The 72089-nt window shown below is 45.8% G+C and overlaps 1 protein-coding gene across 1 annotated transcript; it reads right to left on the bottom strand.

Annotated features, from left to right (window-relative positions):
• Positions 1-31162: 31162 nt before the first annotated feature.
• On the bottom strand, positions 31163-32692 carry LOC123059107 (uncharacterized). Its single transcript, XM_044481745.1, has one exon. It carries the CDS (start codon positions 32590-32592, stop codon positions 31333-31335), a length of 1260 nt encoding a protein of 419 aa, XP_044337680.1. The 5' UTR covers positions 32593-32692; the 3' UTR covers positions 31163-31332.
• Positions 32693-72089: the final 39397 nt, after the last annotated feature.

Here is a 72089-nt window from a genome sequence, read left to right as displayed (position 1 = left end):
CTTGGGGGTTAGGGATTATCAACACGATGGTCATGAACAAATGTCTTCTAATCAAATGGTGGTGGAAATTAAATCATGACTAGTGGGGCTGGTTCATTATGGTACTCTATTCTTAAAGCTAAATACTTCCCACATTCTAGCCCGATGTTTGCAGTGGCCCGGCGTGGCTCCCAATTCTGGAAAGACCTTGTTAAAGTCAGACCTTTATTCCTGGATCATGTGAAGTTCAATGTTGGTAACGGTACCTCGGTTCGTTTTTGGCGTGATTGGTGGTGTGGTGATACTCCTCTGGCTGTTAGCTTTCCAGTTCTTTTTTCATATTGTCCTAATCCAGAGATCTCCATCGCGGAGGTGGTGGCTAATAATTGGGATTTGACTTTTCGACGTTCCTTGTCTCCTGAAGAGTTGGATGACTGGCAAAGACTCTCTGCCTCCTTCCCCTTGCTCTCGGAGACACTGGATACGATGATCTGGCCTCATTCTCCTTTTGGTCGTTTTTCAGTTAAATCCTTGTATTCTAGGCTCATCGGAGGTTCCCCTTCTAATAGATTTTCCTGCATCTGGCGGTCCAAAGTTCCTCCTAAGATTAAAATCTTCCTCTGGCAGGCCTTTAGAGGTCGTCTGCCTGCGGCCGACCAAATTCGTAAGCGGAACGGGCCGGGATCGGCTTTCTGTGCCCTATGCGGTGTCGCAGAGGATACGAACCATATCTTTTTTCATTGTGTGTTGGCTAAGCTGGTCTGGAGCTGTGTCCGCTCATGGCTCCAGGTTTCTTGGAATCCCTCCTCCTTTCATAACCTGAGAAACCTTGCCAGCTCGCTGGTTGGGGTGACTAAGAGGATTTTCTGGGTTGGCCTGGGTGCAATTTGCTGGTCTTTGTGGACGATTAGGAACAAATTTACGATCGAGCACGTCTTCCCATCTAAGGCTGTTGACGTTCTTTTCAAATCTTGTATCTTCTTGCAGCAGTGGAGATCATTGACTAAGAAGGACGACTGGGGAGCGCTGGACCTGCTCATATATAAAATTCGGGCCTCGGCGTCTTCTATTTCTGGACAGGACCCTGGCGCCTGATCTTTCATGTCGATGTTTCGTCGTCTTCGTTGCTGGCGGTGTCTACTTTTTTTCCGGCCTGCGTGCCGTGTCTGGCAGGTTGCCATGTACCCCTAATACTTTCTTGTTACTGGTCTCTAGTACTGTTGTCGTGGTCCAAGGAGGCGAAGGAAATCCAAATCGTATCCTTTCTAGATGGCAGAGGTGCCATGCTTCTCAAGAAACATGAGCAACATTGTTTGTTCAGCCTTGACCTTGACACCAACAAAATGGAGCCAATGATGTGGGGAGTGAACAATAGATTATGCAAAGAATACGCAATAACCATGTACTCTACGAGATGGATTGTTCGTCGTACCTGCTTCAACTCACAGCCATGAACCAAGGAGGTGCAATAAGGTGATCGCTTGATGCATGTAGGATTTTTATACATATTGTGAATCGTCGTTGATAATTCTGGATTGATGTGTGGGAAAGAAAAATACTGCATGACACTTCTACGATGTTCTACCGAATAACTACAGTGTGAAAGTAGTTTCGGTTGGCCCTGTTATTTGGTCGGATTTTTTTTATCCTTCTACCATGGCCAAGTTTGGTTTTGGTTTTAAACTTCAATAAAGTTGCACTTTAAACTATCAATGTCGAACAAGTTGTGCCATAATATAGTGGTAGTTGGGCCATTTACATTAATTGCCATGGCAAATTTACTTCAACATGCATGGCAAAATTTTGCTTTTTTGGTTTTGCCATGGCAATTTTTCATTTTAAATACGATGCCAAATCTATTTTTATCATGTACCATGGCAATTTATTGTTTGAACCATGCCTTTTTGTACTTACGCTTCTTGTTTTCCGTTCTTTATGCAAACATGTCAATATTTTGAACCATGGGCTTTTTTTTTGCTTTTCCTCTTCATTTTTGAACCATGACAATTTTTTCACTACAAAGCTATGGCAAATTTGCTTTTTTAGCCTATGGAAAATGAACTTTATAGCCCATGGCAATTGTTACTCATAGCCCATGTCAAATTTTACTTTGTATAGCCATGGCAATTTACTTTCCTATGACATGGAAGATTTTGTTTATAGTCCATGGCAAAATAACTTTTATAACCATGGGAAAAATAACTTTTAAAGCCCATGGAAATTTAATTTAATAGCCCATGGCAATTTTAATTTATATTCCATGACGAGGACCTCCCGAGAACTAGCCGCCGAGAAGAAGTGAAGCGGGACAATGACGGAGCATGGACTTCAAGACGGTGCCTTCAAGAAGGGCATGACACCAAAATTGTCGCCACGGGCTGATCCCGAAGATCAAGTTTGCACCTGGAGCAACGTGAAGGAAAGGAAACACCACAACGGAGCCTTCGGGAAGGAAATGACGACCACGGACGCTGCCACCGTTGGCCTGAAAAACTAGGAAAGTTATTCACTCCGTTGTTAACCCCATGCTACTCCGGACATCACCAACCATGCCACCCGTGTGACTATTGTTGCCCGACCGCACTCAAGACCCGTGCTCTGCTCACGAACACCGTGTCTCCGGCTGCCAGGGCCGCCGCCCTGCATCCAAGAAACTCTTGATAGCTTAAAAAACGGTTCACGATAACAAAGTATATTTCTGAGTTTCAAAAAGATGTATGTGGACATTTTTAAAAAAGTGTATACAATTTAAAAGTAAATTTTTGTATAGTACAAAAAGGGTACCACTAAAAAATAAATATTTGTGATATTTAAAATAATGTTTATATAATGTAAGAAATTGTTTCCTTGGTTTTATAAAAATGTATATTATCATTAAAAATATCAACGTGTATCTAAAAAGGGAAACTCTTGCCTCCTACGGGCTGATCCGCGCGATCGTTCCGCCTGCTCCGTGTCCGTCCGATCGCGACTTGATCAGACGGTCAAGAGCATTCCTGCGTCCGCCGGCTTTGTGTCCGTTTTCTGCAACCCAGCTCTTGTTTCATGATTGTTTCCTGCAACTGCAGATCCAGCACTGGGTGTCTGCCGCCTGCGGCACGTGACATGTGTCGCATGTAGACCCACTGCACCGCACATCCTTCTCCCCTTATCTTCTCTCTTCTCCAATAAGTCTTTCTTCCCCAACTCCGACAGCACTGCCCACCTCGTCCCAACCACTCCGGTAGCAACGCCATCCTCTTCGTGGGTTTTACCTTTCGACACCAATGCTATTCTCGGCCGCGGCTGGCCATGGCCACAACCATCTCAAGCTCCTGCAACACCACTGCTCACTCAAGCCAGCCGGCCACCGCCACGCGCTCGCACATGCCCGTGCTCGCTATCGGCCCGCGCCAGCAGCCGTCGTTCGCCGATAAGGTAGAGTGAGGCATGGCTCACGATGTGCTTCTGCAACAGCGGCGATGGCATCGCATGCCCGTGGGCGACCTTGGAGGTAGTATGCAAGCAACAACTAGTGGCTACAGCCGCAAGCGCCATGGAGGTAGCATGCGAGCTCGTCGGCCGATGCGGCTGGTGATGGGGATTGGCGGTGCTCGCAAGTGGATGGCCTTGTGGTTGGGGGCGGGGACGCCAACAACGGCGGTGTTGTCGGCAACATCGTCATTCATTTTCATTGATTTTGTTTTCTACAACATCATCCATGTTTCAGAAGTTTCTTCCGCGACAGCACCCATGTTGCAGAAAAGTAAAGGCGAAAAAAATTCAGCAAGATCATTTATATTGCAAAAGCTCCTTCCGCAACAACACCCATGTTGTAGAAAAGTAAATGTTTTTTTGCAAAACCATCTATGTTGCAAAATTTCGTTCCGCAACAACACCCATGTTACAAAACTTTGTATGTAACATGCTCTTTTGTCGCAAAAGTTTTTATATAACATGATCTTTTCTTTTTGAAAAAATTCTGCAACATGCTCTTTGTTGCAAAAGTTTTTCTGCAACATAAGCTCTACTGCAAAGGTTTCCGCAACCTCATCTATGTTGCAAAGTTATTTTGCAACAAAGCGCTTGTTTTCTGCAACTCGACCGTTGTTTTACGAATTAATGGGCCAGGAAGGCGACCAAGCCGCATGCCAGAAGTAGATCGGACGGCTGCGTGCGTACATCGAACGGCCGTTGAGGTGGCGGATGTTTCATACGGATCAGCCGGTGGACGCGTAGTAGTCCCCATCTAAAAAACAATTTGACCTTATATTCAAAAAAGTGTTCAAAACATTTATGAAAAGAATTTTTTGGCTATTTATTTGGAAAATGTTCAACGTGTATTAAAATAATGTTTGACTTGTACACAAAAATATATAAAACAATAAACAAGTTGTGGTGTGTTAAAAAAGAGAACTAATTAAAAAGAAAGCACAGAGCCACATATCCAAAGGCGAAGAACCAAAGAAAATTAAGAAAAAAAAAGAACAAAAACTGAAGTATAATAAAGAAAAAAAATAAAAACCAGACAAAACTGGTGAAAAAACAAAGAAAACCAAGGTGCAACAAAAAAAAGGAAAAAAAAGATAAAGAACGGTGAAGACAGGGGAAAAAACCTAAGAAAAAACAAGAAAGCTCGACCAAAAAAGTGAAAACCAGACAAAGAATACCGACACAGAAAAGCCGGCACAAAATACAAAAAAAGGATAAAATGAAAATCGAAGAAAAAATGCACAAGCTGCTACAGTAGACAGGCCAGCTCCCACCACGCCTGAGGCGAGATATATGCCCCCCGTGCCAAATCTTCTGTAGCTTATTGGGCTCTACCCAGCTCTGCACGTCTGCCTCATCGAGCGAAGCACAGAGCCACATAACCATCAAGACCTTTCACCTCGAAAAAAAAAGGATAAGTATATTTTTCGTCCTCGAACTCTTTCGACAGTTTAGAAATCATCCTACAACTCAAAACCGGATAGTTTTCATCACTCAATTATCAAAATCGGATAGTTTTCGTCCCTCACGCCGCTTCGGGCGGTTTTCATCCGTCATGAACAGTAAACTTTCATCCCACAAGTTTTCAGATTTTTTTGCTTCGGGCGGATGTCCAAACAATATGAAAATTTGTACGCACCTTGCACACCCGAGGAACTTTGATCCCACAAGTTTTCAGATTTTTTTGCTATTTTTTTGAATTTACTGTTCGTCGATTTACTGTTCACGACAGACGAAAACCGCCCGAAACAGTGTGAGGGACGAAAACTATCTGATTTTGATAGTTGAGAGACGAAAACTATCGAGTTTTGAGTTGAGGGACGATTTCTAAACTCTCGAAAGAGTTCGAGAACGAAAAATATACTTATCCCAAAAAAAATCCATCGAGACCTAGGCATCTAGCGCAGCCATGAAACCAAGATCGATCGCCAAGCGACGTGCGGTGGATGCCGCCGACCTACTCTCGGACGACCTCCTGCACGAGATCTTCGCTCGCCTGGCACCGGGCGTCCTCGACCTCATCCGCTGCGCAGGCACGTGCGCACGTTGGTTCCGGCTCATCAGCCGCCCGGCTTTCCTCCGGCGCGCCGGCATCTCGCCGGAGAACCCGCGCCACCGGTCCTCCTTCCTCATTGGCGCCTTCTTCGGGCTGGAAGTGATACCCGTGGTGCACCTGAATGCGCCCAGGAAAAGGAAATCCAACCCGCCTCCGGGATTCTTCAGGCTTTGTGCGCTGCAGACCGGCGGCGAGCGTCTCACCTTCACCTCGTTCATCCACAACAACGATGGAACCTTCAACTACGCGACGCCTCTGGTGTCGCGTCGCGGCCTTCTCCTGGTGCGCCGGCGCATGACCCTTGACTAGGAGAAGATCCATCTGGCCGTGTGCCACCCTTTGTTGGGCGCGCGGAGCACGCGTCTCCTCCCACCGCCTCCGCGGGATTTGGACACCATGGGCGTTTGGTATGATATGACCGGCTATGCCCTTATTATGATGGCAGACCATCGCGCCGCCGGTGATCTGGACCATGGCAGGCAGCCACTGTTCCAAGTGCTTTTCACCACCGTATGCTTCCAAAGAAAACTGGTGTAGGCCTTCTCTTACTCCGCCATGAATTGTTGGAGTGCACCTATCAAGTGCTCCCAAACTTTCGGCCTCACTAGGTCTGGGCCGCTCGCTGGTGTGGTCAGCGGCGGCATCGTGCATTGGTTGTACACAAATAATACAAACTTCTACACCCTTAACATATCCGCTGACGCAACACATGTCTCCTTAAACGAGATCCCTATCCAAGTCAAAAGTGGCTTGTCACCGTTCCCGTGCGTCGTCGGGGAAGGAAAGCTCTCATTTGTTAATACAAGCGCCGAAGATGTCCTAGAACTTTGGACAAAGCGAGAACAAGACAATGATCATAGTGCTGAGGGTAAGGAAGGATGGGTGCAGTCCGAGTTGATGCCCCTAGAGGTCAAGGGAATTGAAATCTTGTCCTTCGCAAAGAGGTCATGTGTGATACTCATGGTGCAAAAGGGGTGTCCTACTGTTAGACTATGTATAGCTTCTGTACTTATGTACGTATATTGTACGTATTGTAACACATCCATTATATATAATGAGATAAGCCACCCCTAGAGGGTTGTGCTGGTTCCCCCAAAACTTATTGTCTTACATGGTATCACGCTAGGTTACGATCGCTTCCGCTTCCAAACCCTAATACCTTCACCGCCGCCATGTCGAGCGCCGCCACCACCGGTTCCACTGCTGCGGGGTTCCTCCCGTCCTCTCTTGCGGCTCTGCTCAACCTCCCGCTCGATGCCGTCGCCGTTCCGGCTCCGATCGGGACCAGGAGCATCGGCTCCGTCTACTCCACGCCGTCGGCGCCCTCGCTTGGGCGCGACCTCGTGGTCCACACCGCGGCGCCGCCGTCCGCTGCGGACTCCGCGGGCGTTGTCCCGCCGCTCCTGCCGCAAGCGGATCACACCGCCCCGCTGGCGGGGTTGGCGGCGTCCGCCCCGGCCGCGGGCCTTGCGGCGTCCGACCCGGCCACGAGCTTTGCGGCGTCCGCCCTGGCTGCGGTCCCGCCTCCTCCCGCATCGGCTTCGGTGCCTCCGGCTGCGTCCATGGTGTTTGCACCCCAGGCAGCCCCCTCGATGGGATCGTCTTCGCCGCCGCCATTTCACTTCGGTCATCTCATCACCATCAAGCTCTCCGCCGACAACTACATCTTCTGGCGTGCGCAGGTTCTCCCGCTCTTGGGGAGTCACTACCTGCTAGGCTACGTCGACGGATCGCTTCCCTGCCCACCCGCACTGGTAGACAGCGTGCACGGTCCGGTCTACAATCCGGCCCATCGCGTCTGGACGGGGCAGGACCAGGCGAACCTCTCCTTCATCCAGGGGTCGCTCTCGCCGGCAGTTGCCGGACTTGTTGTCTTCGCGAAGACGTCTCATGAGGCCTGGACCATCCTTGAGCGAACCTTTGCAGCGCAGTCCCAGGCTCGTGTCTCTGCACTCCGTCGTCAGCTTGAAGAGTGTCAGAAGCTTGACTCCACTGCCACTGAGTTCTACAACAAGGTCAAGGGCCTCGCCGACACATTGGCCTCCATTGGACAACCCCTCATCGACTCCGAGTTCAACTCGTTTATTGTCAATGGTCTTGATGAGGAGTATGATGCCTTAGTCGAGATCATCAACGAGCGGGGCAACTCGACACCCATGCTGGCACACGGGGTTTTCTCTCGGCTCCTTCTCACTGAGCAACGGGTCGAGACACGCCGCTCCAGGGGCACTGGCTCCCTCTCGGCCAACGCCGCCACCAAGGGTGGCCGCTCTTCTTCATCACCCCGGTCTCCCTTGGGGCTGCCACCGTCGCCCGCCTCGGCCCCCCCACCTACTGCGACCTTACCGGGGGCTGGCGGTCCACGTGTGTGCCAGCTTTGTGGCCGCGATGGGCACTGGGCCTCCAAGTGTCATAAGCGCTTCCAGCGAAGCTTCCTTGGTCTTGGCAATGATGGCAAAGATACACGCAACAATGCCCATCAGGTCGCCATGGCTGATCGTCCCGCGCCGCAGAAGCAACAGGGACACACTCAGTCCTACTCCATCGATCCACACTGATACATGGACTCTGGGGCGACAGAGCATCTGACCAGCGAGATGGGGAAGCTTCACACTCGTGAACCCTATCATGGCTCCGACAAGATCCACACCGCCAATGGAGCAGGTATGCACATCTCTCATATTGGTCAAGCATCTCTTCTCACTAGACATGCCAATAGGAGTCTTCAGCTTCGCAATGTTCTTCGAGTTCCATCTGTGACCCGTAATCTTCTTTCAGTTCCTAAACTCACACGTGATAATAATGTGCTTTGTGAATTTCACCCTTTTGATCTTTTTATTAAGGATCGGGGCACGAGGGACATTCTTCTTAGTGGGCGGTTGTGCCAGGGCCTCTACCGTCTGGAGCATCCTGGCGTCGCCCGTGTTTTCAGTGGAGTTCGGGTCTCTCCGTCACAGTGGCATGCTCGTCTTGGTCACCCGGCCACACCTATTGTCCGTCATATTTTGCGTCGTCATGAGCTTCCTAGTTTGTCTAGTAATAAAGATGTAGCAGTCTGTGATGCTTGTCAGCAGGGGAAGAGTCATCAACTTCCTTTTTCGGAGTCCAGTCGTGAGGTGAAACATCCTTTAGAACTTGTGTTTTCAGATGTATGGGGTCCTGCTCAAACTTCTGTCAGTGGTCATAATTACTATATCAGTTTCATTGATGCTTATAGTCGCTTTACCTGGCTTTACCTTATTAAACGCAAATCTGATGTGTTTGATATTTTTGTTCAGTTTCAAAAACATGTTGAACGTCTTCTCAAGCACAAAATTGTTCATGTCCAGTCGGACTGGGGGGGGGGGGGGGCGAGTATCGCAACCTCAACTCCTTCTTTCAGTCGCTTGGGATAGCTCATCGTTTAGCATGTCCACATACACATCAGCAGAATGGTTCAGTCGAACGTAAGCATCGTCATATTGTTGAAGCTGGTCTTACTCTTTTGGCCCATGCATATGTTCCGTTTCGGTTTTGGAGTGATGCTTTCACCACTGCATGCTTTCTCATCAACCATACTCCCACTCGTGTTTTAAACATGAAGACTCCCATTGAGGTTCTCCTTAATGAACAACCTGATTATACCTTTTCAAGGTATTTGGGTGTGCTTGCTGGCCGCATCTTTGTCCATATAATAAGCGCAAGCTTGAGTTTCGTTCTAAGAAGTGTGTTTTTCTTGGCTATAGCTCTCTTCATAAAGGTTACAAATGTCTTCATGTTCCCACTAATCGTGTCTATATATCTCGGGACGCCGTGTTTGATGAGCATGTTTTTCCCTTTGCCAAACTTCCTGTGTCCACTGTCGAACCACCATCTCTGCATTCATCCTCTGTTGCTTCTGACCAATTTGATGATGTTGCATACTCTCCTTTGCTGTTACCTAACCATGGTGCAGGAACCGGACGTGGGGCTCGTTTGGAGCTGTTGGAGGATTCACCATCATCATCGCCGCCTTCTGATGGGCACGTCGATCGCCCTATGTTGCATGGCATCGATTCGCGTGCCCATGCATGGTCACCCGAAGAGCCCGTCGCGCTGAGCATCTCCACTGCTCGGTCCGCTACGCCAGCGACCGCCAAGTCTCCAGCGGCTTGGCCCTCTTCGCTAGCGGCCGCCGAGTCTTCAGCGGCTCGGCCTGTCACGCCGTCTTCGCCCGCGGCTCGGCCCGTCACGCCGTCTTCGCCTGCAGCTCGGGTCCGCGACGCCGTCCTCACGTCGCCTTCATCCGCGGATCGGCCCGCGACACCGGCCGCGCCACGGCCCACTATGCCGGGCTCGCCATCGGCCCGGTCTGTGACGCCGGCGTCGCCAGCTGCTTCGTCTGCTTTGCCGGTTCCGCCGGTGGGCCGGCCTTCTTCGCCGACCGAGTCCGAGGCTACTGTGTTTGGCTCCTCGTCACCGGCTGACTCGTCAACATCGCCGTCCTCCAGCCCGTTGCAGGCTGCTCCGTCGACCTCGGTGGTTCCTGTGTCCCGACCACATACACGCAGTCGCAGTGGCATTTTCAAACCTAAGGAACGTAAGGATGGTACGGTTGCTTGGTTGGCTGCTGCTGTTGCGGATCCATCTTCTGAGCCTCGCTCATATCAGGCTGCCCTGCGCATTCCACATTGGCGAGAGGCTATGGAGCAGGAGTTTCATGCTCTCCTTCGTAACAAGACATGGACTCTCGTTCCTCCACCACCACGGGTAAATGTTATTGACTCAAAATGGGTATTCAAAGTGAAGAAGCATTCGGATGGATCTATTGAGCGTTACAAAGCGCGACTTGTTGCTCGCGGTTTTCGGCAGCGCCATGGTCTTGACTATGAGGACACCTTCAGTCCTGTCGTCAAGCCTACCACTATTCGGCTTCTTCTCTCCATTGCTGTTTCTCGTGGTTGGTCACTTCGTCAACTTGATGTGCAGAATGCTTTTCTACATGGATTTTTGGAGGAAGAGGTTTATATGAAACAGCCGCCTGGTTTCTCTGATCCTGATCGTCCTGACTATATCTGTCGTCTCTCCAAAGCACTATATGGTTTGAAGCAAGCTCCTCGTGCCTGGCATGCCCGCCTTGCCTCTGCCCTTCGTGCTCATGGGTTTGTGCCGTCCACTGCTGACACTTCATTATTTCTTCTACAGAAGCCAGAAGTCACTATGTATCTTTTGGTATATGTCAATGATATTATCCTTGTCAGCTCTTCTCAGTATCCTGCTGATGCTCTTGTCTGCTCTCTTGGTGCTGATTTTGCGGTCAAAGATCTTGGGAAGCTTCACTACTTTCTTGGAGTTGAGGTCACTTCTCGTGCTACTGGTCTTGTTCTTACGCAGAAGAAGTACTCCTTGGAGTTGTTACAAAGAGAGGGCATGCTGAAGTGCAAACCGACCACCACACCCATGTCGTCTACCGACAAGATAACAGCTGTTGATGGTGAGCTTTTGTCTCCTGCGGATGCCATAGAGTACAGGAGCATTGTTGGTGGACTTCAGTACTTGACGATCACGAGACCAGATATCTCTTATGCTGTTAACAGGGTTTGTCAGTATCTTCAGGCTCCCAGAGATACTCATTGGGCTGCTGTTAAACGCATTCTTCGTTATGTTCAGTTCACCCTGACATTTGGTATGCATATTCGGCCGACTTCCTCTCGGGTCCTTTCGGCCTTCTCTGATGCAGATTGGGCTGGTAGCCCAGATGACAGGCGATCCACGGGGGGTTATGCAGTATTCTTTGGCCCTAATTTGATCGCCTGGAGTGCTCGGAAACAGGCTACTATGTCACGTAGCAGTACTGAAGCTGAGTACAAGGCTGTGGCTAATGCTACTGCAGAGATTATTTGGATGCAGTCTTTGCTTCAGGAGTTGGGTTTGTCTCAACCACAGCCTCCTATTCTTTGGTGTGATAACATCGGTGCTACATACCTTTCTGCAAATCCAGTATTTCATGCCCGAACGAAACACATTGAAGTTGACTATCACTTTGTACGGGAACGTGTATCACAGAAGCAACTCCAGATCAAGTTTATCTCATCTAAGGATCAACTTGCAGACATCTTCACTAAGCCTTTACCTCTGCCACAGTTTGAGGCTTGTAGGCGCAATCTTACCCTTCTCAGTTCTTTAGAAAGTGGCTAAGATTGAGGGAGGGTGTTAGACTATGTATAGCTTCTGTACTTATGTACGTATATTGTACGTATTGTAACACATCCATTATATATAATGAGATAAGCCACCCCTAGAGGGTTGTGCTGGTTCCCCCAAAACTTATTGTCTTACACCTACCATATTCAGTCTTGACCTCGTGAGCAAGAAAATACAGACGATGATAAGGGAAAACCATAATATGGCCATGTTTTATTCATATAACGGTGATGAAATGTGGAGATGCAAGAACCATGTGCTCTATGAGATTGATTGGCGGTCATACCTATTTCACCTCTCAGCTGGAAGCTAAGACGTGCAATAGAAGTAGGATAAGAGAGCTGAACACAGGATATATATATTATTGTGTATTAATGAATGAATGGTTGTTGATGGTGTTTGATTGATTAGAAAACAAAATATAGTGTAATACTATTTTGTGGTAGTTTCGTTATTTTGTCAATACTTTTTGCCTTTCAATAATTGTGAGCTATATCACAAATAACAGTTTTTTCTATCACCAACTTTTGGTAATTAACGAACAAATTGTGCAACAACATGCCAGTTCTTTCACACACTTTGATAGCCAATCATTGTTTTAACTAGACGATACCCCGCGCGCTGCCGCGGGAATTTGTTGTTTGTTTGCCGGTGGACGCCGCCAGCGTGCTCTCGGACGACCTCATGCGCGAGATCTTCGCACACGTGGCGCCGGGCGTTCTCGACCTCGTACGCTGCGCAGGCATGTGCACACGCTGGTTTCGCCTCATCAGCTGCTCGGCCTTCCTCCGGCGCGTCGGCATCTCGTCGGAGAACGCGCGCCACCGGTCCTCCTTCCTCCTTGGTGCCTTCTACATATCGCAAGCGACACCCGTGAAAATACCCAAGCTGGGCAAGAAAAGGAAATCCGACGACCCTCCGCGGTTCTTCAGACTTCGTACGCAGCAGACAGGCGGCGACCGCCTCACCTTCACCACGTTCATCCCCAACAAGAATGGAATCTTCAACTATGCGTGGCCCCTGGCGGCGCATCGCGGCCTTCTCCTGGTGGAACGCTTGACCCATGACTGGCGGAAGCTCCATCTGGCCGTGTGCCATCCCCTGATTGGCGAGGGGAGCACGCGTCTACTCCCACCGCCTCCGCAGGATCTGGACCCCATGAACGTCGGGTATCATATGACTGGCTAGGCCCTTGTCACGGCGTCAGACCACCTGCAGCCGGTCTTCCAAGTGCTCTTCACCATTGAATGCTATGATGACAAGCTGGTGTACGTCTTCTCGTACTCCTCCGCCATGGACAGTTGGAGTGCACCTATCAAGTGCTCCCAAACTTTCGGCCTCACCAGGTCTGGGCCGCGCGCTGGCGTGGTGAATGATGGCATCGTGCATTGGTTGTACAAGGACAATGCAAACTTCTACATCCTCAACATAAGCGCTGACGCAACACATGGCTCCTTAACCAAGATCCCTATTCAAGTCAAAGGTGGCTTGTCAGCACCGTTCCCGTGCATACTTAAGGAAGGAAAGCTCTCATTTGTGAATATCGGAGATAAAGATGTCCTTGAACTTTGGACCAAGCAAGAACAAGACGAGCATAGTTGTGAGGGTAAGGAAGGATGGGTGCACTCCGAGTTGGCGCCCCTAGAGGTCAAGGGAATTCAGATCTTGTCCTTCGCAGAGAGCTTATGCGTGATATTTATGGTGCAAAAAGAGTGTCGTAGAATACTCACTCTTAACCTCGTCAGCAATAAAATGGAGGAAGTGATAGAGGAATACAGACATGTTCTATTCGTACAATTGTTTCGAAGAGTGGAAAAACCAGAGTCATGTGCTCTACTAGGTAGATTGGCCGTCGTACCTATTTCACCTATCAGTTGGAAACTATGAAGTGCAATAAGATGGGAAAGATGAACCCATGCTTTATATAATTATATATTTATGGATGAATCATTGGTGATTACTCCCTCCGTCTCATAATGTAAGACATTTTTTGACACTACTATGGGACAGAGGGAGTATGTTCGATTGAGCAGAAGAGAAATTCCGCTGTAGTACTTTTTTCTTATTTTGTCAGTATCTTTTACCATTCTATAACGTGACCTATGTTTTAGTGTCTAAAAGCGGACATATGTTTATACCACTTACTTTCGTACCAAACACATTGTGCAACATCATGGCGGTTTTTTCACTTTCACGCACTGCAGCTGCATGTTATACCATTTATGGATGAATCATTGCTGATTATGTTGGATTGACCAGAAGAGAAAGTCTGGTGTAAGACTGATTTCTTATTTTGTCAGTATCTTTTATCATTCTATTTCATGAGCTAAGTTTTGGTGTCTAAACGCGAACATATATTTGTACCACTTATTTTCGGTACCAAACACAGTGTGCAACCTCACAACGGTTGTTACACTTTCATGCACTGCAACTGCACGTTATATAGCCCTATCATCGTTTTAGAGTGGAAAACAATAGAAAGGCTAGAAACTATTTTTTTGAGTATTATATAGTGAGCAATGAATATAAAAAGGGACAATATAATAGAAATATCGTATTAAATGGAAGCATGAAGTATTATGGAAAATAGGAAAATCATATTACCTACAGAAAACCTTATGAAGTTTTTTATTTATCAATATTGTACATTTTCTAAGAAAAAGGGTAAAAGCTATGAGACCTTTTGGTAACAGTTCAAAATATTCCCCGCAAAAAGAACCTTTTTAGATTATTCCAGCGTTTTCTATTTCAAATCGGAATTCGACTTCATTTTTCATGTAATAACTCTTTTTTTTGGGAAAATGTAATGGCTGAAAACATTATTATTTACCACTTTTTCTGCCAAAATAAACTCCTGATAAGTTCTTAACAAGTATTATCTCCGTCTCAAATTACTTGTCTTAGATTTTTCGACATACAGATGTATCTAATCTAACACTAAAACATGTCTAGATACATCGGTATCTAGAAAAATCGAAGACAATTAATCTGGGACGGAGTGAGTACTCCCTCCTTTCCGGTTTATAAGGCTCAATTCAAAAATCTCACCAACCAAGGTAGATGATGAGTGGTGGAATATTTTTTGTAGTTTGCAAAAGCACCCAATTAATGCTCTTGTTTTCCTCAAAAAATTATGTTTACGAATGCATTAATTGCAATGCATGCATGCATAAAGTGCATGCATTGGTCAGTTTTCTCTTAACACTTGCATGCAATGATTTAATGCACCTTGAAGTCTGAATATGTGATGGGGAACAACCAAATTGAGCCTTATAAAATGGAAAAAATAAAATTTTGAGATAAGCCCTATAAACCGGAAAGGAGGAAGTATATAATTCCTGATTGCGCTGCTATATCAGGGCTTTAACTATGCTGCTAATATATTTTTGTTTCTGTTCTCGAATTGTGGGATAGGGTTTTCAAGCAGCAGTTAATACGCACTGGTGGTTGTTTCTTGCAGATATTTGATTCGATGCATAATGTAAGTAAGCAGAATTGTCAATGAGTTTTTTAAATTAAATTGTCGATGATTATTTGTTACACAGATTTCAAGTAACTGTTGCTACTCCCTCCTTCCATCTATATAAGGCCTAAGTTTTGAATCTCTAGTACCAAGGCTGTTGCATAAAAAGAGGAGCAAAAATTGGGAATAGTACTTGACCAACCAAATCGCATGCAAGATTTTTTTTGGGCGCCGTGCAGCCCGCTCTCCTCCCTCTCTATTAATCCCTTGCATGCAACTTCCTCTCCCCCTTTTTCTGCATGTAGCTCAACAATAACTCCTCCACACCTTCATGCACTGGCCAAAAAAGAGCTCGCTCCTGCAAGTACATGGCGCCATTTTTCCTCCATGGTGGCGCTAGATTAGAAAATTTTCACGTAAAATTGGAGGGAAACACATCAAAGAACATGGCGCCATTTTTCCCTCCTAAGTTCGGCGCCATCTATGAAATTTTCAATGGACACAGCATGTTATAAGTCGATGGCCTCCTCACATTCTAGTTCACTGAGCTCTCTCTCTCTACTTTCTTCCACCATGGTTTTCCTTGATCTAAACCTTCCTCCGGATGAAGATTCTGATCAGTCCAGTATGGCAGGAGGAGGAGGAGAAGTAGGAATAGGTGGAGGAGATGGCAGGGGAGATGCCGGAGCATCCCATGTCGCTGTCGACACGGTACGTGGGCGAGGAAGGTATGGTTTGACCGGGCGTGGTCGGGCCGTATCATGGTCTTCCGGGACGCCGGACTCTACAGCCGGTCGAGGTGGCCGCTGGCAGCGCCCCCTGGGACTCGTCGGTCGTGGGCGTGGCCAGTTCGACACGGGAGCCGGAAGCAGCGTACATGGCCGACTCATCCTCGCCGGGCGCAAGGCTATGATGCGGGCGGGCGGCGCCTTCGGTGGCGTCGGCCGAGGTGCCGGTGGCGCAGGCGGAGGTGGCGGGCGAGGTGCCGGCTGTCTTGGAGGTGGGCGTGTTGCGGACAAGGACGACATGCATGCTACCGTGAACGACGACATGGAGGTCCACGCAGAGGCGGAGGTGGACGCGGACGCGGCGGATGATGACATGGAGGTGCACGCAGAGGCAGAGGTGGATGCTACGGCAGACGACATGGACATCGACACCCATATTGACACGGGCATAGATCTCAGTAAGTGCGGTTTGCTGCATGATGACCATTGACTTTGCATGATTTGTTCTTCCTGCTAAAGTTGCTCTAGGAATCCATTTCTTTTTTTAGCAATACTATCTTTACATTTTGCATGGTTTGCTGCATGGTTTTATCAAGATGATCTTTAGATTGTGCATGATTTTATCCACAAAGTAAATAGTTTTTGAATGTTTGCATTATTTTGCATGTACAGATCGGGTTACTAACAAGAGAAAGAGGGCTTGGTACCCCGACGACGACAAGCGCTCTATATACACCATGTTGCTGGTCAGAAATGGTCGCACGGGTCGTCTGAAAAATGGCGTGACTAAAGTCGTATCGGACCTCACCAAAGTGCCACCACGGTGCCTTCGTCGGATATGGGAGAATGGGAATGGCGGAGGGGTGAATGCAGTGGTTAACAAGAAGGTTAAGAATTGTGGCAGGAAAAGGGTACTGGTGGATACAGATGCTATGCGAGACATACCATTAAAACAAAGGACTACAATTGTCGACCTTGCCATTGCATTGAACATGAAGAAAAGTACTGTTCACAAACGGTTGAAGGAGAAAAGTATAAGGCGTCATCGGAGCAGCATCAAGCCTATCCTCACGGATGAGAACACAAAAGCTCGTGTTGCTTATTGCTTGTCCAACCTAGAGCCAGCGAGCTGTCCGGAAAATCCGGTGTTCAAGGACGGGTACAACACTGTGCATATTGATGAAAAGTGGTTCTACCGTAGTCGGTTAAACCAGAAGTTTTACTTGTGTAACGATGAGCCCGATCCACATAGATGCACTAAGCACAAAAGTCACATCGACAAAGTAATGTTTTTGTGTGCTGTTGCTAGGCCTAGGTTTGATGCGGCAGGTAATTGCACGTTTGATGGGAAGCTAGGAGTATGGGCTTTTGTGGAGGAAGTGGCAGCTAAAAAGAAGAGCAAAAATAGGGGCCGAGGCACGTTGGAGACAAAGGTCCTTCCTAAAGTTAACATGCAAGTTAACCGTCAGTATCTCATCAACCACGTCTTGCCTGCGATCAAGGCGAAATGGCCAGAGGAGGATCGTCATCAAACTATTTGGATCCAGCAAGACAATGCACCCAGTCATGTTCACGTGGATGATGAAGAAGTGATGAAGGCAGCATGTGAAGGAGGCTGGCACATCAGGCTCAAGTGTCAACCACCGAACTCTCCTGATACAAACATTTTGGACCTTGGTTTTTTTGCTTCTCTTCAGGCTTTGTTCTACAAGGAGATGCCAAAAAACTTGCCAGATATTGTGGCCAAAGTTCTCCTGACATTTGAGAAGTATCCTGTTCAGCGGTCAAATAGGATTTTCCTTAGTCACCAAGCATGCATGAGGGAGACATTGAAGGTCAAAGGTGCCATCAACTACAAGGTTCCTCACATCAAGAAGAAGGCACTAGAGAGGAAAGGTCGTCTTCCTATTAGGTTGAAGTGTGATCCAAATATCGTGCTTGAGGCAATAGCATTTCTCAATGCTTAGTTCTTCTTATAATGCCATGTAATGGACCAATGTAATGAAATCATGCATGAATGAAGTTCAAGTATTATCGTCGGACAAACATGATCAAATTGCACTTGATTGTACTCCATCATCCAATAAACAACATTAAAACTACACTAGACAGTAGAGTTCTCACCTTCAACAAGATGATCTTTCACTATGCACTACTCATCGCGTGCGAGACCGGTGCAAAGCTTTGCCCGTGCAATTGCAAAGTCTTTCTCCGGGTCGTCCACCACGTGCTCCATCCACGCAAGTGGGTCTGTCGCCGTCGACGCCGTGCTTACCTTGTCATCGTCGTCGACCGCGCTCTCATCAGAAACGATGTCCTCTTCTAGCCACCTGGATAGTGCACGCAAGGATCGTGTACCTTGCCACTGCGGCATCTTGTTCAACTTGCGCATGGGTGACACCACTACAGATTTGTTAATGTCCACTTCTTCGGCGTCTTTGGTCTCAGCATCTGGATCGAAGGTCTCAGCATCTGAGTCGATGATCTTATCGTCGTCGTTGTCAAGCTTAACCAGCTGATTGACATTGGCGCTGGCCGCGTCAACCATCATAGCGCCATGCATGCTGGTGATGGCACCCCTGCCATGTTCACCGGACGCGGGGGCGAACCCACTGGTGGCGGACACAGAGGCGAACGTGAACGCGGCGGACGCGGAGCTAAACTCAGCAGCTGGCCAAGATTCGGCGGACGACGACATGGATGTCCACGCACACGCGCACGCGGCAGATGCGGAGGTAACCTCCGCAGCTTGCCAAGCTACGTCCGACGTCGACATGGCCACGCATGCGCACGCGGCGGACGCGGAGCTAAACGCAGCAGCTGGCCAAGATCCGGCGGACGACGACATGGACGTGCACGCGCACACGGACGCGGAGGTAAACTCAGCAGCTTGCGAAGCTACAGCCGACGACGACATGGCCGCGTACGCGCGCGCGGCGGACGCAGAGGTAAATGTAGCAGCTGGCTCTTCCAAGACATTTGTGGCGAGAGCTTGATCCATGATGAAGAGAGATGGCAAAGTGGAAATGGCTCTCGTTGAGAAGGGAAGGAATATAAAGAAGACTCGGGAGAGAAGAAAGGACGAGGAGGCGAGGTGAAGCACGTCTAACGGCTCTCTGCATGCATGCAAGGAGTAAATGCTGCCGGCCATCGCGTTTTCACGAGGACGGCCGCGCGCAACCTGCGAGGGAGAATTAACTCGGAGATGCATCGGTTAGCTGGTTTGGCCTTGTATAGATGGAAGGAGGGAGTATATACGTTCCATTGTTGGGCAATTGTGTGATTAGTTTTAATTGCTAGTTCATTCTAGAAAACATACTAGTGGTGGAACTCTCTATTGTGTAAGTACTTTCATTGCTAGATCTTCGTCCTAACTTGGTAAATTATTAAACATATATTTAGAAGTATTCCTTATTTGTATTCGTGCCCCATTATTAAGTAACACCGTGGTGCTGTGGTTGGATTAGGGACTTAGGGTTCAGGATGATCAGAGCTCTTCCTTCGCCAAAATTGGAGACTAAAAGGATAAGGCGATGAAGGCTTGATGGCGGTTGCCCTGACTGATAGAGTGACTAGCTGGATATAGCAAACTGAAACAACAAATTAGCGTTGGTTTGGTTGTGGCATAAGAATATTAACTGAAACGACAAATTAGCATTGATTTAAAGTGAAGTACTTTGCTTTGCACAAGGTTGTGGTCACGTAGTAATGGCCGTCCATCGTGATGCCATGTCAGAAGTGGATACCTATGTTGTGACTAATTAGGCTTTTTTGGAAAAACTTTCGATATATTTATTAAACATCATGGTAGTACAAAGAAAGGTGGGGTAATCAGAAATTACATCCATGTTCATAGACAGCGATGACTGCAAGCAGTGAAGTGAGTCGATGACCCCTCCCTCGTCTAAGCTGGGTAAAATCTTGTGGTAGTAGACCATTGGAAAGTCGCCGTGCTAAGACTCCAAAGTCGTTAGTAAGCATGCTAGCACGGATGTGACACATGGCTTCATGCGGGAGCAAGCTAGGAGCAGAGCGCGGAGGCGGAGGCACTCAAGAACGAATCATGGTCGATAGTGGAGGTTGGTGGGTGGCTGGAGGCAGAGCTCGTGACGAGCTCCAATGGCCGCAGACGGTTGTGCTAGGCGGGAGGAAGCTAGGGGTTATGCAGGAGAAAGACGAGAGAAGGAAAGCATGACGAACTCACGTCGTCCATGACCGCGTGGTCGGCAGAGGCGAGGGAGCACGTCAGTTGCGTTCTTGTCGTCAGCAACCAACAACGCAATAGTGGCATGCGGTGGGATAGGCTCGAAGTTGTGTGGCTCGACTCGATAAGGATAGGTAATTAAGGCAGGGTCATTTTTTTTTTTGAAAAGAAGGTAGATAGCTTTCTACCTTATATTTCAAAACAGACCAGGCCTGGGGACCAAAGGTCGATTACATGAAGCTTAAATTTGACACACAAGGTGCCCTGGCCATAAGCTGCCAGTTAAAGAAAAAGGGAGAGAAACTAAGCTAGAAAAAGACACCAAGCGTCAATAGCCATCTGATCATCCTGATTGCGGCATCTATGCTTCCATAACCGGAGTAACTGTTAAGGCAGGGTCATCGTCCATGATGGCGAGGAAAGGTGATGGTGGCGGCATGCTTGCAACGCCAGTCATGTCCCCTAAATAGGAGTAAATAGCATAAAACTACTACTTTACAGGTTAGGGTTCCAAAAAACTATCGGTTTTTAATTTTTCTTAGATAACTACCAAATGGGTGGTTGGCTGTTTCAAAAAATCCAAATCGCAGAGTGTTTTCCAATTGATCACGATTATGATAGTTGGGCCCCATGTGTAAGAGCTCTGATTGTTTGACCGTTTGTTTGACCACTAGGGGTGGGCCTGCACATAAATTTTAAAAAGCAATCAGGTCCCTACATTTTTTTTCCAAAAAGCAATCCGGTCCTACTCTAGATCAGCACAGCCATGGCGCTGCTCCTTTCGCTCCCGAGCTCTCCTAACAGAATCTCGCGAGGCCGCCTCCTCCGGCCGGCGAGCCGCCCGCTGCCGGTGATCACCGGGGCTCAACCCCTGGCCGCTCCTCCGCCTCACCTCCTTCTCCCCCTGCGTTTCTCCGCCCGCTGCCGACCCGTGATGCACGACGCCGCTGCGCCAGTGGCCGCCTCTCTACGCTGGCTCCCCATGGCGTAGGGCGAGCCCTGGCGACCCCATGGCAGGCGGCGACCCCCAGCCGGTCCCGATGGCGAGCGGCGGCGCAGTGACCCGAGCGGAGCCCCGTGGCGGGCGGCGGCCCTCAGCGGCTCCCATTGGCGCGCGGCGGCGCGGCGACCCGAGCGGAGCCCATGGCGGGCGGCGACCCTCAGCGGCTCACGTTGGCGCACAGCGACCCGTGCCGGAGCCCCATGGCGCGCGGCGGAGACTCCAGGCGGCGCGCGGCAGGGTCGACGGCCTTTCGTATGCCTCCTCGTCTCCACCTTATCATCAGGAGCTCCAACGAGCTTCTACCAGCGGCAGCAGCGGAGGGAGGGGGGTCGAAGTGGCATAGGGTGGTGGCCGGACGTGGCACAGGACGACGGCATGGGCCAGCAGTGTGCCAGCGGCCATGGCGGTTCTGTGATGTTCTTGACGAGCATCGAGAGTGGAGGAGAAGGGAGGCAGAGGGGAGAAGAGGAAGATAAGAAGAGACATTGACATGTGGGCCCCACACGTCAGTTAACGGTTAAACTAACGGTCAAACTAACGCTTCGTTTGGGTGTGGGCTCGACTTGTCATAATTGTGATCAATTGATAAGCACTCGGCGATTTGGGTTTTCTGAAATAGCCGACCACCCATTTAGTAGTTATCTAAAAAAATTAAAAACTGGTAGTTTTTTGAAATCCTAGTCTATAAAATAGTAGTTTTATGCTATTTACTTCCTAAATAGAGACGGGTCTATTCAGTCTATCTGACAAGAATGAATGGACCGCCAACACCCGGGATGTGAATTAGCTTGTCCATCTTCTTCCACGTAGAGGACGAGGTGGAAGGAGATGAGAAACGTAGGTGGTGTACTCGATGAGATTCCGCTGAGCACCAGATAATCTCGTGATCGTAGAAAAAAACCTTGTAAAGACTGAGCTAGAGATGCAAGTCATATATTTCTGCAAGAAAAAAATAATGTCGTTAATTCTCTTCAGAAGTGTCTCCCTGAGTCCCTGTGCTGCTTAATTTTCGTCAGAACTGGTGTGTGATCTGCTGCTTAATTTCCTTCAGAAGTTTATTTCCGTGGCTTCTTCTTTTGAGATATAAGTTTCTTTCCGTGGCTGATAATTTCTACGATGACCTCCTGCGCGAGATCTTCGCGCGCATGGCGCCGGCCATTCTCGACCTCATCCGCTACGCGGGCACCTGCACACGTTGGTTCCGCCTCATCAGCTGCCTGGCCTTCCTCCGGCGAGTCGGCATCTCGCCGGAGAACGTGCGCCACCGGTCCTCCTTCCTCCTTGGTGCCTTCTGCATACCGGAGGCGATACCCGTGAAAATACCGAAGCTGCTGAAGAAAAGGAAATCAGACTTGCCACCGCAGTTCTTTAGGCTTCGTGCGCAGCAGACCGGCGGCGAGCGCCTCACCTTCACCAAGTTCATCCCCAGCAACGATGGAATCTTCAACTACACGAGACCCCTGCTGTCGCATCGCGGCCATCTCCTGATGCATCGCCCGACCCATGACTGGCGGAAGCTCCATCTGGTCGTGTGCCATCCCCTGATCGGCCAGCGGAGCACGCGTCTCCTCACACCGCCTCCACGGGACCTGGACAGCCTTGATGTCGGGTATTATATGATCGGCTATGCCCTTGTCACGGCAGCAGACCACCGTGCCACCGGTTATCTCGACCACCACCCGCATCCGGTGTTCCATGTACTCTTCACCACTCGATCCTGCCATGACAAGTTAGAGTATGTATTATCTTACTCCTCCGCCCTGTGCAGTTGGAGTTCGTCTATCAAGTGCTCCTAAACTTTTGGCCTCACCAGGTCTCACTACCGGAATAATTGGCTACCCCGACGGCCTATTCTATGTCGACGGCCTTTTGTCGGGGCCGTCGGCATAGACGGAGCTATGCTGACGGCCTAGGGAAAGCTGTAGGCATAGAAAGGTCGTCGGCATACCTCAGACTATGCCGACGGCAGCCGTAGGCATAGAAAGGCCGTCGGCATATCTCCGACTACACCGACGGCAGCCGTCGGTAAAGTGTGGCCGTCGGCATATAGGTGGCCCTGGTGGCCCGGCCTCAGACGGCAGCCTAACGCTGTCAAATCTATGCCGACGGCCCTCACGGCGGCCGTCGGCATATGTTTTATCTGGTTTTTTTCAGGAACTGCCACATGGCAATACTATGCCGACGGTCTTGCCGTAGGCATATATATTATCTGTTTTTTATCTTTTAAATTGTTTTTATTTTAAAAATGATTAATTTAAATCTGTTTTTTATGTATTATAAGCGCCAAAAATGTTTCTGTGTTACGAAGAATAAGTATGTGATTCTGAAAAAATAAACATTGTAAAACACATTCGTGTAATTAAAAAACATATGTTGCATTTTAAAAATGTTCAGGCATTTCGAAATACTGCTAATAACATTTTTTAAATGTTTACGCAATGTACACAAAATTTCATGTAGTTTAAAATGTTCCGTACCATCCAAAAATGTCTAACACGTATTTCAAAAAAGTTTCAAAACTCGTATTTGGAACAATGTTAATTATATCTATAATTTTTTAAAAAAATACTAAATTTCTAGCACATTTAATATTTTTTATACATACGATTAACATGTTCTCAAATACAAGTTTTTGAAACTTTATTCAAATAAGTGGATAAACTTTTTTGGATTGTACGACACATTTTTTAAAACAACGCTAACTATTTTTTACATTGTATAAACATTTTAAAAAATGTCATCAATAGTTTTTCGAATGCCTGAACATTTTTAAAATGCAACATATGGTTGTTTTAATTACACAAATGTGTTTTATGATGTTTATTTTTTTAATATTGCGTACCATTTTTTTGTAAGACATATTTTTTTTAATTGTCACAAACACAAGAATATAATTTATTTTCTTACATAGAACAAGAAGGAATAGCAACATGAAAAATGTTTATCCCATCTAGACATGTTGTGTTGTTGTGGCCTAGTGGTAATCTTAGTTAACGCTGACCACAAGGTCACATCGTCGAGCCACGATGCTCCCTTTTTTGTGTGACATTTAAAAAAATACTTTTCGGTCCATATTACATGATATACAAATTAGGCGTGGTACTTAAACATGAATCATCATCCCTCTTGTGGTTGTCCACCTTCCCTTACACAATCCACAGTTTCAAAACCCCACCATCTATTTTTCTTTCATTTTATTTTAGGCGTTTATATATAACATAAATAAAAAACGCAAGGGCTTATCTGCATATCTACAATGTGACATTGGCTGACAGTGGGCCCTGGCCACGCTGGCATGCCACATAGGCCATAGATACATCTGCATATGTACGGATGGTTCTTCGCGTGTCTACGAGTGTGGTCGGTGGCCTTCGGGGCTAGCTATGCCACCAAATCTTGTGATGGGTCCTCTTACATGCCACAAAGTGTGGTGGCAACTTCGAACACCTAGCACGGGGCTCCGAAGTGTGACCCCCTTCACGGACGGTGCTACCGCCCACACTTGGAGGGGGAAACATCTGCGTCGGGTTGACGTAGAGGGAATCTTGTGGTGGGTAGGGCCCGGACCTTGTTCTGGAGTCTTCACATGGGCTGACCCCATCACAACGAGGTGGAGAAGTCCATTGGTCAAAGGGCTTCTCTGCATATCTACAATGTGACATTGGCTGACAGTGGGCCCTGGCCACACTGGCATGCCACATAGGCCATAGATACATTTGCATATGTACGGTTTGTTCTTCGCGTGTCTACGAGTGTGGTCGGTGGCCTTCAGGGGCTAGCTATGCCACCAAATCTTGTGATGGGTCCTATTACATGCCACAAAGTGTGGTGGCAACTTCAAACACCTAGCGCGGGGCTCCGAAGTGTGACCCCCTTCACAGACGGCGCTACCGCCGACACTTGGAGGGGGGAAACGTCTGCGTCGGGTTGACGTAGAGGGAATCTTGTGGCGGGTAGGGCCCGGACCTTGTTCTAGAGTCTTCACATGGGCTGACCCCATCACAACGAGGTGGAGAAGTCCATTGGTCAAAGGGCTTCTCTGCATATCTACAATGTGACATTGGCTGACAGTGGACCCTAGCCACGCTGGCATGCCACATAGGCCATAGATACATCTGCATATGTACGGATTGTTCTTCGCGTGTCTACGAGTGTGGTCGATGGCCTTCGGGGGCTAGCTATGCCACCAAATCTTGTGATGGCTCCTCTTACATGCCATGAAGTGTGGTGGCAACTTCAAACACCTAGTGCGGGGCTCCGAAGAGGCAATACGCGGCTCGGGGGTGTGGTGCCATGCATATCTCCAATTTCTTGCATTGAAACCCTATGGGTGCACCAAATGTCTCAAATATTGCAAGCGGGCCTGAAAAATGCCATATCCTGGCACATGTCATGCAATGGCCCCCTCTGAGAGCATGAGAACTTTTGAGGTCAACAGAGCAACGGGCAACACACTTCCTTCACAAACCGGACACGTTCTCTCTCGATAGCCAGATACTACCTCGGAGATGGTGTAGTTTACAAGCGACCTCCAGTCAGTTTTCTGCGAAACATGCTCAAAATTTCACCACACCCTACAAGGACCATATGACGACACTGTGCCAGGTCCTGAGTATTTCCAGCATCGTGTGATTTTTGTTTGATTTTAACGGCTGGATCCGGCATGCCGCCGAGGTACATTCGCCTCCCTGTGGTGGGGCATGCCCCTCCTTGGGTTGCACTAGGCCTACACATACCTCAAATACATCATATATGATTTGACAAACCACCTCTGTACATCATTTCAGGTGGCCGCCGTGCAGATCTGCAATTTCCCGCATTGAAACCCTACGGATGCAGTAAATGTCTCAAATATTGCAGGCGGGCTCGAAATGCCATGTCCTGGCACGTGTCATGCAATGGCCCCCTTTGAGAGCACGAGAAGTTTCGAGGTCAACGGAGCAACGGGCAATGCACTTCCTTCACAAATCGGACACGTTCTCTCTCAATAGCCAGATACTACCTCGGAGATGGTGTAGTTTACAAACGACCTCCGGCCAGGCTTCTGCGAAACGTGCTCAAAATTTCACCACACTCTACAAGGGCCATATGACGACACCGTGCCAGGTCCCGAGTACTTCCTGCATCGTGTGATTTTTATTTGATTTTAATAGCTGGATCCGGCATGCCGCCGAGGTACATTCGCCTCCCTGTGGTGGGGTCTGCCCCTCCTTGGGTTGCACTAGGCCTACACATACCGCAAAGACATCATATATGATTTGACAAAACCACTTCTGGACATCATTTCAGGTGGCCGCCGTGCAGATCTGCAATTTCCCGCATAGTCGTCATACCGAACACACCATTCCCCGATCCATTCCCTCCCCACCTCACCTCACCATCTCCTCCTCGCCGCCCTCCTCTCCCCTCACGAATCGTTGTCGGTCGGTCCAAGATGGTAGAAGAAATTAGAAGAAAAAAAAGAGAAAGAACACAATTGTATGAGATTGGTTCCTATTGGTGGAAACATTTGTGCCACGGATCGATGACGTGGTGCATATCCATCCATCTATCCATCTAGCTGTCCACCCCACATCCATCCATCCATCCATCTAGAGGAAAGGAGAAAAAGAAAAGAAAAAGATAAACGATCCCACCCGACCCCTACCTCACTCTCTCCCCACGAACCGAACCTCTCTGTCTCTCGCGACTCCTTTCCCCCCACGAATCTCTCTCTCCCTCGCCGCCGCCACCACCCACGCCGGCCAGTTTCGGTGAGCTCCAGCGGCGCGCAGCACGCCCCCGAGCCCCCCTAGGTATGCTCCCCTTCCCCACATCCAGAATCGGCGCTCATGCCCTCCACTGTCCCCGTGGCTAGCTAGGGTTTCGACCGCCACCCCTATCATCGCCGGGATCAGGCACATCCGGTGATGGCGAGGCCAGAGCTCGACGGATCCGTTACCAGCGTGGCGCAGGTACGTCCTTCCCCTCTTTCCTCGCCCGAATCCACCCCACCTCACCTTCTCCTTTCCTTCCCTTGCTGCAGGTCACCTTGGAGCGGTCTGGACGGCGACAACGGCAGGAGGGTGCCGTCCTTCCTGCTCGAGGAGGCAGAGGACGAGGGGCGCACCTAGTTGGCGGCCCTGTCCTGCTCGAGGAGGCGGGGCCTGCCGAGCTCAAGCACGGCCACAACGACCCAGCTCGGCAGGTAGCACCTCCATCTCCTCCGCCTCCTTCCTCTGCTCACTATTGCTGCTGCAAATCCTCCACCTCCATCTCCTCGGGGAGGAGGTTCAGATTTGTTTGGCATCTTCAACTCGAAACCACACGCACATGCTCTGTTTGGCATGTTGAATGCAAGCACGAAGGTGCCCTCATCAATCTAAACTATAAACCTATAACTCTAGCAGCAAATTTATGGAGTTTTAATTTGAGGAGACTACATGAGGAAAAAAACTCATCTTTTTTGCTGTATGTAATCTGGCAGTTCGTGGTCGAACCACTTTGATTTCCATTCTATCTCGTCTTCCCTCATAAGGACAACTAGTAGCTCCGCCGTTTGTTGGTGTACTCATCCTGATCCAACTGTCTAGCTTTCTTATTGGGAAGAAAAAAATGCAGAACGAAATCGCTATCTTTCTTGTTTAAAATGTCCAGAAAGCTTTTGTCCAAGGGGTCTAGCTACTGTAATTTTTATTTATATATATTGATTGATTGTGGCCTGTTTGTTTGGTTGGTTGACTCATTCATCCTCATGTACAGTACATTAGTTTTGGCAAAAAAAGAAAATGGGGAAAGCAGTATCAGCACGCGAGGAGCAAAGTTCTTTGCTGTCTTGGCTTTACTGGTAAGCTACATGTTAAATTAGATGTGATTTACTAGACTAGATTGTATTACCTCTGACCCATAATATAAGAGCGTTTTTAAAACCACACTAGTGCCAAAAATGCTCTTATATTATTATTATGGACGGAGGCAGTACATTAATAAACGAGACCAACAAGTATGGATATATAGAAGCATCAGCCATTACTAGACAGATAGTACATTACATCTCATTAACTCATTTGCTATTCAACTGAACGCACTATTCGAGGAGGAGGTAGACGAATATGTGATGCAAATCCTCTTGTATGAAGGAATCCTAGAGGGATTTGTATGAACAAGTCATTTATTTATTTATTTGTATAGTTTGACATGGATGAGTATAGGTACACATGTGCTCCACAGTTTTAGTTCGTCTTCTTGTGTTGCTGCACTTCGTTTAGAGATACAGCAACATTAGTTAGGTCCATGGATGGATGGATCAACACATACAGCTAGCAGTGCTAGCAACAACAACAAAATAACCTTGTGATTGATTCTGTTGACGCTAGCATGCTCTGTTAGTTTTAGAGCCCAACCATGGACCGTACATACTAAGCTAGCTCAAGCACACACACAGGCAACTTGATTGCTTTCTGTAGATACTAGCAGCACGTGTGTCTCCTATACTAGCTTGCTTAATTTCTGTACTAGATCAACAACACTAGCTCTTACTTGTTTGTTAGATTCGGAGTAGCAGGCATCCTTCGTTGACGATGACGACAACCAGGGCATCCACCGGCACGATGACGCCCCACACATGGTCCAACTCGGCTACAGCCTCCTCTACCGCGTGACGGCGACCGTGGTTGTGTGCGCCATTGACTACAACCTCCTCCCATGTGAATCCATCTCCTACCTCTAGCTCCCTCTCTTGTGCTGCTATATTAGTACCTTGCTCTGTTTCATGCGCATGGGTGATTTTGTTTGTGCTTGTCGTGCCTGTGTCATGGAAAAGATCATTCCTATTTACAAGTAATGATGATTCGGAGTAGCACACTTGTTAAATTCTGCTCTTGTATTAGACCCCATTTGTGGTTACTGTGATGTGCATTGATTCAGCCTCCTAGTACTGCAGATCATGCACGCTAATAATTTATAATGGCCTTGTTAGTTACCGCAGCTAGGCTGTGTTAATTGTTGGTGTTTAATCTAGCTAGCATGTTTGTACCATCAGGATTGCATCAAATTGCAGCTAGCTAGCCTGTTTAAAATCTGATTTTTTTGCTTGGTATGCTACTCGTCTGAATCTACTTACACGCTTGACTGAATTTAACTTGGTGCTATTGCTGTCAGATCCTAGTACTCAATCACCTGGACATTGCTGCATTGTTTGCCAATTAGTTTGCTTGCTTCCTTGTTGCCACAAAAAAAACTGAATCTTTTGTGTGTGTAATTCAGTTTTATCGTTATGTATGCAATCTGATCTAGACTTTCGATTTTGACTTACAGTTGCGTCTAGATTAGAACTATGTATGTACTTTCAGAGAACATGCCTTTCTCTTTTAGGGAGTTCAACATTTTAGCATTGGTCAACTCCTCTTCTTTGCTTACAACCAGCATCACAGGAACCATATGTGTACACTCACATGTTCCTTAGTTAGCACTTGGTCTATTTGTTAAGGAGTTCAAGATGCTCCAAAATACCTTTTTGCTTTGTTTTGTTGATTTTCATATTACCTCATGATCAAGTCCTACATACTCCTACTCTGTATCTACTAAATCATCACAAGGGCTATTTGTGTCCAGTTTAAATACCTACTCTGCACCTAGTGGAAAAACTATGTTATGATTGTATACCCTGTACCCTTTGCTGTGGGCTATGTTGTTATATTCCTGCATGTCCATTCCAGACATTGTTGTATTGCTCATACCCTTGTATATGAGCTCTATCTAACACTAGTACTATAATGAGCGGACAAACAACGTTTTTTCTTGTGTAACTTGTATATTCATGAGGATTATTATTGGGACATAACATGACCAACCCTGGCCTTTTTGGCTAATGTATCAACTATGAAATTACTAGCCTTTTTGGCTGGTATAATTTTTTTTTGCTTCTGGGCAGCAAGTATGCCGACGGCATTGCCCTCGGCATAGCTTGACTATGCCGACGGCTTTGCTGTCCGCATAGACATGCAACCAGAGCTCGCATGCTATGACACGTGGCAGCATCTATGCCGACGGCCAGGCCGTCGGCATAGATGCTGACAGGAGCGCCCAGCGGCTGCCGCGTGGCAGATTTATGCCGACGGCCTGACCGTCGGCATAGATTTTCATCTATGCTGACGGCTTGGCCGTCGGCATACCTCTGCCACGCGGTGGTCCATGATTCGTCAGCGCTTTTGACGGCGCCGTTTGTTGCTGTCAGGTGAAAATTTCTGCCGACGGCTAAACTATGCCGACAGCCGTACGAAAGCCGTCGGCATAGGTCCCTATGCCGACGGCTAAACTATGCCGACGGTCTGGCAGACTACGCTGACGTGATCTATGCCGACGGGGGTATGCTGACGGCCGCCGTCAGCATAGATCTAAGCCGACGGCAGTCGGCCTATGCCGACGGCCACGGGCCGTCGGCATAGGTTGCGAATCCGGTAGTGTCTGGGCCGCGCGCCGGCGTGGTGAACGGTGACATTGTGCATTGGTTGTACTGAGACAATACAAACTTCTACACGCTCAACATATATAACTGCTGACACGACAAATGTTACCTTAGCCAAGATCCCAATTAAAATCAAACATGGCTTGCCACCCCCGTTCCCATGCATCCTTGAGAAAGAAAAGCTTTCATTTTTTCATATCAGAGAAAAATATATCCTTGAACTTTGGACCAAGCAAGAACAAGACAATGATCATAGCTATGAGGGTATGGAAGGATGGGTGCGGTCCGAGCTGATGCCCCGGCAAGTCGAGGGAATTGAAATCTTGTCCTTTGCAGAGAGCACATGTGTAGTACTCGTGGGGCAAAAGAAGTGTGGTACGTAGAATATTCACTCTTGACCTCATCAGCAAGAAAATGGAGCAAGTGATAGAGGAAGAGAACATCAGCTTCATGTTTTATTGTTACCAAAAGTGTGGAGACAAGGAGCATGTGCTCCACCCACCAAGATATGCAATGCTTCATCTGCCCCTACTTTTTCACGTGATCTCCAAGCTTGAATATGTTTTATCCTTTTGACCGATTGTCCAGTTTATAATATATTTGCATATTTTATCTTTGCTTCACCATGATTGAGAATTCAAATTTTAAAAGTTGTCAAAATAGGTTATAGAGTTGTCTTATTTCGAAGTCCTAATTCTCAAGAACAGAAATATGCAAATGAAGTATAGATTGGACAATTAGTTCAAAAATAGAATCATGTTTTTCTAAAGAAGCCAGAAGCATTATTGTAAGCTTCAAAGTTTGCCGCACTTGTCGCCAGATTAAACATCTGACTTTCCACCAAGGCGACACATGAAGAAGGCAGGCCAGTCGATCTCTACGGGGAACGCCGTCTTGCAGCCGTCGAGGCCACGGCAAAACTGCTTGTCCGTCGTCTCCTCCATGGCGCCACTTTCCAGATCCGCGATGTACATGCACCGGTGAAGGTCCTTGATGAGCAGCGTGCCGCTCCTCTCCCCCAAGCACATGCACACCGGCGTGTCGATTTGCTTCTGCCCGGGTGGTCGCAGCTCCACCACCCTAGCGCGGCACCACTCTCGGCCGCAATGCTCGCCGCCGTCCCCCCTCGTCCAGGTCTCTACTCGGAGGGGCTCCCTGAACAGGCAGATCGACGAAAGCGCCGTCTCATCGGCCGCGACGCGCAGGCGTGGCGTGTCGTAGAGGTGGTATTCCATGTCGCGCGGCCTCGGGGCCGGGAGCTTCTGTAGGGTCACGCGGCCGGTCATGGCGTCCACGTCGATGGCGTGGAAGTCGACCAGGTCCCAGATGAGCCAGTGCACCGTCCCGTGGCCCACCACGGCGCCGCGCTGCTTCAACGGCCCGAAGATGCCGTGCTCTATCGGGTTGAAGAGCTTGCTGGGCGCGCTCCAGCTCGGCTCGCCGCCGGACGAGAACGTGCGGAGGTCGTACTGCTGGCTGCCCTCGTTGTTGTAGCCGACGATGAACACCTTGAAGGACGTCGGCCCCTGGTTCACGACGGCGTACGCGCTCGCGTCCACGTAGTCGAAGAACCAGCCCCGCTCGAGCGGCGGGAGCACGTCGCACGCGCCGGAGTGCAGGTTGCACACAGCCAGGTGGTCCACGTCGGCGCTTGACTCGCCGCCGGCTGGGACGAAGCGCACGAGGAGGAGGCCGCGATGCGAGGCGAGCGGCACCGCGCGGTCGAAGATGCCGGCAGCGCCGGGCACGAAGGAGCCCAGGAAGGGGCGTTCGGACGCGAGGACCGACCCCGGCGCGCGGACGAAGCCCGGCAAATCAGGGACGTCCCCGTGATCCTCTCCGCCGGGGCGGCGGCACCACTCCTGGCCGAAGAAGCCGAGGAGCGAGGACGGGTGGCGCGCGCCGTCCGGCCAGCGGCGACGGAGGAAGGATGGGTCGGCCACCAGCGTCCTCCAGCGCCTGCACGCCGCGGCGCAGCGGAACAGGCCCGCGGCGTCCGGCACGCGCGCGAGGATCTCCAGCGCGACGTCCTCCGGGAGCGCGGCCGGCGGCGACGCCATGGCCTTCTGATCTCTCACCATCGATCGATCCCCGCACGTACGTACCTAGTAAGTGGGCGTCGCGAAAGATCGAGATGCGGGATTAGCTGCTACTATCTTGGATGATTCGTTGCTGGTCGATCAGAGGGCGCCGCATTATATAGTGAACACGATTACGTCTGCGTAATCGCCGGTCCGGGTCCGACTGCCCCGGCATGTCACGGTTCATAAAGTGTGCTACTTTTGTAATTTAATCTCGGCTTAGTACTATTCCGACTCGTCTCAAGTTAATCCTGGGATTATTACTGCACGCAAGTCATTAGCACGGAGAGACAATTTGTCCACTTAAGTAAATACTATAAGCTCGGTAATTCATAGTACTAGCTGATCCGTGGGTCATATGTTCCCGATGAATAGTAAATTCAAATGAAATAGCAAAAATATCGAAAGGATCTGAAATATTTGTACATCAAAGACGCTCAACTCTTGTACACTACATGCTTGCAAAAATTCGTGCTTAGATGAGATCAGAGGAGCTCGGTACAAAAAAAAAAACTGAGCTTCAAATTATCAGGTGGTGTGAAATAATTTCTAGATCCGATTTTGTTTTTCTTTCTACCAAGGTCATTTCGTCACAAAAATTTGCAAGCACCTACAGGAGTCTAACATATGACGAAAACGAGTTTTCCCCACTTTGGATTATAACGCAACGGCCAACAAGAAGGTTCGTACGACATATGGGGAGTTCAAGTTGCGAGAAAATAAGACAAACAAACAAAGTCTTGCTAGGGGCTCAGCATAACACAACCCTGAATAAAAACAAAGCAACAAATCCGGCTCGGGCGGAGGCGGAGGAAGCGGTGGTGCAAGACGCGCAACGATGGAGCGAAGGTCCACGGTGATCTGGTTGATATCGTCTCGAGCATGCCGCTTGCTAAGTGGCTTCCATAGTTGCAAAAATCCGCACATTTGGCAAATAGCATCAGTAGCCAGACGAGTGATCACATGTTCAATCACAAGTTTATTATGAATATTCCATACACTCCAGGTAATCACCCCAACTACCACCATGAGGCTGGCCGTATGGAATTGTGGTGGGTTTGAACCTCCAGAAACATGTCTGGAAGGTTACAATGTCACCACCTGCCACCCACCACCTCGAAGGCAGCTCCAAAAACACCGAACTGAGGGACATGTAAAGAAAATGTGGTTGGAGTCCTCGTCGACCTCACACAATGGGCATCAACCATAGCTGGATCATTACATTTTAGAACTTGAACTCCCGAGCGTTAACGGCCACGGATTAACTGCCATAGGAAGATATGAATCTTCAAGGACAACTTAATCTCCCAAAGAAGGTTCAATTCTTCTAGCTCTGAAGGCAAAAAAATTAGATGTTTTGAATTATTTTACTATTTTTAATTTAATGTTCACAAGGAGCAACTGCATTTGGGCACCTAAACGTCGTCCTCGTATAAGCTTTACTTTTCTCTATGGTCACCGAATGAGGATTAAGGGCTTTACTTTTCTCTATGGTCACCGAACAAGGATTTAGGACACCCAAGTGCGGGGGCTCGCAAGTCCCTGGTGCCGCCTTTTTATTTTGGCTTCTGATTTTCAAAGTTTATATCTTTGAAACAAAAAATCCAAATTAAGTTCTACTTTTTTACTCGTGTTTCTCGTTGCCAGTGCTTTCTAATAAGATCCATTTTAACTACAATTTGACCAATTTTAGAAAAAAAACATGTTAAGTTTTAATGTTGAAACTTAGTACGAGCGGGCGGTAAAAATCAATTATTTTGTGTCCCCTTCCGACCGAAAAAATTGCTTAAAATTATATCTCTGAAACTTGGCTGTTTTTAGATGCAAAACCCGTAAGTTTTATCATTGAAACTTAAAATTTACCATGCCCTCGTGCGGTATCCAATTACTTCACGAATCGTGAGGCAAATCGAGCAGGCGACACTCGCGTGCACCTGCAAATTCCCGCATGGTCACCCTATGTTTTATGAAGATGAAAAAGTATAGCCGGGGCGGAGGATTATGGTTAAATTACTTGTGATGTAAGCAAAGACATTGGGCTCCTATACGTAGCTGCCTCCTCCCCTAAGGAAAACATAGGGCTCCTTTGCCTCCTGCCGGCGCCGTCGCCGGTCCACCTCGTCTTCGGTGGCCTTGGGGTCATGGCGGCGTGGTGGATCATGGCCCTTGCCGACGGGAGGGCTCTATTTTTAGACGTTCCTCCGAATTTTGCTAGGTTTTGTGTCCTACTCAGGAAGATGAGACGTTGACGGCTTCCGGAAGATGGAATAAGGTTCTCCCCGCCTAGCCTCCATCCCAGTGGTGTGTCTAGCATCGCCGGTGAGCGTGTGGAGGTGTGTCTTCGGCTGATATGTCCTTTGATGGATTTTCTGGAATCTGGTCATAGTTCGTCCATGTTCACGTGTCTTCAGGTTGGGTCCTTTCGATACACGCTGCTCTTCATCAGCAGCGTTTGTTATTCTGCTGCGTTGGTCATATAGGGTTTAGGTCATTTTTCATGCTTTTTTAAGTTTTGTTAGAGTTTGTGCCTGGCAGCTCTCTGAAGATGGAATAAGGTTGTCCCAGCCTAGCCACCATTCCGGTGGTGTTTCTAGCATTGTCGGAGGGCGTGTGGAGGCTTGTTTCTGGCGGATCTAGTGGGATTCGGTTGGCGTTTATCTTTGATGGATCCACGTGGATCATGTCTTTGTTCGTCTGTGTTCGTGTGTCTACAGATTGGATCATTCCGATCTACCCTTCTCTTCGTCGGTGGCGGTTGTGCGCTGGTCCTATGGAACCTTAGCACGACAACTTCTCGACTGTCTATTACGACAAGGTTTGCCCAGCTTCGATTAGGGAGGGGCGAAGACGGCAGCGCGCTTTCATCTCACTTCAGTGTTTGTAGTCGTCACTTAATGGTCTACAGATCTGGATGTGTTTTTTTTACTTGTGGTGTTCTTTGTACTACTTCAACAGTTGAGTTTTCTCAAACAAGAAGATTTTTTGAAAAAAGTATAAAAAAAAATACACGAGAGGCCGCGCTGAACATCATGGGGAGGTTGGTGGGGATGTGACACGTACGTGCTTAATTCTGCAGTAAGCTACTTTCAGGTGGGTTTAACATGTTTTACCATGCATACGTGTACAATCTTTCTTTAACTGTGTTTTGTCCTTTCTACTTACGCCTTATGGTAAAATTACTTGTGATGTTTTTTTACTGCCTTGACAGATGAATAGACCGAAACTTTTTCTTAAAATATAAAAAGTTCACAAAAGGTCACGGTGAAAAATCATGGGGAGAGGTTGGTGGGGATGTGGACACGTAGTACATGCTTAATTTCCCCGTAAGCTACTTTCAGGTGGGTTTAACATTTTTTTACCATGCTACTTAGCGCTGCAATTACCGTGTGATTAATCATGCATGATGCAAGAATCCACTGCCGCTTTTCGGCCACCTCCCGTCGCGCTCATCCTTTCTGGTCCGCGAACCAACACGTTGGCTTTGTACCAATTTCCCCCTCCTTTTCCGCGAGTGGGTGGACGAATATATGTGTACGTGGAGCGGCTCAGCGGTCAGGGTCGACTCGACAAGGTATCTGTGCTGCCTGCCTCATGACTATGCGGTGCGCAGACAGGGTCAGGCGATAGCGTTAGGCCAGCAATAACCTGTCCGATCGCGATGAGTCGACGATCCGCACCATCTTGGAGAGATCAGTTTGATGCTAGCTTGCTAGCAAATACTCGTGCTTTTGTACAGGGAAAAACATGTAGTACATGAATAATGGACGTGTAAGTCCTTGTCCCAGCTTGATCTTTTTTACGTCTCAGATGCGCCGTCACGCTCATCCGAGTCATGGGTGTCAAGTGGGCATCATGCTCCGCCTACTACTGTCTTTGGACCTCCCGCGACCGCACTTGGTCATGATATATGCAGGGAGCATAGGGTAATTGTCATATTTTATTTGAGCTACCGGAAAGCATAGGAGCATTCTAGGTGTAAAAAATAGGATCATATGGTTAAAACTTAATCCGTTTTCTTTCAAGCATGACAGACCTTGATCTCGGCCGCCAGTCCGCGACACATCCCGGCGGTGACCATGCCGCAGCGGCTGTGAGGGCAGCGCGGCGGCGATCTGCGGTGAAGACTTCCCATTCCTTGATTCGCGGCGGAGTTGAATATTCTTAGTTATTTTGCTCTTGCATTGGCCGCGTGACCCCCAGACTGTCTTCATGGGGTGTTCGCAGCGGCACTCTCTGGTGATCCGATGTCCCTAGCTCAGTGCGAGGGTCTGGATGCATTCCGCCCTTGTTCGTGGTACTCCATGTGACTGGTCTACATTGGGTATATATGTCCGATATGGACTATTTAACGAAAAAAACTACTACTTTTCGACCGACCTCTACAGAAAACTACCATTCTACTCTCTCCATAAACTAATATAAAAGCATTTAGATAACTAAAATAGTGATCTAAACACTCTTATATTAGTTTACAGAGGGAGTACTAAATTTGACCAACAACTACCACTTTCTCACTATTTTTTTGCAAAGAACTATGACTATCATATCGATTTGGCAAAATTGAACCTGATGGGATGGCCCACTTGTCAGGGTTGATGTGGCATCGTAAGTCAATGCCATATGTTTGACCAGCAAGTTAGGCGTTATGACATGTGGGACTCATATGTCATTGTCAAAAAAAATCCCCAAATCTCCTCCTTCCTCTTGCCCGCCCACCTCAACACCCTACGTTGATGCTAGACGCATCATTGGGATGGGGACCAAACGTGACATTATTTCTAGTGACCGACATTGCCGTCGCCACACAACCCGAACCAAGAACATGAATCTAACAAGAACGACATAGGGGTCTCTCCAGCCAGTGTGGGGCCGAGGTCCTCCGCACATCCACTACTCAAAGGCCACCAAACGCGGGTAAGACCGGCGGGAGGTGAAGGAAACCTAATTGCCTAGGAGTCTTTTCTTGGGGAGGAGGAAAGAATCGAGTGCTACTAGTAGTTAAAACCCCAATTGAGCAACATAATCAGGTATTGTAACACTTATTAAGAACGTATTATGAGTTTATTTTCGCGAAAATATGGTGCATATTTTTTTGAACTTTTAAACTATCAAAAGGGAGTTATACATGAAAAAATGAAGTAGAATTCTGACTAAAAAAAGAAAACACTCATATATTTCAAAGAGTTACTGAAAGGTCTTGTGGTTTTCACCCTTTCTTCTTAGAAAAATGTGCAATACGGACAAATAAAAAACTTCATAAGGTTTTTAGGTAAAACAAATTTCCTATTTTTCATAATATTGCATACTTTCATTTTATATGATATTTCTAAGATATTATCTATTTTTATACACATTCCTCATTATATAATACTCAGACATGTTCTCTAACTTGTTTTATTGTTTTCCACTAAAAAACCGATGATTGTGCTCTAACTGAAGTGTGTAAAACAACCACCCTTCTGTTGCACAGTCTGTCCGGTGCCCAGAGTTAGTAGTATAAATATATGTTAGTGGCGTTTAGAAACCAAAACTTAACTCACATTATATAGAATGATAAAAAATGCTGACAAAATAAGCAAGCAGTTTTACACCAGGATTTATCTTCCGGTCAATCCAACATAATGAGCAATGATTCATCCATCAGTATACGATTAAAGCATGCGTTCATTTGTCCCATCTCATTGCGCCTCATAGCTTCCAGCTGAAAGGTGAAATAGGTACGGTGGCCAATCTATCTCGTATAGTACATGATTGTCGTCTCCCCACTTTTCATAACAATAGAACATGGTCCTATTTTCGTCTTCCTTTATGACTTGCTGCATTTTGTTGCTGACGAGGTCAAGAGTGAATAATCTACCACGCTCCTTCTGCCCCATGAGTACTACGCATGTGCTCTCTGCAAAGGACAAGATTTCAATTCCCTCGACTTGCTGGGGCATCAACTCGGACCACACCCATCCTTCCATATCCTCACAACTATGATAATTGTCTTGTTCTTGCTTGGTCCAAAGTTCGAGGATACGTTTGTCTCCGATATGAACAAATGAGAGCTTTCCTTTCTCAAGGATGCATGGGAACGGTGGTGGCAAGCCACGTTTGACTTGAATTGGGATCTTGGCTAGTGAAACCTGTGTCCCGTTAGCCGTTATGTTGAGCGTGTAGAAGTTTGTTTTGTCTCCGTACAACCAATGCACAATGTCACCGTTCATCACACCGGCGCATGGCCCAGACCTGGTGAGGCCGAAAGTTTGAGAGCATTTGATAGGTGGACTCCAACTGTGACGTACTCCAGTTTGTCATAGTAGCATTGAGTGGTGAAGAGCACTTGGAACACCAGCTGCGGGTGGTGGTCCAAATCACCGGCGGCGTGGTGGTCTGATGCTGTGACAAGGGCATAGCCGGTGATGAGGAGCATCCCATGTTCATCCTTATGTACACTCCGACTACTCTCTAAGCCTCAAGGATATATAAGATGAGACATCGAATATACACCATTGGACACAAGGTGAACTCGCTCCTCTTCGAACCATCACTTTCCATATGTGAGACATGACTACTACCTTAAATATATGTGTTGTGCATGACCAGGAACAAAGAGGAGGACCATGGACAAGATGGCAAGAACACCAAATACAAGGAGCTGCCAAAGAAGCTCCAACGAGCGGACGTCCGGCCTCCACCAGACGACCGGCGCCTGAAGCATAGCCAACGCCAGCTACAACACCTCCCAGTGAGCGCACGTCTGGACGACCGGTAATATTAACGGAAGTCCGAAGACACTGCACGCCCGGTGCCTCTTCACAGAACGTCTTCGGCGGACGTCCGGCGACTAGCGGACGACCGGTCCCTCCTGAGCCATCGGACAACCGGTACCTGCCTGTGCGCAGCCGGGCCTTTGGCCTTGTATCCCTCTCCCACTTACCCCTTCGTGGCTCTAGACTATATATACTCCTCCACCTCCACCATTTAAGGGTTAGCGTTGTGATATCTCATATTAGAGATAGAGCCTCGCTCATCCACATCAGATCTACTCCACGAGAGAGACCGCGTCCCCTCTACGGAGAAGATCCCCTTGGATTTAAGACCCCATTTTGGGTGGCGCCCATCAAGACCTCCTTTGGAGAAGAATCGGTTACCGTGTATCGTCCCTTGTTGATCGTGGATCTTGTATCTCCTTTTGTGTTTATGGATCTAGCACATGTGTGATCGTTCTTGTTGGTTTGAGTGATTCTCTCGGGTTTCCCCTCGTATTTCCCCTCGTGTTTCCCCTCGTGTTCTTCGTGTTCTTCGCGGGATCCGCTCCTTTCGTGAAAGATTGGCCATCTAGGGTTCCACTCTACATCATCTTGGTATCTAGAGCCACGTTGATCACGATTTCGGAGCCTCCCTGTTGTGTTTTCTAGCCTAATTTTGTTGTGTTCTTCCCTAAATTCGAAAATGCCCACCAAAAATAGCCCCATTTTTTTGTGATTTGTTGGTTTGATGAAATTTTGTTGATTTTGATCCATGGATTTGCTTGGTTTCGAGTGGATCTAGCATTTCCCCAATTTTCCTCATCTTTCATCCACGAAATCTCATCAATTTTGCCCCCGAATCATCAATTTCTGCCCAAAATCGCGTCTCAGAACTCGCATCTCAGTTGACCCCGATACACCGGACGACCGTCACTTTACCGGACATCCGGAGCCCCAGGAATCACCGGACGTCCGACCTTACCGGACGACCGGAACCCCTAACCCGAGCTGTAATTAGCGGATTTCTGACCCAAATGGACGTTCGGCGACCGGACATCCCTCCATTTCCGGACGTCCGCTACCTGTAAAAACTGACTTCGCTGAAATTTTGTTTCGGCCATAACTAATTCATCCGAACCCCGATTTTGACGTTCTTTAGCTCGTTTTGAAGCTCTTGACATCCCCCTTACCACAAAAATACCACCAACATCTTTTGACTCCATCAAATTTTGTGAACTTTGGCATCTTTGCCTAGGGCTTCCACCACATCATGCGCTACACCACCACCGACTTCCGCAACCTAACCCATCTTGATCCCTATAGTATTAGTGGTTGTTTGAGTTGTGATTTGAGTCTCCTAAGGTGTTTCGACTACTTAGGGACGGTTGCTTCTTCATCAACCACCACCACCACTTCCGCATAGGTTTGCCCACCATACACTTCCACCACCCAACATAACCAAATTTTGTTTGACCTTGTTTGAGTTGTGTGTTGTGTCTCCTAAGGTGTTTCGGCTACTTACGGACAGTGACCTCAACTTCGACATCGTGTATAGTACACCACCTTACCCTCCATTTTCGCATTGCCTACTCGCATAACCCATCATTGCATTTCCGCAATCCCATTGAGCTTCTGCAACACCACCACCGCATTCCCGCTACCACCATTTGACATTTGAGATTTTGAGTTTGCGGTTTTTTCGTTTCCTAAGGTGTTTTGGATACTTAGGGACGAGTCTCCATCATCTTGGTATCTACATCAAGAACACCGCCACTCATCATCGCCAAGGACGGTAACCTCCATATCATCTTGGTATCATGGTATCCCTCCATTGTATATTCCCTTGCCATTGCATTGATAACCCCTAGCCTATTTTGCGTTACTTGCCTATCGAGACTAGCCATTTGAGTATTGCCGGCAACGCTACTTGTGCACATTAGTGATCTACACCTTCCATTGCATACATACCATATCATATTGGTATCATATCATCCCTTGTGCCAAAAGTTTGTTCCCGCATATATACAATTGCTATCTTGGTTTGTGCATTGTGCAAAAGTGGCCATACAAAAAAATGTAGGGGAACACGGTAATTTCAAAAAAATTCCTACGCACACGCAAGATCATGGTGATGCATAGCAACGAGAGGGGAGAGTATCGTTTACGTACCCTCGTAGACTATAAGCGGAAGCGTTATGACAACGCGGTTGATGTAGTCGCATGTCTTCATGATCGACCGATCTAGTACCAAAGATACGACACCTCTGCGATATGCACACGTTCGGCTCGGTGGCGTCCCGCGAACTCACGATCCAGTAGAGCTTCGAGGGAGAGCTTCGTCAGCACGACGGCGTGATGACGGTGATGATGTTGCTACCGAAACAGGGCTTTGCCTAAGCACCGCTACGATATTACCGAGGTGGATTATGGTGGAGGGGGCACTGCACATGGCTAAAGATCAATGATCAACTTGTGTGTCCATGGGGTGCCCCCTCCCCCGTATATAAAGGAGTGGAGGAGGGGGAGGGGGCCGGCCTCTCTAGGTGCGCCCCAAGGGAGTCCTACACCCACCGGGAGTAGGATTCCCCCTTTCCCTTTGTTGGTTATAGGAGAGAAGGAAGGAGGAGAAAGAAGGAAGGAAAGGGGGGGGCTTCCCAATTCGGATTGGGCTTGGGGGGGCCTCCTTTGCTTATGTTCCCTCTCTTCCACTAAGGCCCAATAAGGCCCATATACCTCCTGGGGGGTTCCGATAAACTCCCGGTGCTCCGGTAATACTCCCGATTTCACTCGGAACCATTCCATTGTCCAAACATAGGCTTCTAATATATCGATCTTTACATCTCAACCATTTCGAGACTCCTCGTCATGTCCATGATCAAATCCGGGACTCCGAACTACCTTCGGTACATCAAAACACATAAACTCGTAATACCGATCATCACCGAACGTTAAGCGTGTGGACCCTACGGGTTCGAGAACTATGTAGACATGACCGAGACATGTATCCGGTCAATTACCAATAGCGGAACCTGGATGCTCATATTGGTTCCTACATATTATACGAAGATCTTTATCGGTCAAACCACATAACGATATACGTTGTTCCCTTTGTCATGTTACTTGTCCGAAATTCGATCGTCGGTATCTCAATACCTAGTTCAATCTCGTTACCGGCAAGTCTCCTTTACTCGTTCCGTAATGCTACATCCCGTAACTAACTCATTAGCTACATTGCTTGCAAGGCTTATAGTGATGTACATTACCGAGAGGGCCCAGAGATACTTCTCTGACAACCAGAGTGACAAATCCTAATCTTGATCCATGCCAACTCAACAAACACCATCGGAGACACATGTAGAGCACCTTTATAATCACCCAGTTACGTTGTGACGTTTGGTAGCACACAAAGTGTTCCTCAGGTATTCGGGAGTTGCATGATCTCATAGTCATAGGAACATGTATAGTTATGGAGAAAGTAGTAGCAATAAAACTGAACAATCATTATGCTAAGCTAACAGATGGGCCTTGTCCATCACATCATTCTCTAATGATGTGATCCCGTTCATCAAATGACAACACATGTCCATGGCTAGGAAACTTAACCATCTTTGATTAACAAGCTAGTCAAGTAGAGGCATACTAGGGACACTCTGTTTGTCTATGTATTCACACATGTACTAAGTTTCCGGTTAATACAATTCTAGCATGAATAATAAACATTTATCATGATATAAGGACATATAAATAACAACATTATTATTGCCTCTAGGGCATATTTCCTTCAAAAAAAGAATAAGATTTTAAGCAAAAGAGAAGGAGCAAAGAAGCTTGTAAGCAATAGCCATAGCATCATACCACATTGCATACAAGATTGCCATATCCGGTCATCTTGGATCATACCACCGGAACATCATACATAGCATACTTGGGATAGAAAGTTGATACATTTTACATCTTATAGGTTGTGCACAAGTGTCGTATCCGCCTATTGAGCAATCGTGCTAGAGTCTCTCTTGAGTTGTGCAACATGAGTGTTTCCGTGGATTCCACATTTCGTGCTCATCCTTGGTTGCACGACCCCATTTATCTATCCGTGTGTGCGTTTCTGTGTGCCATTCATTGCTATTTGTCTATTTGTTTCACTTGCAAATTTGTGAATGTCTTTCAACATTATTGACTCTTGCTAACATTTTGCATCAAATTTTTGTGCCACTATTCTCACCGAGCTCCACCATAAGCCTTATTTTGTGTAGGTGTGAGAAATCGACAAGAATTAGTACCAACTGTGTTATTTCCTTGTTACATCATTGAGTAATCATTGATCCATCTTCAACATCGGTCAAGGTACATTTGGTATAGTTCTTCTCCTTTCTCCACTCATATTTGCTCGAGTATTGTGATGGATAGGCAAGGCATTTCATCTCCGGTCTTCCACAACAATGACGGCGTGAACAACTACATCACCAAAGCGCCAATCTTCGATCTACAACAACAAATGGAAGGCGCACAATCAAGATTGCGAGAGCGCATCGAGAACCTCTCCATCGACATTCGTCACTCCGAAGCAAGGAAAAGGGACTACATCGAAAACAAGCTTTCCACACAAAAGGAGGAGCAAGATGCAAGGATGGAGGAGATTCAGACCTTGTTGATCAACCGTTCTTCCCCTTCATCATCCTCAAGGCGGCGACGTTCAAGTCACAACTCTTCGGAGTGCAAAAATGATGCAAGCGCAAGTCGTCCACGTCCACATCTCCATGGCGACCACCATCACGTTCGTGATCCACCTCGTCATGAAGGGCAAGTCACCTCCAAGCAACATGTGCGTGATGACGATGAACAACATCTACTACGAGCTCAAGCACGACAACGACACCATCATCATGAAGATGCTCGCCAAGCGCAAACTTACAAGTCCCAACAAGCCCTACTTCACGCCAAGTCCAAACTTCATGAGCACAAGAGAAGACCGCGAGACGAGCACCACCAAGACGGAGCTATGGCTACAACAACCACTTCGGCATCTTCGCCAAGTGCTATCAAGGCATCTTCACCTTTGGACATACAACATCTTCACCTACTTCCTGTGAGTTCGCTACATCGACATCATCAAGTACAAGGTGACCACTGATGTCTACTACACAACCTTCTTCTTGTAGACGTTGTTGGGCCTCCAAGTGCAGAGGTTTGTAGGACAGTAGCAAATTTCCCTCAAGTGGATGACTTAAGGTTTATCAATCCGTGGGAGGCATAGGATGAAGATGGTCTCTCTCAAGCAACCTTGCAACCAAATAACAAAGAGTCGCTTATGTCCCCAACACACCCAATACAATGGTAAATTGTATAGGTGCACTAGTTTGGCGAAGAGATGGTGATACAAGTGCAATATGGATAGTAGATAATGTTTTTTGTAATCTGAAAATATAAAACAGCAAGGTAGCAAGTGGTAAAAGTGAGCACAAACGATATTGCAGTGCTAGGAAACAAGGCCAAGGGTTCATACTTTCACTAGTGCAAGTTCTCTCAACAATAATAACATAATTGGATCATATAATTATCCCTCAACATGCAATAAAGAGTCACTCCAAAGTCACTAATAGCGGAGAACAAATGAGGAGATTATGGTAGGGTACAAAACCACCTCAAAGTTATCCTTTCTGATCGATCTATTCAAGAGTCTGTAGTAAAATAACACGAAGCTATTCTTTCCGTTCAATCTATCATAGAGTTTGTACTAGAATAACACCTTAAGACACAAATCAACCAAAACCCTAATGTCACCTAGATACTCCAATGTCACCTCAAGTATCCATGGGTATGATTATACGATATGCATCACACAATCTCAGATTCATCTATTCAACCAACACAAAGAACTTCAAAGAGTGCCCCAAAGTTTTTACTGTAGAGTCAAGACGAAAACGTGTGCCAACCCCTATGCATAAGTTCACGAGGTCACGGAACTCGCAAGTTGATCACCAAAGCATACATCAAGTGGATCACGTGATATCCCATTGTCACCACAGATAAGCACATGCAAGACATACATCAAGTGTTCTCAAATCCTAAAGACTCAATCCGATAAGATAACTTCAAAGGGAAAACTCAATTCATCACAAGAGAGTAGAGGGGGAGAAACATCATAAGATCCAACTATAATAGCAAAGCTCGCGATACATCAAGATCGTACCACCTCAAGAACACGAGAGAGAGAGAGAGAGAGATCAAACACATAGCTACTGGTACATACCCTCAGCCCCAAGGGTGAACTACTCCCTCCTCGTCATGGAGAGCGCTGGGATGATGAAGATGGCCACCTGAGCGGGATTCCCCCCTCCGGCAGGGTGCCGGAACGAGTATAGATTGGTTTTCGGTGGCTACGGAGGCTTCTGGCGGCGGAACTCCTGATCTAGGTTTCTTTCTGGAACTTTTGGGTTATATAAGAGGTGTTGGAGTCGGGGACAAGTTAGGGGGGTTCCCGAGGCGGCCACGAGGCAGGGGGCGCGCCCAGGGGGTAGGGCATGCCCCCACCCTCGTGGTGGCCTCGGGACTCTCTGGCCCACCTTCGGTACTCCGTGGGCTTCTTCTGGTGAAAAAATGATCTCCGTGAAGTTTCAGGTCAATTGGACTCCGTTTGATTTTCCTTTTCTGCGATAGTTAAAAACATGGAAAAACAGAAACTGGCATTGGGCTCTAGGTTAATAGGTTAGTCCCAAAAATTATATAAAATAGCATATTAATGCATATAAAACATCCAAGGTTGATAATATAATAGCATGGAACAACCAAAAATTATAGATAGGTTGGAGACGTATCAACGACCTATGAGCGAGGGCGACACTTCCATCTTCGGAAGCCCCCCAAGGAAGATGGCCGTGCATGGGACAGTCCCTTCGGTCATGGAGACGAGCTATGAGGTGCCACATCATATGGGCCTCCAACAACAAGACGACGACAAGAAGGTCGAGCTAGGGCCATCCCCTTCGACCACGGCGGCGAGCATGAACCTCTTCAACAACATGAAGACGGCGCCCATATTGGACTCATACTCCGAGTCAAGCTACGAGACCGCACATGAGACCTTATCTTTGGTATTGGAGGAGAGTGATGATGTTCCATCTTCGGCCTTCATCCATGGCTATGACTACGACATGATTGAGCATGGAGACATTTGCACCTACCTCTCTACGACACCCACATATGACGAGATGCCCCAATTACCATGTGAGGAGAGCCACCACCCCATGAGTGAGATGGGTGACTCCGCCATATATGACATTGAGTGCATTCCTATGAGAGGATGAGTGTGACCACCACTACCCCCCACACATGAGAGCATGCCACACATCCTATGTGAGGTTGAGAGCCATTTGAGTGAATCCACTAACCATATGAGTGAGAGCATCCAAGAGGGAGTGATTGACCACAACACTTAGTGAGTGAGGTAGTTGAGACGGCATGTGAGGCCACTATGATTTCTAACGACTTAACCTCTACTCCGAGTGTGTTTTCTTCTTTGGTGCTAGGTCTCCTACATTACGACATGCCTATCCTCGACGAGTCCATACCTCCAATGGAGACGATGATGGCCATGGTGGACGATGATGCACCCCCACATGGTTCCATCAAGATGAAGATGACCATGACATGGTCTTCGAGACCTCACCTACAACACATGAGCGATGCTCCGAAGGTAACATAGGTGATGGTGCTTCTCTTGTCCCACTAGTGGACTATATTACCAATGATTGCTTGCATGATGTTGACACGCCTATTACCATGCTTCATGCTAGTGCGACTTCCTCATGTCATGAATTGCCAATTTATGATGAATATGATGATGAGCATGTTGAGTTGCCTAGTTGTGATGCTATGCTCCATAGAATATCATGTGAAAATTCTATTGGTCACGTCATGTTTGGCAATCCATTGAACTTGCCATTTGCTATGAGTGAGATTTCTCATATTGCATCATTTCAATCTCAACATAGTAACTATGCATGCCCCATTAAAATAAATCCCATTTGCACTTATGGCATAGATGACGAGATGATGGCCATTGGCTTTTGTTTTTCATGTGATGATATTGCCATGCTTCCTTTACATGATTTGCATAATTCATCTACTATGCCATGCCATGATCACAATGTTCCAAGTATGCATTGTTTTGGATGTTGTCAATATTCTCCACGTGATGTTTCTACAAATGCTCATGAGGAGACCCCCATAGTTTCCTCATACATATTAGGAGATTTTGATGCATTCCATACTTTGCATGATTCTCATAATTGTTGCACCATATGCATTCCACGCATAACAATGCTCTAGATATTTCCCATGATGCATAGCACAACTTGAGTCTCCATTATGCTATACATAATAACAAACCTATCATGATGGATGACATGTTTCTATATCACGCATTTCATTTATTTGAGCATTGGATATTTTGTGCTAACCGACCAAGCACGTGCGCATCATAATGGATGATGTGTACATATACCATGCACACACAATTTTTCCTTTGCTTTTGCTTTGTGTAGGTACTCATGAACAACCGTCAACCTCACAATCCCATGAGTTGCCGACACGAGCTCTTGAGAGCAACGACGATTGGGATCACGTGGATTATCATTCCCACCATTCCCTTCGCACAAGGACAACAGGCATATCTTTTAATTGGCTCTCACATGGCTTTGGGCTATATATCACTTGTTACGTTATGCCCATTTTCTCGTGTTCACATTGCATGCTATGCCTCTTTCTATGATTTTGCCATGCAATTATGACCCTTGCTTGCACTTACCCATGATTCATCATTATGTTACTACTATGTGTATTTGCATGCTTGGTGGAGATTCTTGTAGCTATTGCCATGATTTCTTTGTGCCCCATGCTATTGATGGTTGTTGTGTTGGGAGAGTCATGATGTACCATTGCTATTTACATATGGCACTACAAGAAATATGTCAACTTATGACCTTCTGTCAGTGATCCTGGAAGAATTGGTCATAAATCTATGGCCATTTTAGACCAATTGGTCAAAAGCTGTTCGGGGGGCTCCAAACCCTAAACCATTGCGACCATTTTGGTCAGAAAGGTCGTAATTTCCTTACACGAAATGGTCATAAAGCAGACAACACTAGTCCGCTGCCTTATCATGACCAATATAGATGGTCATAACCTTGTAAATTGTGGTGGGTTGGTATGACTTCGCGCCACCTCATCAGTTTTGCCTATGTGTCATGTCCATGTGTCAATTTTTGCCCTAGGTCGTGAAGCAACCTATATTTCTGTCATTCCGAAAATTCCCAAAAAAAATCTCATAAATTCTTTGGGTCATATCTTTGTCAAATATGTAAAAAATACTTCCTTTCCTAGTTCAAAAATAATTCAACAATATTCATTTTCCTATTTTGTTCACAACATCACTTTATGAAGGAAGTGCTATTTATATATTCATGATTGCCCTTGGAATTCTTGGGCACTCTTTCCTATCCAAATCATTGCCGCATGAAAAAATTTAGCTCCATTTGCCTAACAAATCTTCCTCGGCAAATGTCCAAAGTTTTTGTCCACCTAGAAGCATTGTGAAGGAAGTACCTTTTTTATATATCCAAAGGACATGAAACTTATACAGTTCCTTCATATTCCTAAATTATCAACCTCCTCCAAATGGCAGCTCAGTCAAATTATCTATGTGAGCCCAGGTTCAATTTATATTTTATGGCCAGATTGGCACGTTGCAAAGCAAGTGTTATCTAGACCCCTCCTATCACCCTCAAACTCTTTGGACACTCTTCCATACCCAAATCATTGCCACATGATAATATTCAGCTCCATTTTCCTAGTAAATCTTTCTCAGGAAATTTTCAAAGTTTCTACCTCAAGAGAAGCTTTGTGAAGTAAGTACTAGATAGGCTTACCCAAATGATCTGAAATCCTACCAAGGCATAACCATACCTATGTAACTTACCTACACCAAATTTGAGCTCATTTCATTCATCCAATTTCTCTCACTAGTTTTCCCAAGTTTCTGTCCATAGAAGAGCATTGTGAAGGAAGTACCACTTTGGCATGTCCAAATGGTATCAATTTTCTACGGTGCTTTCCAATGCCCAAATAACCATCCTCCACCAAATTTCAGCACAATCCATCCATTATTTTGAGCCCAGCTTCAACATTCATATTTTTGTCCAGTGTGGTACTTTGCAAAGCAAGTACCACCTAGGATCCTCCTTTTCATCTGAAAATTTGTGAAGACATTCTTCTTATTAGATGATCATCCTCAGCCAAAACTCACGCCCATTGGCCATGTGCATTTCTCGTACTGCCAATAAAACACTTGGCTGCCAATTCATCTTTGAGCATAGGTCGGTCTCCTCGTGAGATTCTTTTGTTGTAATTTTCTTCCTAGAACCTACCCCAGGAGTGCCCAACCCGCTAGACATGCCTAGGCCTCCCAGAACGCATGCCAACGCCATGTGGTGACCACGCACCAGGCATGCGAGTTCACGCGCTTTCGAGTTGTGGCCCTGGGCCACCATCCAAACCTCGACGTATCGCCATGAAACCATGTATTTATTCTTAAATAGATACTTATGTAACTAGAAATTATTTTTGGAAAAAATAAAGAGCAAACAATAAGGCAGCTGCAGTTCAAATTTGACTCGCTTCCTACTGAATCGGCGGGAATTTGTCTTTTTCACTAGAGGTGGATCAAAACTTTTGGCACCCAACCATTTTGTCAATTGTGCATTAAATATGGCCTAATATTTTAGAAAATTGATTTGGTCCAATTTTGCAACAAATATATGGTAGGTCCTTCACAAAAAAACTCATTTCGGGCACTCGAAAAATGGAAAATGAATTTTCCGTGCAAAGAAAATGAAAACTCCCTTAGGAAACATTGTTTGGAATTCCAAGATGCACCCTTGTGCACAATATGAGATCATTCGAACAAACTATGCCATGAATGTGGCCATAAGATTGATCATTTGGCTTGAAAACCCTGAATCTTCACGCATCATAGCTCATTTCCGAGAAAACTTTTTTAAAATAATTCTCGTATTACAAGTTTATTATTTTTCCTGGAAACTTGGTCACATATAATGACACAATGTGAAGCTTTCCCAATTTTTTGATTTTTTTGAATTTTTTATGCCCGTTTCAAAATGCGGTCAAAACGGCGGGCATGACCGTTCCTAGCTAGTGGTTGAATCTTGGAATTTTTTTGGTGTTTCTCTGATTAAATAGATACTTATGTACCTAGAAATGATTTTTTGAAAAAATAAAGAGCAAACTATGAGGCAGCTGCAGTTCAAATTTGACCCGCTTCCTACTGAATCGGCGGGAATTTGTCTTTTTCACCGGAGGTGGATCAAGGCTTCTGACACCCAACCATTTGGTCAATTGTGAATCAAATATGGCCTAGTATTTTATAAAAATGATTTGGTCCAATTTTGCAACAAATATATGGTAGGTCCTTCACAAAAAAACTCATTTCGGGCACTCGGAAAATGGAAAATGAATTTTCCGTGCAAATAAAATGAAAACTCCCTTAGGCAACATTGTTTGGAATTCCAAGATGCACCCTTGTGCACAATATGAGATCATTTGAACAAACTATGCCATGAATGTGGCCATAAGATTGATCATTTGGCTTGAAAACCCTGAATCTTCACGCATGATAGATTATTTCTGAGAACACTTTTTTAAAATAATTGCCGTATTACAAGTTTACTATTTTTCCTGGAAACTTGGTCACATATAATGACACAATGTGAAGGTTTCCCAATTTTTTGATTTTTTTGAATTTTTTATGCCCGGGCATGACCGTTCCTAGCTAGTGGTTGAATCTTGGAATTTTTTTGGTGTTTCTCTGATTAAATAGATACTTATGTACCTAGAAATGATTTTTTGAAAAAATAAAGAGCAAACTATGAGGCAGCTGCAGTTCAAATTTGACTCGCTTCCTACTAAATCGCCGGGAATTTGTATTTTTCACCGGAGGTGGATCAAGGCTTCTAACACCCAACCATTTGGTTAATTCTGAATCAAATATGGCCTAGTATTTTATAAAAATGACTTGGTCCAATTTTGCAACAAATATATGGTAGGTCCTTCACAAAAAAACTCATTTCGGGCACTCGGAAAATGGAAAATGAATTTTCCGTGCAAATAAAATGAAAACTCCCTTAGGCAACATTGTTTGGAATTCCAAGATGCACCCTTGTGCACAATATGAGATCATTTGAACAAACTATGCCATGAATGTGGCCATAAGATTGATCATTTGGCTTGAAAACCCTCAATCTTCACGCATGATAGATTATTTCTGATAACACTTTTTTAAAATAATTGCCGTATTACAAGTTTACTATTTTTCCTGGAAACTTGGTCACATATAATGACACAATGTGAAGGTTTCCCAATTTTTTGATTTTTTTTGAATTTTTTATGCCCGGGCATGACCGTTCCTAGCTAGTGGTTGAATCTTGGAATTTTTTTGGTGTTTCTCTGATTAAATAGATACTTATGTACCTAGAAATGATTTTTTGAAAAAATAAAGAGCAAACTATGAGGCAGCTGCAGTTCAAATTTGACCCGCTTCCTACTAAATCGGCGGGAATTTGTCTTTTTCACCGGAGGTGGATCAAGGCTTCTGACACCCAACCATTTGGTCAATTGTGAATCAAATATGGCCTAGTATTTTATAAAAATGATTTGGTCCAATTTTGCAACAAATATATGGTAGGTCCTTCACAAAAAAACTCATTTCAGGCACTCAGAAAATGGAAAATGAATTTTCCGTGCAAAGAAAATGAAAACTCCCTTAGCCAACATTGTTTGGAATTCCAAGATGCACTCCTGTGCACAATATGAGATCATTTGAACAAACTATGCCATGAATGTTGCCATAAGATTGATCATTTGGCTTGAAAACCCTGAATCTTCACGCATGATAGATTATTTCTGAGAACACTTTTTTAAAATAATTGCCATATTACAAGTTTATTATTTTTCTTGGAAAATTGGTCACATATAATGACACAATGCGAAGGTTTTTTTTTGAATTTTTTTGAATTTTTTATGCCCGTTTCAAAATGCGGTCAAAACGGCGGGCATGATCATTCCTAGCTAGTGGTTGAATCTTGGATTTTGTTTGGTGGTTCTCTAATTAAATAGATACCTATGTACCTAGAAATGATTTTTTGAAAAAATAAAGAGCAAACTATGAGGCAGCTGCAGTTCAAATTTGACCCGCTGCCTACTGAATCAGCGGGAATTTGTCTTTTTCACCGGAGGTGGATCAAGGCTTTTGACACCCAACCGTTTGGTCAATTGTGAATCAATTATGGCCTAGTAGTTTAGAAAAATTATTTGGTCCAATTTTGCAACAAATATATGGTAGGTCCTTCACAAAAAAAATCATTTCGGGCACTCGGAAAATGGAAAATGAATTTTCCGTGCGAAGAAAATGAAAACTCCCTTAGGCAACATTGTTTGGAATTCCAAGATGCATGCTTGTGCACAATATGAGATCATTTGAACAAACTATGCCATGAATGTGGCCATAAGATTGATCATTTGGCTTGAAAACCCTGAATCTTCATGCATGATAGATTATTTCTGAGAATACTTTTTTTAAAATAATTCCCGTATTACAAGTTTATTATTTTTCATGGAAACTTGGTCACATATAATGACACAATGCAAAGGTTTCCCAATTTTTTGAATTTTTTTGAATTTTTTATGCCCGTTTCAAAATGCGGTCAAAACGGCGGGCATGACCGTTCCTAGCTAGTGGTTGAATCTTGGAATTTTTTGGTGTTTCTCCGATTAAATAGATACTTATGTACCTAGAAATGATTTTTTGAAAAAATAAAGTGCAAACTATGAGGCAGCTGCAGTTCAAATTTGACTCGCTTCCTACTGAATCGGTGGGAATTTGTCTCTTTAACCGGAGGTGGATCAAGGCTTTTGACACCCAACCATTTGGTAAATTGTGAATCAAATATGGCCTAGTATTTTAGAAAAATGATTTGGTGCAATTTTGCAACAAATATATGGTAGGTCCTTCATAAAAAGAACTCAATTCGGGCACTCGACAAATGGAAAATGAATTTTCCGTGCAAAGAAAATGAAAAATCCCTGAGTCAACATTGTTTGGAATTCCAAGATGCATCCTTTTGCACAATATGAGATCATTTGAACAAACTATGCCATGAATGTGGCCATAAGAATGATCATTTGGCTTGAAAACCCTGAATCTTCATGCATGAAGCTCATTTCTGAGAAAACTTTTTTTTTAAAATAATTGCCGTATTACAAGTTTATTGTTTTTCCTGGTAACTTGGTCACGTATAATGACACAATGCGAAGGTTTTCCATTTTTTGATATTTTTTGAATTTTTTATGCCTATTTTAAAATGCGGTCAAAACGACGGGAATGACCGTTCCTAGGTAGATGTTGAATCCTGGAAACTTTTGATATTCCTCTGATTAAATAGATACTTATGTACCTAGAAATGATTTAAAAAAAATAAAGAGCAAACTATGAGGTAGCTGTAGTTCAAATTTGACCCGCTTCCAACTGAATCAGCGGAAATTTGTCTTTTTCACGAGAGGTGGATCAAAACTTTTTACAACAAAAAATTTGGTCAATTGTGAATTAAACATTGCCTAATATTTTATAAAATTAATTTGGTCCAATTTTGCAACAAATATATGGTAGGTCCTTCACAAAAAAACTAATTTTGGACACTAAAAAAATGAAAAATGATTTTTTCGTCCAAATAAAATGAAAACTTCCTTAGGAAACATTGTTTGCCATTCCAAAATGCACCCTTGTGCAAAATATGATATCATTTAAACAACTATGCGATGAATGTGGCCATAAGATGATTTTTCTATGCGTGTTTCAAAATGCGATCAAAACAGTGGGTATGACCGTTCATAGCTAGGGGTGAAATCATCCATAACTCTTTTTGTATCTATATGATGAATTAGCTACTTATGTATCCATAAAAGATTTTTCAAAAAATAAAAAGCAAACAAGGAAGCATCTGTAGTTCAAATTTTGTGAATTTGACGAGAGGTGAATGCATTTTTTAATATGCAAACATTTAGTTAATTGAACATAAAATATTGTCTAATATTTTTGAAAATTGGTGCGGTCCAGTTTTGAAACAAATATTGGGTATGTTCTTTTCAAAAGAGAGGCGAATAATAAACTGATTGAAAAAAAGAGAAAAAAGACAAAGGTGTGTTGGATGAGGGGAGGGTTTTGGAACGTTGGATGTAGGTGGAGTGGATGGCTAAGATTTGTTCCTGGGGAGGGATCGTCTCTGGCCTCACATGTGATTGGCTGGCTACCAGAGTCAAAAGAAATGAGAGAAAAAGGAGAAAGATAGAAACCCCACGACCCCTCTCTTCTCGCGAGCCCCATCTCTCTCTCCCCCATGACTCCTCTTTGCTGCCGCCACCTACAGCGACCGATCCGACGAGTTTTGGCGGCAATCGGCGGCTCCCAGCGCACCACTGTGACCCCATACCTCTGCTTCATCCTCCCCTCGGACCAGATCTGACGCACGCATCCTACAGCGGCCACGCGCCACCCTCCGATGGCTAGGGTTTCGACCTCCTTGTCGCGGGCGAGACTCCTCTAGTCGTTAGCCACCGTGACATGGACGAATCCGCAGCGTGGCAGCGAGGGCCTCCCTCCTCAAACCTCCATCGATGGCCATGGCGAGGTGAGCTCTCTTCTTCCTCTGATTACCATGTTTCCCCCTTGGTTTGATTCGATTCGATCTAGGGTTGTAGGTTCGGTTTGATTCGATCTGGGACACACAGCGGCAGTGGCAGCAGCAGATCATGAACCGCCCTGCCCCCAACGTGTTACGCGCGTGCTGTCAATTTCCTGATCTCGAATCGCCATCTGATTTCCTTCCTGGTTACTAATCGATCGCTATTTTTTCGTGTGTGCAGGCGCGTACACGGCGTGCAGGGCCGGCGCGGCCTACCTGTGGGTGGCGGCGGCCTGCAACGTCGGCTCCCTCTTTTATGTCCTTGCCAAGGCCGTCGGCAGATCGGCCGTGCGTATGAATCCGAAGGTATGAATCCAACCCCTCCCCTCCCCTCCGCCCGCCTCAGCTCCTCCCTCGCGTGCTGCGAATCTCGACCCGATCTTGGCCGACAGCAGATTGAGATTTGAGTGGATTCCGATCTTGAGAGGGGATGATTCAAAATAAATAGGCTCATCTTTCATTACTTGCTATATATACAGTTCTGTCGTATGCGTGCAAATTTGTTTGATGTGGTTGCTGTTTGTTCTTGTCCAATATGTGTTCGGTGGTTAGCAATATGTTTGTTGGTGCTATATTTTCATTTTGATGGTAGAATGCATGCGTTGTACATGGTCAAGAGCATTAGTAAAAGGAGGAAAAGGATGATTAGAGCATCTCCACCCGAAATAAAGCATTGTTGGTTTTGTGGCAGTAATGAGAACCTTAATCATCTCTTTTCCATTAGTCCACTCGCTAGAGCAGGGGGTCCTCTTTGCACTCAGGATTCAGGACTGGGCGACGACACCGAATGGCCATGTAGTAACAAGGATCAAGCAGCAAGCATCACTCTGCTAGCGTTTTTATTTGGATACAAGGGCTACGTTAGGTTTGAATCCCAATTTTTCTATGGTAGCACAACAGCTGTTGTGTCGCTCCTTATGTTAGCCGTGTTATGCTTTTGAGCTGGCCGTACAGACACCGATGGTGCATAGCTAGCTGGCTATAGCTTCATCCTGCTGGCCTTTTTTTGGAGATTGTGCTGTTGGTTCTCATTTCACCTCATTTTATTGGCATATACCTGCAGAATTGTTTCCATACCAAGGGCCATGTTATTGTTTGAAAAGATCAATTTTGTGCATGCTATGGATTATAATACTACAGTCCTGACCTTTTCTTAATACAACGAAAATTCTGCTTGTTCTGTATGCTCCATCCTAAGCATGCATACACTAGTAGAAAAGGGTCAAATGTGAAGCACATTAGTGCCGGTTTGAATTTGAGTCGGCACTAATGTGTCCATTAGTGCCGGTTCCAACAGCTAGGCGGGCGGACATCATTAGTACCGGTTCGTGGTGAACCTTTAGCACCGGTTCGTGCCACGAACCGGTACTAAAGTGAGTGGTGGCAGTATGTTGTCAGTCCGGGCCCCTCCAGCACCTTTAGTACCGGGTCGTATCACGAACCGGTACTAAAGGTCGTCCTACATACACCCTTCGTCCACCCGAGCTCGCTCTGTTCTTCCCCTTTCCCCTCTCCTCTCTGTTCTTTCCCTCTTCCTCTCAAGCTCATCACACATTTTGCCCAAAATTTGTCAAGATTTGAAGGCCCCCATCCATTCAAATGATCACAAAGGTTAGCAACTTTGTCCTTTCATCTCTCATTGCTAGATTAGCTCGTGCAATGCTTTATATAGTGATTGATTTTTGAGTTTAGTAATTTGGGAGGAATTATATATATGTGCTAGTATTTGATTTATATGCAATTTGAGGTCAAAAATAACACTTAGTTTGCATATGTAGGTGTGGTTTACTTAGTGCCTTCTAAATCTCTGTCGTAACCACCGTCGATCGCCCGCAACGTCCCGTCGCCAGCACCACCTTGTGGTGAGCCTCTTGTTCATGAATGTTTTATATAAAAAATTGATGTTTGTGTGATTTGAATATATAGTTACTCGTATAATTATCTTACCCATACGTTGTTTGTTATACATAGTGCCATGGTTTTGATATCCGTCCCCGTCGGCCCTCATCCGGGTTATGATTCGGATGTGGTATATTCTCTTTTAAAACTATTTGTTGCATTTTGTGTTTATGACAAATTATGCCCATCAAGTTGACATAGATATTTGTATGTAGGAGGTAGTTGAACCGGAAATTCCAACCGACCCTATTGTCGAGAGGTTAAATTTAGTTGAAAGAGAAAACGAGGATTTGAAGGAAAAATTGAAAAGAATTGAGGGGAGAAGATGGAATTGGAGTTGCATGTTGCCGATGTCGTCGATGATCACAAGATTAAGATGGAGAAAATGCGCTTGAAGATTAGAAAGATTAGAAAATATGCCATTCACAGTGAGGCTTGGTATCATTATGCTGTTGGATCAATTGTTACCTTAGTTGCGATCTTGATCGCATTTGTTGTTGCATTTAAATTCTTTAGCTAGAGAGTTATTTGTTTGTTGCATTTGAGTGTTGTATGAACTTTATGTATTGTATTAATTTGGTGTTTTCGATGCTATGTATTGAAGATGAGCCGGCAATGGATGTACAATGACCGATGCTCTCCCGAGTTAATTAATGGCGTGCATACTTTTCTTCTTGCGGCTGAGGCAAACAAGCGGGCGGATGGTTTTATGCCTTGTCCATGTGCTGGCTGTAAGAATGGTCACAATTACTCTATGTCAAGAACCATTCATGTCCACCTATTTGAGTCCGGTTTCATGCCCCACTATAATGTTTGGACCAAGCACGGAGAAAGAGGGGTTATGATGGAAGACAATGAAGAAAAAGAGGACGACGACAGCTATCCTGGCCATGGGTTCCCCGAATACGATGATACAATAATGAGGGAAGAAGCTGAGCCGGTAATGCGGGAAGAAGCTGAGCCGGCAATGCGGGAAGAAGCTGAAGAAGAGGCATCGGATGAGCCTGTTGATGATCTAGGCCGGGCCATTGCCGATGCAAAGAGAAACTGCGCAAGTGATTCGGAGAAGAAGAAGTTGCAGCGCATGTTAGAGGATCACAAAAAATTGTTGTACCCGAATTGCGTAGGTGACAAGAAAAAGCTGGGCACCACACTGGAATTGCTGCAATGGAAGGCAGAGAATGGTGTATCTGACAAGGGATTTGGAAAGTTGCTGGTAATGATAAAGAATATGCTTCCAAAGGACAACGAATTGCCCGAGAGTACGTACGAAGAAACGAAGGTTGTCTGCCCTCTAGGCTTAGAGGTGCAGAAGATACATGCATGCCCTAATGATTGTATCCTCTACCGTGGTGAGTACGAGGATTTGAACGCTTGCCCGGTATGTGGTGCATTGCGCTATAAGATCAGCTGTGATGACCCTGGTGATGTCGAGGGCGAGCGCCCCAGGAAGAAGATTCCTGCCAAGGTGATGTGGTATGCTCCTATAATACCATGGTTGAAACGTTTGTTCCAAAACAAAGAGCATGCCAAGGCGATGCGATGGCACAAAGAAGACCGTAAGAAAGACGGAAAGTTGAGAGTACCTGCTGACGGGTCGCAGTGGAGAAAAATCGAGAGAAAGTACGGGAAGGAGTTTGCAGATGACGCAAGGAACGTATGGTTTGGTCTAAGCGCAGACGGCATTAATCCTTTTGGGGAGCAGAGCAGCAACCATAGCACCTGGCCTGTGACTCTATGTTTGTATAACCTTCCTCCTTGGTTGTGCATGAAGCGGAAGTTCATTATGATGCCAGTGCTCATCCAAGGCCCTAAGCAACCCGGCAATGATATTGATGTGTACCTAAGGCCATTAGTTGAAGAGCTCTTACAGCTGTGGAATGGAACAGGTGTACGTGCGTGGGATGAGCACACGGGGGAAGAATTTGACCTAAAGGCATTGCTGTTCGTGACCATCAATGATTGGCCTTCTCTCAGTAACCTTTCAGGACAGACAAACAAGGGATACCGCACATGCACGCATTGTTTGGACAATACCGACAGTATATATTTGGCTAATTGTAAGAAGAATGTGTACCTGGGACATCATCGATTTCTTCCGAGCAGGCATGCCGCAAGAAAGAAAGGCAAGCATTTCAAAGGTGAGGCGGATCACCAGACAAAGCCTCGCCACCGTACTGGTGTTGATGTACATGATATGGTCAAGGATTTGAAGGTAGTCTTTGGAAAGGGTCCTGGCGGACAACCTGTTCCAAATGACGGTGACGGACGCACACCCATGTGGAAGAAGAAATCTATATTTTGGGATCTGCCCTATTGGAAAGACCGAGAGGTCCGCTCCGCAATCGACGTGACGCACGTGACGAAGAATCTTTGCGTGACCCTGCTTGGCTTCTTGGGTGTGTATGGGAAGACAAAAGATACACCTGAGGCACGGGAGGACCAGCAACATATGCACGGAAAAGACGACATACATCAGGGTCATGCCAGCTACGCTCTTACCAAAGAAGAGAAGGAAATCTTTTTTGAATGCCTACTCAGTATTAAGGTACCGTCTGGCTTCTCATCGAATATAAAGGGAATAATAAACATGGCAGAGAAAAAGTTCTAGAACCTAAAGTCTCATGACTGCCACGTGATTATGACGCAACTGCTTCCGGTTGCATTGAGGGGGCTTCTACCGAAAAACGTTCAATTAGCCATTGTGAAGTTATGTGCATTCCTCAATGCAATCTCTCAGAAGGTAATCGATCCAGAAATCATACCAAGGTTAGAGAATGATTTGGTGCAATGTCTTGTCAGTTTCAAGTTGGTGTTCCCACCATCCTTCTTCAACATCATGACGCACGTCCTAGTTCACCTATGCGAAGAGATTAACATTTTGGGTCCTATATTTCTACACAATATGTTCCCCTTTGAGAGGTTCATGGGAGTCTTAAAGAAATATGATTATAACCGTGCTAGGCCAGAAGGAAGCATCTCCAAGGGCCATGAAAATGAGGAGGTCATTGAGTTTTGTATTGACTTTATTCCTGACCTTAAGCCGATTGGTGTTCCTGAATCGCGGCATAAGGGCAGACTGGATGGAAAAGGCATGCTAGGGGGGGATCAAATAATATGTATGGACGGACATTCTCTAACTGAAGCACACTACATAGTTCTACATAATTCCGCTTTGGTGGCTCCGTATATGGACGAACACAAGAATTTTCTATGCTCCAAACACCCGGAGCGGTCTGATGACTGGATTACATGTGAACAAACCAGGAGTTTCGCCAGCTGGTTGCAGACACGTACCATGCATGACACCTCTATTGAAGATGACCTGTACTTGCTGTCCCAGTTACCATCTTCGAATATAATGACTTTCAAAGGGTACGAGATAAATGGTAATACATTTTACACGATCGCCCAAGATAAGAAGAGCACCAACCAAAACAGTGGTGTCCGCTTTGATGCAACAACCAAGACGGGAAAGGAAACATATTATGGTTACATAGAGGAGATATGGGAACTTGACTATGGACGTGGTTTGAAGGTCCCTTTGTTTCGGTGCAAATGGGTCAATATGACACGAGGCGGGGTAACGGAAGACCGATAGTATGGAATGACAATAGTGGATCTCAACAATCTTGCGTATGCAGACGAACCATTTGTCCTAGCTAATGATGTGACACAGGTTTTCTATGTGAAAGATATGTCTACCAAGCCGAGAAAAAGAAAAGATAAGGAAGTGAATGCAGCATACGATGAGCCAAAGCGCCACATAGTTCTTTCTGGGAAGAGAAACATCGTGGGAGTGGATGACAAGACAGACATGTCAGAAGATTATGAAAAGTTTGATGAAATTTCTCCATTCACAGTGAATATTGACCCGAGCATCCAGTTAAATGATGAAGATTTTCCATGACTACGGCGCAAAGGGACACACGCGAAGAAAAAGTTTCACACCCAAAGATCTGGGATGTGATCGGCGTCACTATCATCACTTTCTTCTAAGTTTCACACCCAGGAGGGAATCTCTGTAATAGTTAGGGTAGTTATGTGTTTTGGCATTTGAAACGCGAAGAAATTTTATGTGCAAACAAATTCTTTCATGCATTTACTGATTTTTTCAACTAAATGACCCTTAAATTGAAAAGCATTTCAAATGAACTCAGAAAAGGTTGAAAGTTGGCATGGTATCATAATTTCACCCACATAGCATGTGCAAAAAAGTAGAGAGGGTTACTGCAAAAATTGGATGCACTTCCTGTACAAAATGGACAATCTCTTTCGAAGTATCACGGTTTCAGACGAAAACTCATCCATCACAAAGGCATTTCATTTTTTAAATAACCTAAGCATTACCAAATTGAATATAATGATAAAACACACTAATATTAAACATAAGAAAAAAGAATCACTGAAAAATCTATTTTCAAAGTTAAGTTATTCACAAACTAGTGATTCACACAAATTTCAAATAATTCAAAATTTAAACTATTCAAATTTGTAAACTACCGGAACTAACAGAAAGTTTGTAATTTTTTGTACCTAAAGCAAAAATATTCACAAAGAAACTCTAAATACAGCAAAAAACAACTCAAAAATAAATAAAACAAAAATAAATAAAGCAAAAAAAAGAAAACAAAAAAGCCCGCCTACTGCGCCACAGCGGCCTGCATACGACTAGAAACCCAACCTGTTGTTGGGCCAGGATGCAGGCCCGCAAAGGCTTAGTAGGCCCACAGGGTAGCACAAAACATTTAGGCCCAGTAGGCCTGCTTTGGAGAGGAGCTCGAGAGAGCTACCACACTAGGGCTTATAAACCAGTGCGGACGCCCCTCGGCTAGCGAGGTGGGACTAAACATGACGCACCGCACCTGCGCTAGCGCACCCCCTTTACTATCGGGTGGTGGCTCAAACCGGTACTAAAAGGGGGGGAGTCTTTAGTACCGGTTGGAGCCACCACCCGGTACTAAAGGGGTGCCGTTCCCGCCGCTTGGCCTGGTCAAAACAGACCTTTAGTACCGGTTGGTGGTTTCAACCGGTACTAAAGGTTGTTCTATATAAGAAAACACTTCAAAAAATTTGTCAGTTTCTCATCTCTCCCTCTGCTTCTTTCTCCTCTGCCCCATCGCCGCTGCCCCTCGTCGCCACCCCCGTCGTCGTCCCAGTCGCCGTCTGTCGCCGTCCCCGTCGCCGCGCCCCGCCCCGTCCTCCCGTCGTACCAGGTCTGTCCCCGTCGTCGCCGCCCCGTCCCCATCCCCGTCGTCACCGCCCGTCTCCGTCCCCGTCGCCGCCCCCCGTCGTCGCGCCTCGCCGGTGAGCTCCTGCCCCGGCCTCCATGTACCACACACACACACACACACACTCACACACACACACACTCACACACACACATTGTTATAGAAATGTTAGCAATTTTTCTGTTTTTTAGTTATAAAATATTAGAAATGTTAGTTATATAGAAATGTTTTTTAGTTATAGAAATATTAGAAATGTTAAATATATAGAAATGTTAGTTATATAGAAATATTTTAAATGTTAGTTATATAGAAATGTTAGTTATATTAGAAATGTTAGTTATATAGAAATGTTAGTTATATAGTAATGTTTTTTAGTTATAGAAATATTAGAAATGTTAGTTTTAGTTATAAAATTTAGAGTTTGCATATATGAAATCACAATCCATCATTTAAAAAATGTTACTTTACTTTTGAGGCATATAGTATTTGTTGTCGACGATGCCCGGCCCGCATCCGTGCCATCGACCAGTTCGCGTCGACGTCCTGCTTCAGAGGACCCATGTCCGGGAGTGGGCTCCACCGGGCTAGCACTGGGAGGTGCTACCTTCAGGGGCGCGACACTTGGTGAGGAACCCGGCCCCAGGTCCCGTCGTCGACCCTGATCTCCTTTGCTGGCGTTCGCGTGGGCCACTTTCGGTGCGGAGGGAGCTGGCCCCGCTAGAGGTGGTACGTGTTGGGAAACGTAGTAATTTCAAAAAAATTCCTATGCACACGCAAGATCATGGTGATGCATAGCAACGAGAGAGGAGAGTGTGATCTATGTACCCTTGTAGATCGACAACAGAAGCGTTTGGTTGATGTAGTCGTACGTCTCCACGGCCCGACCGATCAAGCACCGAAACTACGGCACCTCCGAGTTCTAGCACACGTTCAGCTCGATGACGATCCCTGGACTCCGATCCAGCAAAGTGTCAGGGAAGAGTTCCGTCAGCACGACGGCGTGGTGACGATCTTGATGTACTACTGTCGCAGGGCTTCGCCTAAGCACCGCTACAATATTATCGAGGGCTATGGTGGAAGGGGGCACCGGACACGGCTAAGAATATGATCACGTGGATCAACTTGTGTCTCTAGGGGTGCCCCTGCCTCCGTATATAAAGGTTCAAGAGAGGGAGGCCGGCCGACCATCATAGGGCGTGCCAGGAGGAGTCCTACTCCCTCCGGGAGTAGGACTTCCCCCCCCCCAATCCTAGTTGGAATAGGATCCGCGAGGTGGGAAAAGAGGGAGAGAGAAGGAGGGGGGCGCCGACCCCCTCTCTCCTTGTCCTATTCGGACTAGGGGGGAGGGGGGCGCGGCCCAGCCCTAGCCGCCTCTCCTCTTCTTCCACTAAGGCCCACTAAGGCCCATATAGCTCCCGGGGGGTTCCGGTAACCTCCCGGTACTCCGGTAAAATCCCGATTTCATCCGGAACACTTCCGATATCCAAACATAGGCTTCCAATATATCAATCTTTATGTCTCGAACATTTCGAGACTCCTCATCATGTCCGTGATCTCATCCGGGACTCCGAACAACCTTCGGTACATCAAAAGGCATAAACTCATAATATAACTGTCATCGTAACCTTAAGCATGCGGACCCTACGGGTTCGAGAACAATGTAGACATGACCGAGACACGTCTCCGGTCAATAACCAATAGCGGAACCTGGATGCTCATATTGGTTCCTACATATTCTACAAAGATCTTTTATCGGTCAGACCGCCTAACAACATACGTTGTTCCCTTTGTCATCGGTATGTTACTTGCCCGAGATTCGATCGTCGGTATCCAATACCTAGTTCAATCTCGTTACCGGCAAGTCTCTTTACTCGTTCCGTAATACATCATCCCGCAACTAACTCATTAGTTGCAATGCTTGCAAGGCTTAAGTGATGTACATTACCGAGAGGGCCCAGAGATACCTCTCCGACGATCGAAGTGACAAATCCTAATCTCGAAATACGTCAACCCAACATGTACCTTTGGAGACACCTGTAGAGCACCTTTATAATCACACAGTTACGTTGTGACGTTTGGTAGCACACAAAGTGTTCCTCCGGCACACGGGAGTTACATAATCCCATAGTTATAGGAACATGTATAAGTCATGAAGAAAGCAATAGCAACATACTAAACGATCGGATGCTAAGCTAATGGAATGGGTCATGTCAATCAGATCATTCAACTAATGATGTGATCCCGTTAATCAAATGACAACTCTTTGTCCATGGTTAGGAAACATAACCATCTTTGATTAACGAGCTAGTCAAGTAGAGGCATACTAGTGACACTCTGTTTGTCTATGTATTCACACATGTATTATGTTTCCGGTTAATACAATTCTAGCATGAATAATAAACTTTTATCATGATATAAGGAAATAAATAATAACTTTATTATTGCCTCTAGGGCATATTTCCTTCAGTCTCCCACTTGCACTAGAGTCAATAATCTAGATTACACAGTAATGATTCTAACACCCATGGAGCTTTGGTGCTGATCATGTTTTGCTCGTGGAAGAGGCTTAGTGAACGGGTCTGCTACATTCAGCTCCGTATGTATCTTGCAAATCTCTATGTCTCCCACCTGGACTAGATCCCGGATGGAATTGAAGCGTCTTTTGATGTGCTTGGTTCTTTTGTGAAATCTGGATTCCTTCGCCAAGGCAATTGCACCAGTATTGTCACAAAAGATTTTCATTGGACCCGATGCACTAGGTATGACACCTAGATCGGATATGAACTCCTTCATCTAGACTCCTTCGTTTGCTGCTTCCGAAGCAGACATGTACTCCGCTTCACATGTAGATCCCGCCATGACGCTTTGTTTAGAACTGCACCAACTGACAGCTCCAGCGTTTAATGTAAACACGTATCCAGTTTGCGATTTAGAATCGTCCGGATCAGTGTCAAAGCTTGCATCAATGTAACCGTTGACGATGAGCTCTTTGTCACCTCCATATACGAGAAACATATCCTTAGTCCTTTTCAGGTACTTCAGGATGTTCTTGACCGCTGTCCAGTGATCCACTCCTAGATTACTTTGGTACCCCCCTGCTAGACTTATAGCAAGGCACACATCAGGTCTGGTACACAGCATTGCATACATGATAGAGCCTATGGCTGAAGCATAGGGAACATCTTTCATTTTCTCTCTATCTTCTGCAGTGGTCGGGCATTGAGTCTGACTCAACTTCACACCTTGTAACACAGGTAAGAACCCTTTCTTTGCTTGATCCATTTTGAACTTCTTCAAAATCTTGTCAAGGTATGTGCTTTGTGAAAGTCCAATTAAGCGTCTTGATCTATCTCTATAGATTTTTATGCCTAATATGTAAGCAGCTTCACCGAGGTCTTTCATTGAAAAACTCTTATTCAAGTATCCCTTTATGCTATCCAGAAATTCTATATCATTTCCAATCAGTAATATGTCATCCACATACAATATCAGAAATGCTACAGAGCTCCCACTCACTTTCTTGTAAATACAGGCTTCTCGGAAAGTCTGTATAAAACCAAATGCTTTGATCACACTATCAAAGCGTTTATTCCAACTCCGAGAGGCTTGCACCAGTCCATAAATTGATCGCTGGAGCTTGCACACTTTGTTAGCTCCCTTTGGATCGACAAAACCTTCCGGTTGCATCATATACAACTCTTCTTCCAGAAATCCATTCAGGAATGCAGTTTTGACATCCATCTGCCAAATTTCATAATCATAAAATGCGGCAATTGCTAACATGATTCGGACAGACTTAAGCATCGCTACGGGTGAGAAGGTCTCATCGTAGTCAACCCCTTGAACTTGTCGAAAACCTTTTGCGACAAGTCAAGCTTTGTAGATAGTAATATTACCGTCAGCGTCAGTCTTCTTCTTAAAGATCCATTTATTCTCAATTGCTTGCCGATCAACGGGCAAGTCAACCAAAGTCCATACTTTGTTCTCATACATGGATCCCATCTTAGATTTCATGGCTTCAAGCCATTTTGCGGAATCTGGGCTCACCATCGCTTCTTCATAGTTCGTAGGTTCATCATGATCTAGTAGCATGATTTTCAGAACAGGATTACCATACCACTCTGGCGCGGATCTTACTCTGGTTGATCTACGAGGTTCAGTAGTATCTTGTTCTGAAGTTTCATGATCATTATCATTAGCTTCCTCACTAATTGGTGTAGGTGTCGCAGAAACAGGTTTCTGTGATGTACTACTTTCCAATAAGGGAGCAGGTATAGTTACCTTGTCAAATTCTACTTTCCTCCCACTCACTTCTTTCGAGAGAAACTCCTTCTCTAGAAAGGATCCATTCTTAGCAACGAATGTCTTGTCTTCGGATCTGTGATAGAAGGTGTACCCAACAGTCTCCTTTGGGTATCCTATGAAGACACATTTCTCCGATTTGGGTTCGAGCTTATCAGGTTGAAGCTTTTTCACATAAGCATCGCAGCCCCAAACTTTAAGAAACGACAACTTTGGTTTCTTGCCAAACCATAGTTCATAAGGCGTCGTCTCAACGGATTTTGATGGTGCCCTATTTAACGTGAATGCGGCCGTCTCTAAAGCATAATCCCAAAACGATAGCGGTAAATCAGTAAGAGACATCATAGATCGCACCATATCTAGTAAAGTACGATTACGACATTCGGACACACCATTACGCTGTGGTGTTCCGGGTGGCGTGAGTTGCGAAACTATTCCGCATTGTTTCAAATGTACACCAAACTCGTAACTCAAATATTCTCCTCCACGATCAGATCGTAGAAACTTTATTTTCTTGTTACGATGATTTTCAACTTCACTCTGAAATTCTTTGAACTTTTCAAATGTTTCAGACTTATGTTTCATTAAGTAGATATACCCATATCTGCTTAAGTCATCTGTGAAGGTGAGAAAATAATGATATCCGCCACGAGCCTCAATATTCATCGGACCACATACATCTGTATGTATGATTTCCAACAAATCTGTTGCTCTCTCCATAGTACCGGAGAACGGTGTTTTAGTCATCTTGCCCATGAGGCACGGTTCGCAAGTACCAAGTGATTCATAATCAAGTGGTTCCAAAAGTCCATCAGTATGGAGTTTCTTCATGCGCTTTATACCGATATGACCTAAACGGCAGTGCCACAAATAAGTTGCACTATCATTATCAACTCTGCATCTTTTGGCTTCAACATTATGAATATGTGTGTTACTACTATCGAGATTCATCAAAAATAGACCACTCTTCAAAGGTGCATGACCATAAAAGATATTACTCATATAAATAGAACAACCATTATTCTCTGATTTAAATGAATAACCGTCTCGCATTAAACAAGATCCAGATATAATGTTCATGCTCAACGCTGGCACCAAATAACAATTATTTAGGTCTAATACTAATCCCGAAGGTAGATGTAGAGGTAGCGTGCCGACCGCGATCACATCGACTTTGGAACCATTTCCCACGCGCATCGTCACCTCGTCCTTTGCCAGTGTTCGCTTAATCCGTAGTCCCTGTTTCGAGTTGCAAATATTAGCAACAGAACCAGTATCAAATACCCAGGTGCTACTGCGAGCTCTAGTAAGGTACACATCAATAACATGTATATCACATATACCTTTGTTCACCTTGCCATCCTTCTTATCCGCCAAATACTTGGGGCAGTTCCGCTTCCAGTGACCAGTCTGCTTGCAGTAGAAGCACTCAGTTTCAGGCTTAGGTCCAGACTTGGGTTTCTTCTCTTGAGCAGCAACTTGCTTGCTGTTCTTCTTGAAGTTCCCCTTCTTCTTCCCTTTGCCCTTTTTCTTGAAACTAGTGGTCTTGTTGACCATCAACACTTGATGCTCCTTTTTGATTTCTACCTCCGCAGCTTTCAGCATTGCGAAGAGCTCGGGAATAGTCTTATTCATCCCTTGCATATTATAGTTCATCACGAAGCTCTTGTAGCTTGGTGGCAGTGATTGGAGAATTCTGTCAATGACGCAATCATCTGGAAGATTAACTCCCATCTGAATCAAGTGATTATTATACCCAGACATTTTGAGTATATGCTCACTGACAGAACTGTTCTCCTCCATCTTGCAGCTATAGAACTTATTGGAGACTTCATATCTCTCAATCCGGGCATTTGCTTGAAATATTAACTTCAACTCCTGGAACATCTCATATGCTCCATGACGTTCAAAACGTCGTTGAAGTCCCGATTCTAAGCCGTAAAGCATGGCACACTGAACTATCGAGTAGTCATCAGCTTTGCTCTGCCAGACGTTCATAACATCTGGTGTTGCTCCAGCAGCAGGCCTGGCACCCAGCGGTGCTTCCAGGACGTAATTCTTCTGTGCAGCAATGAGGATAATCCTCAAGTTACGGACCCAGTCCGTGTAATTGCTACCATCATCTTTCAACTTTGCTTTCTCAAGGAACGCATTAAAATTCAACGGAACAACAGCACGGGCCATCTATCTACAATCAAACATACATAAGCAAGATACTATCAGGTACTAAGTTCATGATAAATTTAAGTTCAATTAATCAAATTACTTAAAGAACTCCCACTTAGATAGACATCCCTCTAATCCTCTAAGTGATCACGTGATCCAAATCAACTAAACCATAACCGATCATCACGTGAAATGGAGTAGTTTTCAATGGTGAACATCGCTATGTTGATCATATCTACTATATGATTCACGCTCGATCTTTCGATCTCAGTGTTCCGAGGCCATATCTGCATATGCTAGGCTCGTCAAGTTTAACCTGAGTATTCTGCATGTGCAAAACTGGCTTGCACCCGTTGTAGATGGACGTAGAGCTTATCACACCCGATCATCACGTGGTGTCTGGGCACGACGAACTTTGGCAACGGTGCATACTCAGGGAGAACACTTTTATCTTGATAATTTAGTGAGAGATCATCTTATAATGCTACCGTCAATCAAAGCAAGATAAGTCGCATAAAAGATAAACATCACATGCAATCAATATAAGTGATATGATATGGCCATCATCATCTTGTTCCTGTGATCTCCATCTCCGAAGCACCGTCATGATCACCATCGTCACTGGCGCGACACCTTGATCTCCATCGTAGCATCGTTGTCGTCTCGCCAATCTTATGCTTCCACGACTATCGCTACCGCTTAGTGATAAAGTAAAGCATTACAGCGCGATTGCATTGCATACAATAAAGCGACAACCATATGGCTCCTGCCAGTTGCCGATAACTCGGTTACAAAACATGATCATCTCATACAATAAAATTTAGCATCATGTCTTGACCATATCACATCACAACATACCCTGCAAAAACAAGTTAGACGTCCTCTACTTTGTTGTTGCAAGTTTTACGTGGCTGCTACGGGCTTAAGCAAGAACCAATCTTACCTACGCATCAAAACCACAATGATAGTTTGTCAAGTTGGTGCTATTTTAACCTTCGCAAGGACCGGGCGTAGCCACACTCGGTTCAACTAAAGTTGAAGAAACTGTCACCCGCAAGCCACCTATGTGCAAAGCACGTTGGGAGAACCGGTCTCGCGTAAGCGTACGCGTAATGTCGGTCCGGGCCGCTTCGTCCAACAATACCGCCGAACCAAAGTATGACATGCTGGTAAGCAGTATGACTTATATCGCCCACAACTCACTTGTGTTCTACTCGTGTATATAACATCAACATATAAAACCTAGGCTCGGATGCCACTGTTGGGGAACATAGTAATTTCAAAAAATTTCCTACGCACACGCAAGATCATGGTGATGCATAGCAACGAGAGGGGAGAGTGTGATCTACATACCCTTGTAGATTGACAACGGAAGCGTTTGGTTGATGTAGTCGTACGTCTCCATGGCCCGACCGATCAAGCACCGAAACTACGACACCTCCGAGTTCTAGCACACGTTCAGCTCGATGACGATCCCCGGACTCCGATCCAGCAAAGTGTCGGGGAAGAGTTCCATCAGCACGACAGCGTGGTGACGATCTTGATGTACTAGTGTCGCAGGGCTTCGCCTAAGCACCGCTACAATATTATCGAGGACTATGGTGGAAGGGGGCACCGCACACGGCTAAGAATATGATCACGTGGATCAACTTGTGTCTCTAGGGGTGCCCCTACCTCCGTATATAAAGGTTCAAGAGGGGGAGGCCGGCCGACCATCATAGGGCGCGCCAGGAGGAGTCCTACTCCCTCCGGGAGTAGGACTTCCCCCCCAATCCTAGTTGGAATAGGATTCGCGAGGTGGGAAAAGAGGGAGAGAGAAGGAGGGGGGCGCCGGCCCCCTCTCTCCTTGTCCTATTCGGACTAGGGGAGGGGCGCGCGGCCCAGCCCTGGCCGCCTCTCCTCTTCTTCCACTAAGGCCCACTAAGGCCCATATAGCTCCCGAGGGGTTCCGGTAACCTCCCGGTACTCCGGTAAAATCCCGATTTCACCCGGAACACTTCTGATATCCAAACATAGGCTTCCAATATATCAATCTTTATGTCTCGACCATTTCGAGACTCCTCGTCATGTCCGTGATCTCATCCGGGACTCCGAACAACCTTCGGTACATCAAAATGCATAAACTCATAATATAACTGTCATCGTAACCTTAAGCGTGCGGACCCTACGGGTTCGAGAACAATGTAGACATGACCGAGACACGTCTCCGGTCAATAACCAATAGCGGAACCTGGATGCTCATATTGGTTCCTACATATTCTACGAAGATCTTTTATCGGTCAGACCGCATAACAACATACGTTGTTCCCTTTGTCATCGATATGTTACTTGCCCAAGATTCGATCGTCGGTATCCAATACCTAGTTCAATCTCCTTACCGGCAAGTCTCTTTACTCGTTCCGTAATACATCATCCCGCAACTAACTCATTAGTTGCAATGCTTGCAAGGCTTAAGTGATGTGCATTACCGAGAGGGCCCAGAGATACCTCTCCGACGATCGGAGTGACAAATCCTAATCTCGAAATATGTCAACCCAACATGTACCTTTGGAGACACCTATAGAGCACCTTTATAATCACCCAGTTACATTGTGACGTTTGGTAGCACAAAAAGTGTTCCTCCGGCACACGGGAGTTACATAATCTCATAGTTATAGGAACATGTATAAGTCATGAAGAAAGCAATAGCAACATACTAAACAATCGGATGCTAAGCTAATGGAATGGGTCATGTCAATCAGATCATTCAACTAATGATGTGATCCCGTTAATCAAATGACAACTCTTTGTCCATGGTTAGGAAACATAACCATCTTTGATTAACGAGCTAGTCAAGTAGAGGCATACTAGTGACACTCTGTTTGTCTATGTATTCACACATGTATTATGTTTCCGGTTAATACAATTCTAGCATGAATAATGAACTTTTAGCATGATATAAGGAAATAAATAATAACTTTATTATTGCCTCTAGGGCATATTTCCTTCAGTAGGTCGCCGTGTCAGGGAGGAGGACGAGCACGTCCATCGCTACATGGTTCTATGGACGTCAGGTTCTCCAATACCTGGCAGGTTTTTTCGGGAGATCACCCGAGCTATGATCCAGTGACGGTTCCTTCACTTTGGTTGTCCACCGCCAGCGCCTCAGGAACCGCGAGTGGCCTAGATTACTCTCTAGTATTCGATCTTTGTTAGCTAGCTAGCTAGTGATGTATTCGATATATAATATTCGAGATGATTTATTCGAGATTATATATATTATTCGAGACGATGTATTCGAGATTATATCTATTATTCGATACGACGTATTCGAGATTATATTCGATGATGCTTATTATGTACTATGATTGATTAAG

This window comes from Triticum aestivum, chromosome 3A (assembly GCF_018294505.1).
Source record: "Triticum aestivum cultivar Chinese Spring chromosome 3A, IWGSC CS RefSeq v2.1, whole genome shotgun sequence".
NCBI classification, from domain to species: Eukaryota; Viridiplantae; Streptophyta; class Magnoliopsida; order Poales; family Poaceae; genus Triticum; species Triticum aestivum.
The sequence above is the reverse complement of the archived record's forward strand: the minus strand, read 5'-3'. Positions and strand labels throughout refer to the sequence as shown.

Bases quoted from the DNA above. Each gene is read 5' to 3' on its own strand.
- LOC123059107 (XM_044481745.1), bottom strand. From the start codon at position 32,592: ATGGTGAGAGATCAGAAGGCCATGGCGTCGCCGCCGGCCGCGCTCCCG.